The 68,885-nt window shown below is 60.3% G+C and overlaps 3 protein-coding genes across 3 annotated transcripts in view; all 3 read left to right on the forward strand.

The window, feature by feature from the left end:
* Positions 1-19,906: 19,906 nt before the first annotated feature.
* Positions 19,907-34,314, forward strand: SPACA6 (sperm acrosome associated 6). The gene is made up of 9 exons (XM_054011234.1): positions 19,907-20,050; positions 26,962-27,172; positions 30,439-30,507; positions 30,788-30,811; positions 32,094-32,171; positions 32,504-32,607; positions 32,898-33,054; positions 33,519-33,723; positions 34,161-34,314. The coding sequence occupies exons 1-9, from the start codon at positions 19,907-19,909 to the stop codon at positions 34,192-34,194; spliced, it is 1,026 nt and encodes a 341-aa protein (XP_053867209.1). The 3' UTR covers positions 34,195-34,314.
* Positions 34,315-37,198: 2,884 nt separating this feature from the next.
* LOC128827070 (protein BTG3-like) lies at positions 37,199-43,057 on the forward strand. The gene is made up of 5 exons (XM_054010781.1): positions 37,199-37,337; positions 40,228-40,413; positions 40,758-40,895; positions 41,354-41,552; positions 42,122-43,057. Exons 2-5 carry the CDS (start codon positions 40,241-40,243, stop codon positions 42,308-42,310), a joined length of 699 nt encoding a protein of 232 aa, XP_053866756.1. The 5' UTR covers positions 37,199-37,337; positions 40,228-40,240; the 3' UTR covers positions 42,311-43,057.
* Positions 43,058-66,662: 23,605 nt separating this feature from the next.
* Positions 66,663-68,885, forward strand: part of KCNN4 (potassium calcium-activated channel subfamily N member 4) — a 12,950-nt gene continuing 10,727 nt past the window's right edge. Inside the window, exon 1 of the mRNA XM_054011173.1 lies at positions 66,663-68,205. Within this exon, the coding sequence (XP_053867148.1) occupies positions 68,005-68,205 (201 nt within the window). The 5' untranslated portion in view covers positions 66,663-68,004. The remainder of the gene's footprint in view (positions 68,206-68,885) is intronic.

A 68,885-nucleotide genomic window follows, 5' to 3' on the forward strand; every position in this document is an offset into this window, starting at 1 on the left:
CATCCCCACCCACCTCTCCAGCCATCCCTCTGTCCACCCTTCCAGCCTAGACACCCTCCAGCTACCCCACCCCTCCCTCCAGCCATCTTCCCCCCCAGAGACATCTCGGTCCCTCCCTCTGTCCTTTCATCCCCTGACACCCCCTCTATCTATCTCTCTATCTCCATCCACCCTATCTATCCCCACACACTCTATCTATCTATCTATCTATCTATCCATACCCATCCACCCTATCTATCTCTCTATCCCCACACACCCCCTCTATCCCCATCCACCCCCTCTATCTATCTATCTCCATCCACCCCCTCTATCTATCCCCACACACCCCCTCTATCCCCATCCACCCTATCTATCTATCTATCTATCTATCCCCACACACTCCCTCTATCTATCTATCTATCTATCCCCACACACTCTATCTATCTATCTATCTATCCCCATCCACCCTATCTATCTCTCTATCCCCACACACCCCCTCTATCCCCATCCACCCCCTCTATCTATCTATCTATCTCCATCCACCCCCTCTATCTATCCCCACACACCCCCTCTATCCCCATCCACCCTATCTATCTATCTATCTATCCCCACACACTCCCTCTATCTATCTATCTATCTATCCCCACACACTCTATCTATCTATCTATCTATCCCCATCCACCCTATCTATCTCTCTATCCCCACACACCCCCTCTATCCCCATCCACCCCCTCTATCTATCTATCTATCTCCATCCACCCCCTCTATCTATCCCCACACACCCCCTCTATCCCCATCCACCCTATCTATCTATCTATCTATCCCCACACACTCCCTCTATCTATCTATCTATCTATCCCCACACACTCTATCTATCTATCTATCTATCTATCTATCCCCACACACTCTATCTATCTATCTATCTATCTATCTCCATCCACCCTATCTATCTATCCCCACACACCCCCTCTATCCCCATCCACCCTATCTATCTATCCCCACACACTCCCTCTATCTATCTATCTATCCCCACACACTCTATCTATCTATCTATCTATCTCCATCCACCCTATCTATCTATCCCCACACACCCCCTCTATCCCCATCCACCCTATCTATCTATCTATCCCCACACACTCCCTCTATCTATCTATCTATCTATCTATCTATCCCCACACACTCTATCTATCTATCTATCTATCTATCTATCCATACCCATCCACCCTATCTATCTATCCCCACACACCCCCTCTATCTATCTATACCCATCCACCCTATCTATCTATCCCCACACACCCCCTCTATCTATCTATCTATCTATCTATCTATCCCCATTCACCCCCTCTATCTATCTATCTATCCCCATCCACCCTATCTATCCCCATCCACCCCATCTAGCTATCTATCTATCTATCCCCACACACACCCTCTATCTATCTATCCCCACACACCCCCTCTATCTATCTATCTATCTATCTATCTATCTATCTATCTATCTATCCCCATCCACCCCCTCTTCTATCTATCTATCTATCTATCCCCATCCACCCTATCTATCTATCCCCATACACTCCATCTATCTATCTATCTATCTATCCCCACACACCCCCTCTATCTATACCCATCCACCCTATCTATCCCCACACACCCCCTCTATCTATCTATACCCATCCATCCTATCTATCTATCCCCACACCCCCCCTCTATCTATCTATCTATCTATCTATCCCCATTCACCCCCTCTATCTATCTATCTATCTATCTATCCCCATCCACCCTATCTATCCCCATACACCCCATCTAGCTATCTATCTATCCCCACACACACCCTCTATCTATCTATCCCCACACACACCCTCTATCTATCTATCTATCTATCTATCTATCTATCCCCATCCACCCTATCTATCTATCCCCATAAACCCCATACACCCCATCTATCTATCTATCTATCTATCTATCTATCTATCCCCATACACCCCTTCTATCTATCTATCTACCTATCCCCATACACCCCCTCTATCTATCTCCAGACACACCCAGTGCCCCCCAGACTCACCCTGCTTGTGCCCACCGCCACAGGTTCTGCTCCCTCCAGCTCCCCCCGCGATCGATGGGGTCTGTCCTGCTGGGGTACAGGGCTGGGGGTGCCCCCCTGCACCCCGGCCAGGTGCGCGGAGACGGTGTCACCAAAACCGCCCCGATCCCAACTATCCTGTGCACGCCCCGGGCAGTAGCAGGGACATCCCCGCCCCCCGGTACCCTCCTGCCTGCCTGGGGGGAAGGGGCTGGGTCCCCGTGGCCCACCCAGCCATCGGCCTCTCTGCTGGGGCTGCCAGCCAAGGGTCTGGCTGGCGCCGGGGGCGGGGAGGGGGCTGAGACCCAGCAAACTCTGTTCACCCACCGGGCCACTGAACCGCTGAGCCAAAGGGGCCTGGAGCCCCCCCACCCAGGCAGCCCCCTGCCCTGGCCCCGGCTCGGAGCCAGCGCCCCCTAGAGGGGAAAGGCCCCATCACCCCCACCCCTCCACCCAGCCAGGCCCCGCCCTGGGGCCGAATCGGAGCTGGGGAGGGGGAATTTCCTTGCCATTGTTACCTCCCTCCCCCTCCCCCCAGCTAAGCCCAGGCACCGCCCCCCCACTCCCCCCCCCCTTTCCCGGCGCTCCCCGCTGCAGCAGCCAAGGGGGCGGGAGATGGAATTTTTTGCCTTGGCTTCCAGCCAAAGGCAGAGGCTGCCGGGTGCTGCGGGGCGGGGGAGCTCAGGGCTGCGGGGCGGGAGTGAGGGGCACCCGCAGAGCTGGGGGGGGAGGGGGCAGGGCTGGGCTAGCAGGGGGCTGCGGGTCGGGAGTGAGGGGCACCGGCAGAGCTGGGGTGGGAGGGGGCAGGGCTGGGATAGCAGGGGGCTGCGGGTCGGGAGTGAGGGGCACCGGCAGAGCTGGGGTGGGAGGGGGCAGGGCCGGGATAGCAGGGGGCTGCGGGTCGGGAGTGAGGGGCACCCGCAGAGCTGGGGTGGGAGGGGGCAGGGCTGGGATAGCAGGGGGCTGCGGGTCGGGAGTGAGGGGCACCGGCAGAGCTGGGGTGGGAGGGGGCAGGGCTGGGATAGCAGGGGGCTGCGGGTCGGGAGTGAGGGGCACCCGCAGAGCTGGGGTGGGAGGGGGCAGGGCCGGGATAGCAGGGGGCTGAGGGTCGGGAGTGAGGGGTACCGGCATTGGGGGTTCCCTCACTCTACCCTGATTCCTGAACTCAACCCCACATTCCAGGAATATCTCCCCATCCTCATCCCTTTGGCCTAGCGCCTTCCACTTTCTCTCTCATGCGCCCCTCACCCTGGGTCTGGTCCCTATAGACTGACTCAGCCCCACTCCCCTGAGCCAGCAACTCCCCCGCCCCGTCCTGGGTCAGAGCTGGTGCCTCTTTATCTCCCAACCCGTCCCCTCTCGGGCCTCATCACCCCCTCCTTTTTGCCCCATCCCCCCCTTCTGACCCCACTATAAACAGCCCCAGACATGGCTGCATCTCAGCGCCGGATGAGGGGGTCCCTCTATAAAGAGCGACAGTGCCCCACCCCAGAGACAGCTGCCTCTCGGTGCTGGGTGAGGGATTTGTGTCTGTGCAAAGCCTTTTGGGGCATCAGGTGCTAGAAAGAGAAGTTCAAATACCCCTGACATGGGAACACAGAGACCAGAGAGGTGAAAATGTCCTACCGACAGCCCTCAACACACACCCCCAACACACACACACCTACACATCCGCCATCAAACACACACAAAAACACACACGACCTCAACACACACACAAACACATACACCCTGACAGCCCTCAACACACACATACACACACATACACCCTGACAGCCCTCAACACACACACCATCAACACACACATACACCCTGACAGCCCTCAACACACACACACCCTGACAGCCCTCAACACACACATACACACACATACACCCTGATAGTCCTCAACACACACACCAACACACACATACACCCAGACAGCCCTCAACACACACACACACATACCAACAACCCTTAACACACACAGACACATGCCCTCAGCACACAGACACACCAACACACACAGACACATGCCTTCAATACACATATGCACCAATACACACATAACACACACCGACAGCCCTCAACATACACACACCCCAACAGCCTCCACACTCTCTCTCTCACACACACGTGCCCTCAACACACACACAGACACCCCTTGTCTGCCAATGCCCAGCCTGTCCTCCCCATCCCCACCTGTAGGTCGTGCTGCCCCAGGGCGTCTGACCTGAGCCCAGGAAACCCAGGTCCCCCTGAGAATGCTTCTCCCAGCACTGGGCTAGCAGGGGGCTGCGGGTTGGGAGTGAGGGGCACCCGCCGGCAGAGCTGTGAAGGGAAGTCCAGGCCTGGGACAACAGTGATTGTTCGTTATCGTTCTATCTCCTGTTAATTAATTCTGCCCCCGATTAGCAGCGGATAATCCCATTTATGCTGCATTATTTTCTTCTCTCCCTGCAGCGGGATGAATCCGAGGTCAGGGAAGCAATTCCCGTCCCCGTCACACCAATGTGAACACGCAGGGATGCAGGCCCAGCGCCCATGGCAGGCCAGGGGGCACCTGAGACCAGAAACACCTCAGAGATTAACCTACAGTTGAATATAGGTAGAATTGGCTGGCTCGGACGGGGAGGAGGGAGCAGGGAATGGGGCACGGGGCCTTTCCTCTCGGGGGGTGGGGGCTCCAGCCCCAGGGCAGGGACTGGCTGGCTCTGGGGGGGCAGGGAATGAGGCATGGCGCCTTTCCCCTTGGGGGGGGGCTCCGGCCCCAGGGCAGGGACTGGCTGGTTCTGGAGACAGGGAATGGGGCACGGGGCCTTTCCGCTCTGGGGGGGCTCTGGCCCCAGGGCAGGGACTGGCTGGCTCCGGGGGGCAGGGAATGGGGCCTTTCCCCTCGGGGGGGGGCTCCGACACCAGGCAGGGGACTGGCTGGCGCAGGTGGCAGCAGCGGCCTGGTGGGCATTGACTAAGGAAATCCTGAACTCCAGGGCGGGGAATCTGTCGCGTTTTGCTTCCGGGACTCAGAATCCCTGGCTCTCTCCCAGCCCCCCCCTCCAGCCGATGATGTCACCAGCACCCCCAAAGAGCCTCTCCCAGCATGCTGCGCAGAGGGCGCCCTCCTTGGCTGGGTGATGCAGATGGGGCTCGGGTCCCGGCAGGTGAGTTGAAGGCGGGGGTTGCGGGGAGGGGGGGGCGGTGTGCGGCTGAAGGGGAGGATAGCATGGATCCCACTCGCCCCACCCAGCCAGCCAGCACCAGGGAAGGACAGAGACGCAGCTGGAGACTGTCTCTCCCTGCGGCTCAACAGCCACTTCGGGGTCTGAAGCTGACACCCCCCTCCCCATACGCCCTGTCTGTCTGTCTGTCTGTCCATCTATCCCAGTACACCAAATCCCTCTATCCATCCTTCCATCTGTCTGTCCCAGACCCCCCCATCTATCTATCTATCTATCCATCCCCAGACACCCCATCTATCTATCTATCTATCCCCATCCACCCCCTCTATCTATCTATCTATCTATCTATCTATCTATCTATCTATCCCCATCCACCCCCTCTATCTATCTATCTATCTATCCCCATCCACCCCCTCTATCTATCTATCTATCCATCCCCAGACACCCCATCTATCTATCTATCTATCTATCCATCCCCAGACACCCCATCTATCTATCTATCTATCTATCTATCTATCTATCCCCATCCACCCCCTCTATCTATCTATCTATCTATCCATCCCCAGACACCCCATCTATCTATCTATCTATCTATCCCCATCCACCCCCTCTATCTATCTATCTATCTATCCCCAGACACCCCTCTATCTATCTATCTATCTATCTATCTATCTATCTATCCCCAGACACCCCCTCTATCTATCTATCTATCTATCTATCTATCTCCATCCACCCCATCTATCTATCTATCTATCTATCTATCTATCTATCTATCTATCTATCCCCAGACACCCCTCTATCTATCTATTTCTGGGTGTATCTTTCTAGCCATCTCTCTCTATCCCTGTCTCTCTCTACGTCTCTCCCTCCATCCTTCCTTCTGTGTATTTCTGTCTGTCCATCCACACCCGTTGGATATTCCGGTCTCTACCCATCCATCCCCGGACACGGGATCTATCTACCCCCCCTCCCCCGCATCTCTCCACCCCCCCCCATCTCCCCCAGCAGCTCCGGAGCTCCCCCCCCCCCCCGCTCCCTCCCTCCTTCTCTCTCCATTTCTGCATCTTTCGCTCTTTCTCCAGGCTCCGACCAGCAACCTGCCACATTCCCCCGCTCCCCCCCCCGACCAGCTCCCCCCCCCAGCCCAGCGCGCCAGCGGGGGGGTGGGAGGACGGAGACGCAGCGGCTCCTGCCTTTTCCTCTCCTGCTGGGGGGGCGCAGACACTGCCGGGAGGGGGGGATCGGCGCTCAGGGGGCCCCTTCCCCCCAGGTGCAGCCTGCAGCGCCCCCCCCCCCTCCCCGCCGGCTTCCCCCAGCCGGGCCCCTCGGAGGCGCCGCGGCCGGCGGGGGAGCTGGTCAAGTTCGCGCAGAGGAGCCGGAGGATGGGGGGGGAGGTGATCGATGGGGGGATCCCAGCCCCCCAGCACAGCCGGAGCTGACGGGGGGGCAGACAGACAGACGGACGGCAGCCTCCCCCCCCGCCCTGAGTTCTTTGTTCATCTCCATAGGGTGGGGAGGGGGCGCCCCCAGGCGCGCACCGCGTTCCCCCCACCCCCAATTTACGCGTCGCGTCGCCGCCGGCGCTAGGAGCAGGTAGGTGGATCGGGTTTTGGGGCGGGGGGTCGGTTCGGTGGGGGAGGGGAGGGGGGCCAGAGGAGACCCCCCCCCGCTTGGCACTGAGCTGTGTGGCCGGGGCTATGGGGGGGTCTCGCCAATCTCGGGGTGAAGGGGGATCCAGCGGAGACACCCCCCTCCCAGATTGGACCTGAGCTGCGGGGGGGGGTGTTATGGGGATCTCTCTGATCGTGGGGGAGGGGTTGGTGGAGGGAGACTCCCCCAGAATGGCACTGATCTGCGTAAGGAGGGTATTGGGGGTCTCTCTAAGTTGGGGGGTTGATGGAGGTAGACCCCCAGATTGGCACTGAGCTGTGGGGGGGAAGCTTTGGGGTCTCTCTGATCTTGGGGGGCTGGGTTTGGCGAGGGGTCTGGAAAGGGAGACACTGAGGTGGGGGGAGAGTTTTGGGGGGGTCTATCTCTGATCTGATGCTGAGGGATCTCTGTTGGGGGGGGGGGAGAGAAATGGCGGGCAGATCCCTGTGTCTTCTGTGCCTGGGCTGATCCATCCCAAATGGGGAGGGACCCCAAGGCCAGATGAAGGTGGAGAGTGGGGGCAGGGGGGGAGATGAGACACCACTGTAGGAAGCAGATGGGGGAGCAGAGATTCCCGGCCCCTCCCCCCGAAAGATAGACACACTGGGGTCCAACTCACCCACTGGAGAATGGGGTGGGGGGGGGTGCAGGAAGGGAGTGGGATCTAGTGGCTAGAGCAGGGGGAGACTGGAATTCAGGACACCTGGGTTCTCTTCCCAGCTCTGGGAGGGGAGTGGGGTCTAGTGGTTAGAGCGAGTGGAGCTGGGAGCCAGGACTCCTGGGTTCTCTTCCCAGCTCTGAGAGGGACTGGGGTCTAGTGGTTAGAGTGGGTGGAGCTGGAAGCCAGGACTCCTGGGTTCTCTCCCTGGCTCTGGGAGGGGAATGGGGTCTAGTGGTTAGAGCACTCAGAGGAGGATGGGAGGTGATGGGGCCTGCTGGCTTTTCCTCCCGAGACTGGCTGGATATTCTTGTATAATGAATATTGCTGAGGACAGGGGAAAGGGTCAGCACAGAATATACCGGGGGGGGGGGAGTGTATTTTAGGAAGTGTATGTAACAACCCCCCGCCTGATTTCTGCCTATCCCTTGGCAATATAATTTATTCCTCCCAAGATGCACCACGCTGCAGTTACAAAGAGGGGGAGGGGGAATCCTTGGCTCCCCATGACTGTGTGTAACCAGCCAGGAGGGGCTGCGGGTCGGGAGTGAGGGGCACCGGCAGAGCTGGGGGGGACACCCAGGGCTAGGCTAGCAGGGGGCTGTGGGTCAGGAGTGAGGGGCATTGTTTCCTCGCACAAGGGTTAATGATTTTGACTTGAACTTCCCAGAGACGGGACATTCCGGGGAGGGTGGCTAATGTCAAGGAAAGGGGGGGGCAGGATGAGGAGGGACTTCCCTTTGGGGGAGGAGTCTGGGGCTCTGTTTGGGGGGGCAGGTTCCACTTTCCCTGAATTGACCAGCCCTACCCCCGCACTCCTGCGGCTCAGCCCCCCTAGATCTGAGCCGGCGCCTGGGGGATCCCACTGGGGATTTGGGGAGGGGGGTCGTGGGGAGTTTCTGCGGGGGAAGGTGGTCAGAGAAGGGCTCAGACACCCCGCCCAATTCCAGAGCTGGGGAGAGAACCCAGAAGTCCTAGCTCCCAGCCGCCCCCATCCCCCACTGGACCCCATTCCCTTCCCAGAGCCAGGTTAGACCCAGGTTAGGTGCCGACTGTGCAGGGCCGTGGCGCTCGCGGGGTTAATGTCTGGCAGCGGTTGGTGGGGGAGTATTAAGGGGTCAAGGGGGAGCAAGTCCCAGGTGCAGACTGTCTGTGAAGCCAGACGAGGTCAGAGGTCATGGGCAGGGTCAGGGGTCGTTCCCAGCACTGTCGCCTATGCATAAATCATAGTGTCTGGGAGAGGAGGAGGGGCTGGTGGGTCAGAGCGGGGGAGGGGGAGGGCTGGGAGCCAGGACTCCTGGGTTCAGATAACTGCCACATTCCCATTACATACAGCCGTAGAAACAGTCACACACACAGTGTGTATATATGTTCATGCACACTGAGCTGTCGTGTGTGTGTGTGTGTGTGTGACTGTGCGCGTGTGGCTCTGTGTGTATGTGTGTAGGGTGTTTGTGTGTCTGCAGACGGAGTGTGTATTTCCAACTGTGTGGGTAGGTGATCGAACAGGTGCATTTGTGGAGGGACCCACACACACACACACACACACACACACACACAGAGTCACCTGAACACTCAGAGTTACACAATCACAGTTAAACAGTGTTACACAATCAGACTTACAGTTTCACACAGTGACAATCGGACACTCAGATGTTTGCAGTCGCACACATTCACTTGCACACAGTGACAATTGCACCCATGAACAGTGACAACCAGGCATACAGTCATGCAGTGACAGTCATACACATGGACAGCCCCAATCACACCCACTCAGTCACACACAGTGACAGTTGCACAAATGGGTGTTCACAACCACACACACATTTACATACAGTGACAGTCACAAACCCTGACAATGGCAATTGCACAGCCTTGCAGTGACAATTATACACAATCTGTTAGACACAACTGCACGCAACACCTCCCAGGCACATGCTCACAGTCGCACACAATGCTGTTCACAACTACACACACAGAGTTGCATATGGTGACAGTTTTACACGCTCACAAGTTAGACACAATCGCACTGCATGACTGCCAGTCACATGCTCACAGTCACACACACTGATTTTCACAATCACACACACACTTACATACTGTGACAGTCACACACTCAGTTATAGTCATACACATTGCTGTCACAATCGCGCACACACACAATTACATACACTGGCAGTCACACACTCACAGTGACAGTCGTACACACTGCTGTTCACAATCACACACACACGATCTCAGACTTCACATCCCCCTTCACTTTCACTGTCTGGGTCAGAGCCAGAAGCCTCTTAGAAACCTGACCTTCTGGGACCTGGGAGGGAGCTGTGGAAGGGGGGAGAAGGAGTGAGAGTGGCATGTCAGGAATGAAGGGCACCAAGCCGGGGGGCTCTCAGCAGGACCCCCACCCCTCGTGACTCTTACCTCAGCCCCCCGCCCAGACTAAACTCCCTCTGCTGCCCCCACTCCAGCCCCATTTCTGGCCTCTCTTCACATGGATAGAACCTGGGTCGGGAATGAGGGGCACCGGCAGAGCTGCGGGGGGCAGCCCAGGGCTGGGCTAGCAGGGGCTGCAGGTCGGGAATGAGGGGCACCAGCAGAGCTGAGGAGGGGGCAGCCCAGGGCTGGGCTAGCAGGGGCTGCAGGTCGGGAGTGAGGGGCACCAGCAGAGCTGGTGGCGGGGGTGGGAGTGTTATTTTCTACTTGAATGCTCTGGTTGATCCAGCTGGTTCTGTGACCTTTGACCCTAGGGGACTGGGGTGGGGATGAATTTGGGCCTGAGGAAGTGAGCTGGATTTGGGAGGGGGTTGGCTGGGAGATTTGGCAGTTTCTGTGCTGAGCTGGCAGGTGGGTGTGGGTGTCCCTGCTGCCCCCTGCTGGAGGGGACAGGTGCTGTTGCTGTGTGTGTGTGTGTGTGTGTGTGTGTGTGTGTGTGTGTGTGTGTGTGTCCCTGCTGCCCCCTGGTGGAGCGGACAGGCCCTGTTCTCTGTGTGTGTGTGTGCTACCCCCTGGTGGAGGGGACGAGTCCTGCTCTGTGTGTGTGTGTGTGTGTGTGTGTGTGTGTGTGTGTGTGTGTGTGTGTGTCCCTGCTGCCCCCTGGTGGAGAGGACGGTCCTTGCTCTGTGTGTGTGTGTGGTTGAGGGACAAGGCCTGGTTCCCATTACAGGATGGCAGTGCTGCTCCATTGTGTTGCAGTTACACCACAATGTGCATTGCTGCACAGCTCCGGTGGCAGGGTGGTACCAGAGCTGTGCGCTGGGGTTGCCGTTGTGTCACAGCAGTGGTGTGGGCTGGGGTGTGTTCTCATTACGCGCAGGGGGGTGTCAGCCCTGTCTGGCTGTGGTCACGTGACCACGGTTGTGGCGCCGAGCGACTGTGCTGCTGTCTGGTTGTGGTACAAGCGCGGAGTTGTGTTGCAGTTGCATGACACTGAGCGGGTGTTTTCGGCAATGTTGTCATTCCATGCACACGAGGCCACTATGGGGTGGAGCGTGGGCTGGTTAGACAGGGACCCCTTGCCCACCACTGAGATGCAGCCACCTCTAGGGTGGGGCACTGGGCCTGCTTATACAGGGCCCCCTTGTCCGCCGCTGAGACGCTGAGACGCAGCCACCTCTGGGGTGGGGCACCAGCCTCTCTAGCCCCCACTTCCCTGCCCCCACTCAGATCTGTTCAACCCAATTGACCAGGGAAGGAGCTGGCTGGGGAACTGGAGAGGTTGAAGGAGGCTGAGAGGGATGAAAAGAGGTGGGGAGGGGGAGCAGAAGAAAGGGTGGAAGGTGGGGGAGATGGAGGAGGAGAAGAAGGAAGGATGGTGGGGATGGAGGAGCTCTTTGCTGGGACAACCAGCTGGTAAGGCCTCCCCCCCCCTCCCAGAAAGGGTTAAAAGTTCAAGGCCAATGGGGTGATTTAAAGGGCCAAGCGCATGTATTCTTTGGGGGGTGTTCTTTGAGGAATTGGGGGGGATAGGATGTGGGGTCATTCCAGGGTCCAGCCATATTGGTGGCTATTCCAGACAGACAGACCCCCCCTCCCCCGCTGGGGTCCCCAGTGTCTCCCCACACCCTGTATCCCTTCAGGGTGTGCTGGGGACTCCTTCAGGTGTCCTTAGTCAGCAGCTGTTGCTTTAAGAAACACCCCCCCCACCCACCCACACTGGCTAAAGCAGAGAGCCCGGACTCCTGGGTTCTTTCCCTGGCTCTGGAAGGGGAGCGGGGACTAGTGGCTAGAGCAGGGGGGCTGGGAGCCAGGACTCCTGGCTCTTGGAGGGGAGTGGGGCCTAGTGGTTAGAATGGGGGGGGGCTGGGAGTCAATCCTATCTGCTTCAAGACAGCCAGTTCCCCCACTCTGGGGCTAGATTGGGGCTAATGCCCCCTAGCAGGGAAAGGCCCCGTGCCCACAAACTGTCCAGATTATTTCTTGTGGCAGAGTCAAGTTGCACCCCTGATATGTGTGTGTGTGTGTGTGTGTGTGTGTGTGTGTGTGTCCCTGCTGCCCCCTGCTGGAGGATATGGGCCCTGCTCTGTGTGTGTGTGTGTGTACGCGCACACGCATTGTTGTTTCTGACTGTATTTTTTGGCCTTGGTGTGTCATTGTACCTGCTGTGTGTGAGTCTCTCTGCTTGTATGGGCCTGCTTTGTACGTGTGTTACTGTGTGGTGTGTGCGCATGCTCACTCTCTGTTGTTGTGTCTCCGTTTCTCAATACATTGTGCGTAGCCTAGCGTTGTTGTGTCCCAACCTCCGTGTTAGGTTGTGTATCTTTTTCTCAGCATGTGCCCCCCTGTAATGTTGTGTCTCTGCATAGCCAGGTGGCTGTGTGTCAGTGTGTTGCTCTCGGTGGGTGTCACGGGATTGTTGGGTGTCTCTCTGGGTGATATGGTGTATGGCTGTGTCACTGTGCTGCTTTGCGTCTCATTGTGGTGCGAGGGGTCTGTAGGAGGCGCTACGTGTGTCTGTGCATCGCTCAGAGGTTGTGGGTCGTCTGTGCGAATCCCCTGCTCCCTATGGGACCCCCAACAACCCCCCTTCAGGGGTCAGGGAGAGCCAGCAAGACAGTCTGCTGCCATGGCAACGGGGCCTAACACAGCCCAGAGCCTGACCCCCCCCCCCTATTAACCCTTCCTGGCCCAGGCCCTGCTCCCACCCCCCAGCTCTGTCAGTGGCCCTCAGTCCCGACCCACAGGCCCCTGCTAGCACAGCCCTGGGCACCCCCCACCCCAGCTCTACCCATTTTGTCTGTAGTGAGTAAGTTATAAGCCTGGGGAGAGAACCCAGGAATTCTGGCTCCCTCCCAGCCCCCCTGCTCTCCCACTCCCCTCCCAGAGCCAGGGAGAGAACCCAGGAGTCCTAGCTCCCAGCCACCCCCCACTCTAACCACTAGAGTCTAGACCCCTCGCCTGAGGTTAATTCACCCCTATTCACGAGATGATATTAACATGGTGGAACAGTTTCACCCAGATTTGTGAACAGGGCAGTTTTAACTCAGTGAAACACAATGCAGTGTGTGTGTGACATTTGTGTATAACGCCCTTGACTGTTAAGACAACTCTCTGATTGTGGAGTGTTGCATGAGTTTCTCCACACACAGGAGCGTTAGCACAATGATTGTGTGGTCACACAAGTGTGTCCACACACACAGGAGCTTTGAGAGGATTGTGTAGTATCACACAGGTGTGCATGCACACACTGGAATAATAACACAGTGACTGTGACATGTCACACAAGAGTGTCCACACAAACATACACGTGCACATCAGCACCATGCTTATGTCAACGATTGTGTAGTGTCACACAACTGTATAGACACCCAGGCACATCAACACAATGATTGTGTAGTATCACATAAAAGTGTAGACAGACAGACGTGTCAACACAACCGTTTGTGTGTGCGTTATCTGTACAGGGCCAATCTGAGTCTAACCCCAACACTCTTGGCTATTGTGTTAACTACACACTGTCCAACAACCCTCCCCCTTTGCCTGTGAAGTGGGGGTGCAAACACACAGCTGTGTCACCACAACAGGGCTTGTGCTTCACCACAGCCCCCCCCCCCCCCCCCCAACACAATCTCAGCGACAAGTAGGGCAACCAGATAGCAAGTGAGAAGAATCGGGATGGGGGTGGGGGGTAATAGATGCCTATGTAAGAAAAAAACCCGAATATCGGGACTGTCCCTATAAAATCGGAACATCTGGTCACCCTATACAAGCAACTTTCCTTTTGGGAGGGAAAATGTATCCTTGTAAGCCCTGCCCCCTCCCTCATAGCCCCGCCCCAACCCCAGACTTCCTGGGGCAGTGGTGGGGGGGAGCTGAGAGGGAGGGGTCCCCCAGCTCCACCCCGCAGGACTCAGAAAGACACAGGCCAGCAGGGAAGCCACCCACCCGAGCCTAGCCAAAAACCTGCTGAGCTGAACTCCTAATGAAGATCCAGGGAGAGAACCCAGGAGTCCTGGCTCCCAGCCTCCCCCTCCCCCCCCGTTGTGACCACTAGACTCCACTCCCCTCCCAGAGCAGGGGAGAGAAGCCAGGAGTCCTGGCTCCCAGCCTGCCCCCCCACCCCAACCACTAGGCGCCACTGCCCTCCCACGCCGGTCTCTGGGGGCGATGCCATGGGGGCCGGGGGCTCGAGGCTGGGGCCAGCCGGGCGCTGCCGATCCACCCCTGGGGGGGGGAGGAGAGAGTTAACCACAGGGCCGGCTGCTCCTTGGATACCAGCCCAGCTCTGTTCTTGTTACCCACAATCCTTCATTCCTCCCCCCCCTTCTCTGGCACCGACCGGATCCCTGGCACCGAGGTTGGTCCTACAGTCCCCCCCCCAGCCGGACCCCCCTCCCCGCCACCCTCCCTCCCTTCCTGCCCCCCGGGCACTTCCTGGCAGCCCTGCCCAGCCCCACGGCTCCCGCGCGCCATCCTTCCACTCCTCCTCTCACCCCCTTTTCTCCTTCCTTTCTTCCCCGCAGCTCGGCCGCGCCCGGGACCCAGCCGGAGCCCTCGGGCCCATCCTGGGGAGATTTCAGGGTGAGCGTCTCCCCCCGTCCTCCGTCGCCCCTTTTCGGATCAGCCGGAGCTGCGGGTCGGGAATGAGGGGCACCGGCACAGCGGTGGATGGGAGCCGAGGGCTGGGCTAGTAGGGGGCTGCGGGTCGGGATTGAGGGGCACCGGCGGAGCAGTGGGGTGCGGGTCGGGATTGAGGGGCACCGGCAGGGCTGTGGGGGTGGGGAGCCAAGGGGGCTGCAGGTCGAGATTGAGGGGCACCATCAGAGCTGTAAGGGGGGACCCCCATTTGTTCAGATCCCTGGATCACAGCAGGGAGAGCATGTGACGGGCGGACAAGAGTCTTGGCTGGACAGACGCACGTGGGGGGGTGCAGCTTGCTCTGGGCACTGGATACAAAATGGCAGCTGGTGGGTCGCACCCCACCCCCAGCCTGGAGAGTTGGGGAGTGGGACAATTTGGGGTTAACCCTTCCGATGCCAGGAGGATTTTAAGTTCCCTAGCCCACCCCTGCATCTGCTCGCTGGGCCCCTTACTCCTGACCCGCAGCTGCCCTGCCATCCCCGCCCTGGGTCCACCCCCCAGCTCTGCCAGTGTCCCTCACTCCCGACCTGCAGCCCCTGCCAGCCCAGCCCCACCCCCCCCCAGCTCTGCCGGTGCCCCTCACTCACAACCCGCAGCCCTTGCTAGCCCAGCCCTGGCACCCCTCTGCTGTACCAACGCTGGGCTGCATTGCAGGGCTACACAGTGATGGATCAGCTTGTCAGGAATTCCCCCCGAGGGTCGGATCCGTGCGCCGCTCTAGACAGGATGGCGTTGGCTGCGGGGGGTGGAAAGGGTCTGAAGATTGAGGGGTCCCTGCCCCCCCATCCCACCTCACCCAACCCCCTCCAATCCCAGCTTCTAGCATCAGGAGAGAAGCCAAGAACGCCTGAGCCCAGCCGCCCCTTCTCCAGGCCTGTACGTTGTCTCGGCCCTGGCAGAATGACTGAGGGCTGGGAGAGCTGGGGGGCTGTGGGTCGGGAGTGAGGGGCACTGGCAGGGCTGGGGGGAGCCTAGGGCTGGGCTAGCAGGGGGCTGCAGGTCGGAAGTGAGGGGCACTGACGGGGGGGGGAAGGGTAGGGTTGCTGGGCACGCGGGGAGGGGCCTGGCCCGTTGCCAAGCGCCCGGAGGCCGTTGCTAGGGAACCAGGTTCCCTTGGCAGCCGACCAGCTCTTTCACTTTCACTGAGTGGCGCGGAGGGGGAGGGGTTGAGCCCGTTGGGGGGTGCGCTCCCCTCAAGACAGGCTGAGGGGGAGGGGAAGGTCCCCCATTGACACCCCCTCTTACCCCCTCCCCTTCATGGAACACAGCCATAGACCCCTCCCCTCATTGACTCCACCCCTGAGGGACCCCACTCCCATAGGCCCCGCCCCTCATAGAACACAGCCATAGGCCCCGCCCCATAGACCCCTCCCCTCATTGACTCCACCCCCTTAGGAATTCTAGTCCCATAGGCCCCTCCCCCTCATAGTGCCCTGACATTGACCCCGCCCCTCATTGACCAGGACCCTTAGGAACCCCCACTCCTCATAGGCCCCTTCCCCTCATGGAGAACTATCATCAACTGTCCTCCTAGGGCCCCCCCACCATTGGCCTCACCCCTTTCTAGACTCCGCCCTTAAGGACCCTCCTCCCATTGGCCCACTCCCAATAGGTCCCACCCCCTTATAGAATGCTCTTATTGACTCCTCCCCTTTATGGAATGACTCCTATTGGCCCCTCCCTCCATTGACTCCACCCCATTGACCCTGCCCAGTCCCATCAACCCCACCCTCAATAGGCCCCACCCCTAATGGAATGTTCTTATTGACTCCTCCCCTTTATGAAACTGAGCCCTCTTAGCCTCTCCCTCCATTGGCCCGACCCCCTTGGGGGACCCCCCCCCCGCCATTGACCCTGCCCCCTTCATTGACTGTCCCTTCTTGACCCATCCCCCAACCCCCCTACCCCACTGATCTCTAGGGGTGGAGGGTGGCAGCTGGAGTCCTGAGGGGGGAAGGGAAGGGCCCCCCGGGAGAGGCATTTCCCTGTGGGGGGGTGGTTTAGACTGGGTCTCCCCATCCCCCCATGTCCTCCACCCCACTTTGCTCTATGCGGGGGGCTGCTAGGGTGCTTGGCAGGGTAGCTGGGGGCTCTGGGCAATGGAGGAAGATTGTCCAGGGGGGCTGCCAGATGGGGGGGCTCTCGCTGGTTTAGAGGGGGGCAGATGCTCTCAGGCTGGTCGTGTTTGGCTGCCAGGTCTGGGGGGGTCTCTGGTGGGGCGCTGGCCAAGGGGGGGTGTCTGCTGTGTGCGGTGATGTGAATTCATTACAGCCTGGGGGAGGGGAGGCGGGCACCGACCCTCCGGCCAGACAATGGCAGCGGTCGCTATGGCAACGCGCCCAGCCGTGCCAGCGCCCCCCCCCAACCGCCACGCTGTCTGGGGGAGGCATGATAGACAGACACAGTTCCCCCGCACCCAGAATGGCCCCTCCCCCAGGCTGGGTGTGTGGGGGGGTCACTCATTATGGGGCAGTCTGTACCCTGGGAGCCCCCCCAGGTTCCCCAGCCCCATGCTCCCCCATTACAGCTGAGGAACCGGGCGGGATGGGGGGGCGTTGGCAGTGGTGCCCACTGCCTGGGGGGGCGTGAGGGAGCTGGCACCGTGCCCGGCTCTGGGCATTTTCCTCCGTCTGCATCGCTCCTTTCCATTGTCTGCTTCGTTCCCTCACGCCCTGGCAGCCCCCCCCCCCCCCGGTTCTTCCTTTCTCCTTCCTCCCCCCCCCCCTCCTTCCACGTCCATCCGTCCATCCACCCTGTCCCCCTCAACCTTCCAGAGAGGCGGTCACGCTCTTCTTCCCCCCAAACATTGGGGGTGAGTCCTTCCTTCCATCCGTCTGCCCCCTCAGAATGGCCAGTGACTGAAAAGACGAGGTAAGTCACCGGGGGGGGGTTTCCTCTCGTTCCCCTTTCCGCTCACGTCCTCTCCTTCGTTCCTTTCTTCCCTTGCCTCTTCCCCTGGGAGGCAGGGGGTCTCGTGCGGTGGGTGGCGAGAGACGGGTCCCCTCATGGAGGTTTTCCAGGATTTGGGGTGATGGTTCTGGTGGAGGCAGGGAGAAGGGAGGGGCCTCATGGGCCTCGGGGGGAAACCATGGGACCTCAGACCATCAGAGAACCCAGGAGTCCTGGCTCCCAGCCCCCCCTTGCTCTAACCACTAGACTCCAGTCCCCTCCCAGAGTTTGGGATCTCAGAGCTAAATTTGGGGAAAATGCTCACAGATGGCTGAGGCTGAGAAACCCAGCACTGGTCGGGATTCACTGGGCAGGGAACTCGGGGCTGTGGGGAGCCCAGGGCTGGGCTAGAAGGGGGCTGCAGGTTGGGCGTGAGCAGCAGGGCTGGGCTGTCAGGCACAGTGACTGGGACGTACCTCTAGGGGGTGTTAGTCTCCCCCAGTTCCCCTCTGTGATGTCGTCCCTGCTGGGGGTGCAGCCTGGCTGCCGCTCCCCGCTTGCGTCTGGCCGTCCGGGGTGACAGCATAGGAGGGACGTGGGTCAGAGCTGGACAGCTAGCAGTCAAGGCTAGCTCCCGTGCCTGCTGAGTGCTGTTTATTAGGTGTATTACGGTAGCCCCTAACAGTGCCAGTGTTGGCCCTGGACCCCATCACGCCAGGCCCTGTACATTATGAGTGCTATTTATTAGGGGTATTACGGTAGAACCCAGCAGCCCCAGTGCTGGCCCCGGCTCCCATCGCGCCAGGCGCTGTACGTTATGAGAGTTATTTATTAGGGGAATTACGACTTCCTACCTTAGTCAGCTTCCAGACTCCCTCCTGGGCCTACCCTTCTGCCCCCCCCCCTCCCCAAGCCCTCTCTGCTCCGCTCCCTGCACTGCGGCAGGGAGATCCGTCCCCCACTGGGTGGCCCTGTCCTGGCAAGTGAGTTTGCCAGTCTCCTCCGATTCCCATTGATATGGACCGACCTTGGACTGTGTTCAGGGACCCATTCAGTTCTCTCCCCTCTCAGACAGCTGGGTGGCACGTACACACCTGTGTCTCTTGGCCTGCCCGGAGAGATCACTTTGGGGGGAGGGGGAGAACTGAGGCACACACGGGCTTCATCAAAATACGACCCAAACTTCCCACTTTGTCACACCTTGGCCAAGTCATTTAACCCCCATCCGTGCCTCAGTTTCCCCATCTGTAAAGTGGGGTGATAGCACAGCCCTGCCCCACTGTAATGCTGGGAGCATAAATACCTTGATGACTGTGAAGTGGTCTGAAAGCTGCTGGTGAGAAACACTATAGAAGCACTAGGTGGTATTCGTAGATTATAGATTCTAACCCGTAAACATGATCTTCATTAAGGACCAGTATAGTTAAGCATCTTTACGTTATGATAAGATAACTGTGTGTAAATGCATTGAGGGATGGCTTAGCCTATAAAATAGAAATACCATCCCATAAAATGTACCTTACATCACATGGTGTCTCTATTATATTTTATTTTATTTTCTGTTTTCTATTCTAACACAGAGATATATTCAGTATGCAGAGATTATGATGTTTAAGCTACATATGAATTATATTATATTTATTAAACAATGCTTAAACTCACTTTACAGTAATATAGAACTTTATCTGTAAGAATATATAATATAAAATGAAATACAGTGTATAGATAGCATGAATTTTTATATTTTACATTTAATTTAACAGTGCTGGAACATAATTTAATATTGAGTGAGTTTTTCATTATTTTTACGTTTAATTAATAATGCTTAAACATAGTTTATATTAATATAGAGCATGTTTATCTGTTGGAATACATGTGTAATATAAAACCAAAACTGAAATATAGTATATAGATAGTCTATATTATATGATATGATATTAACAATCCTTAAACATAAATTAAAGTAATATAGAACAAATTTATAATATAAAATTAAATATAGTGTAAAGATAGAATATACGTATTTATATTATATTTTACATTTAATTTAACAATACTTACACATACTTTGCGTTAATACTGAGTAAGAGTTTCTATATTTTATTAGGTTTAACAATGCTTAAACATACGCTACATTAAAAAGCAACAGAGGGTCCTGTGGCACCTTTAAGACTAACTGTTAGTCTCAAAGGTGCCACAGGACCCTTTGTTGCTTTTTACAGATTCAGACTAACACGGCTCCCCCTCTGATACTATACGCTACATTAATATACAATATGGGTTTTTATATTATATTTTGTATTTAACAATGCTTAAATCTAATTGACATTACTATAGACATACTGTTTATCTGCTAGGATATGTAATACACGACCTAAACTGAAATATAGTGTCTCACTATCTACATTATGTGATATGAGCGACCAGGCGGGGAAGAAATCTCTTTTCTTTGGGAGAGGGGACGCTCTGAAGCCAGGCCGAGCGGTGCTGCGGGACTGGGATGAGGTGCCGAGTGGCCCAGCTACAGGCCGGGCAGAGCAGATTGTCCAGCATAAGAAGGTAGCCCGTGGCATGAGGGCCCGTTTGAGGCGGAGCGACCCGGGACAAGGGGTTAGTGGGTTCCGGGCAGTCAGAATGAGCCAGAAACCAGCATCTCTGTGCAGCCAACCCATGAGTCTCGGTGTCTAGCCCCACACCGCGCACCTAGGCTATTCTGTGATGCTTATCGGCCACACACAACCACCGATCGCGTTGCACCCTACCACACCTCCCAGCAAATCCAGCCTGGCTCCTATCTAGGATCCCCCCCTCCACACAACTCGGTTCTGCTCCCTTCCACCACCGCAGGTGGAGAAAGCTGCAGTCGCAGAGCCCCTCTCCCCCCCCCCCGTTCTCAGACTGTTTCCCCCCCCTCGTCCCCACCCCCCAACCTTACCTTCCTCCATCACCCAACCTGGAGTCTCCAGGGGGCTTCTAGCGAGGCGGGTGCTCCCTTTGCCCTCACGCCCAGAAGGGTGCATGCAATCAGCAGCAGGAAGAGAGCGAGTTCCTATGAGAAAAAGGGTGAAACGGAGGCACAAGGAATGGGGTTTGTTAACCACAGAAATGGTCTCTGGTATTTGTGAGAATCTGAGAAAGAGTCAAAGAATTAAATGAAAAAAGCTGGAAGCCCGGACTCCTGGGTTCTCTCCCCAGCTCTGGGAGGGGAGTGAGGTCTAGAGGGTTAGAGGAGGTGGTAATGGGAGCCCGGACTCCTGGGTTCTCTCCCCAGCTCTGGGAGGGGAGTGGGGTCTAGAGGGTTAGAGGAGGTGGTAATGGGAGCCCGGACTCCTGGGTTCTCTCCCCAGCTCTGGGAGGGGAGTGGGGTCTAGAGGGTTAGAGGAGGTGGTAATGGGAGCCCGGACTCCTGGGTTCTCTCCCCAGCTCTGGGAGGGGAGTGGGGTCTAGAGGGTTAGAGGAGGTGGTAATGGGAGCCAGGATTCCTGGGTTCTCTCCCCAGCTCTGGGAGGGGAGTGGGGCCTACTAGGTTGGAACAGAGGGGGAGGAGGGAGGCTGGGAGCCAGGACACCTGGCTTCTGTTCCCTGCTCTGGGCGTGTTCTGTTGTTTTAAATATAGGAATGAAAAACTTTTTTGTTTTTCCAAGTTGAGAAATTTGTTCCTTGCAAGACTGACTATTTATCTATCTATCTATCTATCTATCCACCGCCATACACACCCCTCTGTCCGTCCAGCCATCTCTCCCACCCGCCTTTCAGGTTCACCCCTGCTATCTGGCAGTCACCGTCTCGTCTCGGAGGGCTCCGAGGCCGGGGCTGCCAGCCGGTGGGTCCCGCCGCGGCGTTGCCGGTTGCCATAAACCCGTAGATCCGAACTTGCGGTACGACTGCCTCACACAAGCTCGAGTCTGTGGGTATGTGTCGATCCTGGCCAGGACATCTGGAGACCGACCCCGGGCTGACTCCGCCCACCGGCATTCCAGGCCCGCCCACTCATCCATAGGTTCCACCCACCGGAATGGGGCCAGATCAGAACCAGCGCCCCCTAGAGGGGAAAGGCCCCATGTCCCATTCCCCACCCCCTGGGCCTGCCAGCCCCCCGCCCTGGGGCTGGATCAGGGCCGGCTCCCCCTAGAGGTGAAAGGCCAGTCAGACAAGAACCCACCAAATCATTCTACCCAGAGACAGCCGACGCCTCTGGATAAACCTCCCCAGCTGCTCTGGGCTGCTTCCTTCCCACTCCCCCAGCCGATCCCTAGACCCCCAGCCGCACCTGACTCGAACCCCCTCTCCCTGGCCCGGCTCTTCTGCGTGCCCCAGGCTGAGGTAGTAGGTTGTATGGTTTAGAATAACACCCGCAGGAGATAACTGTACAGCCTCCTAGCTTTCCCTGGGGCGCTGCTCAGCCCCGGAGACGAGCCAGCAGGGGGCAGCAACGAGCGGAGGTGAGTAATGCAGTAATTCGCCATGGTGGAATATGATTATCGATGATGATCTGCGAAACTCCCTTCTTCCGGGAATTGGCAGGGTTAACCCGTGGGACTCCCCGCCACTGGGAATTGGCCGGGCTGCTCCACAGGACTCCTTGCCACTGGGGATTGGCTGGGTTAACCTGCGGGACTCCCTGTGGCTGAGGATTGGCCGGGTTAATTCCTGAGTTGCCTGTAGAGACATGGCTGGGGTTGTGTGTGCTGTGTAGTCAGGGAATTGTGTGTAGTTGTGCGCTGATATGGGCGGAGTGGTTGTTGGGATGTTTAGGATTGTGTGGTATTGTGGTGGTGCGTGGTTGTGTTGTGCTGTCAAGGAACTGTGGATGTGATTCTGAGGCGCTGCTGGGTTGTGAGATGTTGTCATGTCTTGTGTGTGTGGTTGAACAGTGTTGTGTGTGGTGGGAACGGGGGATATAGATGTGTTTTGCTGGTATCTTGTTTTACATGTACATGATTCTTGTGTCCACTTGTGTATAATTGTGTGACATTGTGGTGTGTGTAGTTGTGCAGCATTGTTGTGGGTGTGTTCAGGTATGTGTATTTGTTTGGTGTTGGGTAGTTGTGCAGGGGATGTGTGGTTAGCATAATTGTTATGTTGTGCGTGAGGTTGTATTTTACAGTGTGTGTGATGGTGTTGGGATATTGTGTTGGGTGAGTTATTTTGGTTGTGGGATATTTGGGGTGTTGTGTGTGTACTGTGGTAGTGGGGTGTTGTGTTTTATGTGTTACTGTGGTGGTTCTGGTGTTGTGTGTGTGTTGTGTTGTGTTATGGTGGTGAGGTGTTGTATTGTGGCGTGTTGTATGTGTGATGTGTGTGTATTATGGTGGTGGTGATATTGTGTTTGTGTGTTATTGTGGTGGGGGATATTGTGGGGGTTGTTATAGTGGAGGTGTATGTTATTGTGGTGTGTGTGTGTGTTATGGTGGGGTGCTGTGTTGTGGGTCTGTTATTGTGGGGGTGTTGTGTTATATGCAGGTGTGTTGTGGTGTAGGTCTTGTGTTGTGTGGGTGTGTTGTGGCGGGGAGGGTTGTTGTATAGGTGGGTGTTATGGGAGTGGTGTTTTGTGGCAGGCTGTAATTGGGGAGGTGTGTTGTGTTATGTGGGGTGTGTTGTGTGGGTGTGTGTTATTGTAGCGTGTGGCTGTGTGTTATGGCGGAGGTGCTGTGTTGTGGGGGTGTTATTGCAGCGGTGTTGGGGTGTTTTGTTATATGCGTGTGTGTTATTGTGGTGGGGGTGTTGTATTATGTGGGGTGTGTTGTGTGGGTGTTTATGTTGTGGTGTGTGGGGATGTGTGGGTGTGTGTTACGGTGGAGGTGCTGTGTCGGGGGGGTGTCATTGTGGTGTTGTGTGGGTGTGTGTTGTGGTGTGTGGGTATGTGTTACGGTGGAGGTGCTGTGTCGGGGGGTGTCATTGTGGTGTTGTGTGGGTGTGTGTTGTGGTGTGTGGGGGATGTGTGGGTGTGTGTTACGGTGGAGGTGCTGTGTCGGGGGGGTGTCATTGTGGTGTTGTGTGGGTGTGTGTTGTGGTGTGTGGGTATGTGTTACGGTGGAGGTGCTGTGTCTGGGGGTGTCATTGTGGTGTTGTGTGGGTGTGTGTTGTGGTGTGTGGGGGATGTGTGGGTGTGTGTTACGGTGGAGGTGCTGTGTCGGGGGGGGTGTCATTGTGGTGTTGTGTGGGTGGGTGCGGGTCCCACCTGCCGCTCGCTGGCTGCTCGGCCCTGGGCCGCCCCCGCCCCCCCGCCGGGCCCGGCAGCGGCGCGGCTCCAGCCAGACAAGCGCCGCATTGCGATACCGGCCCCGCCGCCGGAGAGGGGGAGCGAGACAGACGCCGCGGAGGAGAGAGACGCGGGGAGCGGCCGAGCGCCACAGACACCGCCCGGGGCAGCGACCGACAGACAGACCCCGCGTCCGTCCCTCTGTCCGACCCGCCCGGGGCAGCGCGGACACCGGCGGAGCGAGGGAAGGAGACAGCCAAGGACGGAGGAGAGCGACAGGCTGAGTCCCGCCGCGGGGCGGGGAGGGGCGGGCGCGGGGGGAGCAGCGGAAGAGGGAGAAAAGGGGGAGCGAGAAAGGCTCAGGGATGGAGGGGTGCGGGGGGGATGGGAAGGCAGAGATGGAGGGATAGAGGAATGGGGGGATGGGATGGAGGGATAGAGGAAGGGTGAGATGGAGGGGTACAGGGGGTGGAAAGGCAGGGGAGAGATAGAGGAAGAGTGGGATGGAAGGGTATGGGGCAATGGGAAGGCAGGGATGGAGTGATAGAGGAAGAGTGGGATGGAGGTGTATGGGGGGATGGGAAGGCAGGGGTGGAAAGATAGAGGAAGGGTGGGATGGGGGGATGGGAAGGCAGGGATGGAGGGATAGAGGAAGGGGGATGGAGGGGTACAGGGAATGGGAAGACAGGGGAGGGATAGAGGAAGGGAGATGGAGGGGTACAGGGGGATGGGACGGCAGAGGTGGAAGGATAGAGGAAGGGTGGGATGGGGGGATGGGAAGGCAGGTATGGGGGGATGGGAAGGCAGGGATGGAAGGGTAGAGGAAGGGTGGGATGGGAAGGCAAGGATGGAGGGATAGAGGAAGAGGGATGGAGGGGTGCAGGGGGATGGGAAAGGCAGGGATGGAGGGATAGAAGAAGGGGATTGAAGTGGGATGGGAAAGGCAGACCCTGCCCAGTTACAGGTGTGTGTGTGTTACAGGCTGTGTGGGGGGGTATTGGGAGACATGGGAGTTGTTGCAAGAGATGTGGGGCATTACACAGGATGTTGGGGGGCATTACAGGCTGTGGAGGTGTTAGGTGTAGTTGGAGGTTATGCAGGTGTTGGGAGCATGGGGGTTGTTGAGGGGGTTGTTGGGACATATTGCAGCCTGTGGGGCGGGTGTTGGGGGTTCTTGCAGGGGATGTTGGGCATGTTATGGGCTGTGGGGGTGTTACATGGGGTATTGGGGGATGTTACAGGCTGTGGGGTGTGTGTGTGTTGTGCTGCAGGTCTCCAAGCACCCCAGGCCCTCTGTCACGAGGGGCAACAGGTGAGTATAACAGGGTCCCCCCAGCTCCTGGCCCCCAGTATCCCAGAGCCGGGGAGGGGCTGGGTCCCTGTGGCCCATCAACCCTCGGCCTCCTGCCAGCAAGGGAAGCTGAGACCGAACAAACTTGGTTCACACACGGAGCTGCTGAACCACATTGTGTCCACACACAACCCCCCAAGCCACCACCTCCTGCTGTCACTGGGGCCCCATCGGGACTGGTGCCCCCTAGAGGGGAAGGGCCCCGTGTCCCTATTTGGGGTCTGCTGGGAACTGACAGAAATTGGGTCTGGCTGATTCTCCAATAGTCTAGAAACCTTTGAATTTAGATAAAAATGTGGGGGTGGCCCAGGGACACTCGGGGGTCCTGGCAAGGATATCGGGGGGCCTGGGGAAGAGGGAGGCCTGGGGGATATTGGGGGGTCTGAGGAAGAGTGGGGGGACCTGAGGAATATCGGGGGAGACGGGAGAGGGAGGTGGGGGTGACACACAGCCAGCATCTCTGCCCCTTGGTGTCAGGCGGGATAGTTCAGGGTTCAAAGCCTTGTTTTCCCGGGGAATTCGGGGTGGCTCCGTTTCTCTGAATTTGGAGCCAGCAATGGGGCTGTGGGGAAGGTCCCCAAGGCTGTGGCCGTCGCCCTGGCTTGGTGGATCCCTCCCCTTCCGGTGCCCCGGCCGTGGAGAGCCGGCCCAGCAGTGCTACCTGTTGGTGACCAGCCAGGGCTGGGGATAGCTGCTGGCCGCCCTCCCGCCATCCACCGCTCGCTGGCAGGTCACTGGCCTTCCTGGGCCCCAGTAGCCCGGTCTGGTGGCCACGTGCTGATGGGGAGCCCGTTCTGGTACCTGACTAGCGTCTCTTTCCCATGGCCGATCAGTACCCACGGCCGAGCCCCCCAAGCCCTCCCTGGCTGATAAAATCTGCATTTAACTGGCGCCCCCAACGCACCTCATTGCAACCCCCCGACTGGGATTTTGTTCGGGCAACAAAATCTGTCATTCCCCCGCCCCCCACCTATTGTGGAAAGGTTGACTAATTCGGGGTGGGCTTCCCAGCGGGATGGAAGGACAGGCCTCTGCCCCCAACAGCTCCCTCTTGGAGCAGCGCTTCCTGGCTCCCCCTCCTGACAGCATCACCAGAAAGACAGCGAAGAGAACCAGGGGAACACCCCAGAGTGTGTGTGGGGCTGGGCCAGCAGAGGGCTGTGGGTTAGGAGCGAAGAGCACCGGCAGAGCTGGGGGAAGGGAGCCTGGGCTAGCAGGGGGCTGTGGGTCAGGAGTGAGGGGCACTGGCAGAGCTGGGGGAAGGGACCCTGGGCTAGCAGGGGGCTGTGGGTCAGGAGTGAGGGGCACTAGCACAGCTGGGGGAAGGGACCCTGGGCTGGCAGGGGGCTGTGGGTCAGGAGTGAGGGGCACTGGCAGAGCTGGGGGACGGGATCCTGGGCTGGCAGGGGGCTGTGGGTCAGGAGTGAGGGGCATTGGCAGAGCTGGGGGAAGGGAGCCTGGGCTAACAGGGCTGTGGGTCAGGAGTGAGGGGCACTGGCAGAGCTGGGGGAAGGGAACCTGGGCTAACGGGGCTGTGGGTCAGGAGTGAGGGGCACTGGCAGAGCTGGGGGAAGGGACCCTGGGCTGGCAGGGGGCTGTGAGTCAGGAGTGAGGGGCACTGGCAGAGCTGGGGGAAGGGAGCCTGGGCTAACAGGGGGCTGTGGGTCAGGAGTGAGGGGCACTGGCAGAGCTGGGGGAAGGGAGCCTGGGCTAACAGGGGGCTGTGGGTCAGGAGTGAGGGGCATTGGCAGAACTGGGGGAAGGGAGCTTGGGCTGGCAGGGGGGTGCGGGTTGGGATTGAGGGGCACCAGCAGAGCCGAGGGGAGCCCAGAGTGGAGATAAATGGTATGGGGTGCGTGTCAGGATTGAGGGGCATTGACAAAATCCATCCAAAATCCCCCATCCCTCCAAAGTTAGCCGCAGCCCAGGCTCCTCCTTCCAGTCCACTCAGCCCGCACCCTGGGTGCTCTCCCCCCTCTAACCTCTCAGCACCCGCTCTCTTCCTCTGCTCCAGCTGGACGAACGGGACCCCCGGGGCTGCGCTCTCCTCCCCCGGCTCTGTCTCGCTCCCGGCAGCCGTCTCTGTCCCTGAGACCCTTAACCTGTGAGGGCAGCGCAGAATTCACAGGTGAGGTTCTTGGGAACCGAGCGACTGGCCCCGACACAGCGCAGCCAGCGGGGCAGGTCTCAGCCCGTCGCACCGGGGGCGGGGGCAGCATCACCGCCGGGGACTCAGACAACCGAATATCCCCCCCTTAACCACTAGACTCCCTTCCCTCCCGGAGTCAGGCTAGAACCCAGGAGTCCTGGCTCCCCCCGGGATTCCACCACAGACGCCTTGTGCTACCCTGGAGAAACAGCTTTCCTGCTCGGTGCCTCGGTTTCCCCAGGGGCCCTGATCGTGGTCGGAGTCTTGGCTGAGCTCTGCCTGTGTTTGAGCAGAGACAACAGGCCTGGGAGGACACAACGCTGAGCCCCTTGCCAGCCCCCCGGGGAGATCCCTCCCCACCCACCCACCCACCCGAGGGAGCAGGTTTGACGGGTGTCTCTGTGCCTTCAGGGCTCAAACTCCCACAGACACCATCAAACAGCTGAACCCCCCAAGCTAAGCGGCACAGGACCCCCTGAGGAGGACGGGGGAGGACGTCTCATCACCCCGCCCCCCCCCGCCCCTGTGCTCCAACCACTTGACAGAGTTGGGGAGAGAACCCAGGAGTCCGGGCTCCCTGCCCCGCCCCCCCACCCCCCCCCCAGCTCTAAACTCCTGCCTCCTTTTCCAAGGTTACTACTATGGAAAAATCGTTTTGTGCCAGGCTCTAGCAGCCCCCCCTCGCCCCCGGCTAGGGCAGTTCTGCAGAGGGTGGGAGTAGGGAGGCCAGGGCTGGGCTAGCAGGGGGCTGCGGGTCGGGAGTGAGGGGCACCGGCAGAGCTGGGGGGGGGGCCCAGGGCTGGGCTAACAGGGGGCTGCGGGTCGGGAGTGAGGGACACCGGCAGAGCTGTGGGGGGGTGCCCAGGGCTGGGCTAGCAGGGGGCTGTGGGTCGGGAGTGAGGGGCACCGGCAGAACTGGGTGGGGGGTGCCCAGGGCTGGGGTAACAGGGGGCTGTGGGTCGGGAGTGAGGGGCACTGGCAGAACTGGGTGGGGGGTGCCCAGGGCTGGGGTAACAGGGGGCTGTGGGTCGGGAGTGAGGGGCACCGGCAGAACTGGGTGGGGGGTGCCCAGGGCTGGGGTAGGAGGGGGCTGCGGGTCGGGAGAGAGGGGCACCGGCAGAGCTGGCGTGGGGGGGGGCGTTTCTCATCCCTTTGATGCACTCATCCCCCCGCCCCGCAGGCCCCCCTCTGTTTAAGGGACATATTAATTCTCAGTTTCATGCCCGGCTGTCTGGTTTCCATGGAGACTGATCTCTGAGGCCGACAGCTCTCCCCACCCCTTCTCCCGTCTTTCCTCCAGCCCTGGGTATGCGGGAAACCCTTGCCTGGCGCTGGGATGCAGCCACCTCTGGGGTGGGGCTGGGGGCTGGTTATACAGGGACCCCTTGCCCGGCGCTGCGCTGCAGCCACCTCTGGGGTGGGCGGGGCCCTGCCCCCTCCATTGTGATGTCCCAGTGGGTTCCGTGCCCCCTGTGCTGGGCGATGCCTGTGGCCTCCCAGCTGCTGCTGCCCCTTTGCCTCGGCCTCCTTCTGGCCCCCCGGGCACCTGGCTGCCTCGACTGTTTCTCCACCCCGCAGCAGCGCCTGCGCGTCTGCCAGGTCTTCCTGGGTCACACCAGCTCCCGGCACGTGGCCTGCCTGGGCGCCCTGCGGGCCGCCTTCCAGCCCCACACCCAGCTGGTGGTGGGTGAGTGGGGCCCTGGAGCCAGGCGGCCGGCTGGCCCTCCAGCCTCACCCTGGCCTCCTCCCGCAGCTCTGTCTTCCATTCCCTCTGTCCCTCCTGTCTGTCTGTCCAGCCCTCCCACAGCTCCACTGCGCTCCAGCCTGTCCTTTGGCCTCTGCTTTAGCTTCCCCTGAGCCTTTGTTCCATTTCCAGCTCCATCACCCAACCATCCCTCAGCTCCATCCTTCCCTTCCTCCAGCTTAACCGCTCCCTGGCCCTCCATCCCTAGCTCCATCATCCCTCCATCTTCACCTCCATCCATCCCTAGCTCCGTCATCCCTCCGTCTTCACACCATCCATCCCTAGCTCCATCATCCCTCCGTCTTCACCCCGTCCATCCCTAGCTCCGTCATCCCTCCGTCTTCACCCCGTCCATCCCTAGCTCCATCATCCCTCCATCTTCACCCCGTCCATCCCTACCTCCATCATCCCTCCGTCTTCACCCCATCCATCCCTAGCGCCATCATCCCTCTGTCTTCACCCTGTCCATCCCTAGCTCCATCCTCCCTCCATCTTCACCCCGTCCTTCCCTAGCTCCATCATCCCTCCATCTTCACCTCTATCCATCCCTAGCTCCATCATCCCTCCGTCTTCACCCCGTCCATCCCTACCTCCATCATCCCTCCGTCTTCATCCCCATCCATCCCTACCTCCATCATCCCTCCGTCTTCACCTCCATCCATCCCTAGCTCCATCATCCCTCCGTCTTCACCCCGTCCATCCCTACCTCCATCATCCCTCCGTCTTCACCCCATCCATCCTTAGCTCCATCATCCCTCCGTCTTCACCCCCATCCATCCCTACCTCCATCATCCCTCCGTCTTCACCCCCATCCATCCCTACCTCCATCATCCCTCCGTCTTCATCTCCATCCATCCCTAGCTTCGTCATCCCTCCGTCTTCACCCCATCCATCTCTACCTCCGTCATCCCTCCATCTTCACCTCCATCCATCCCTACCTCTGTAATCCCTCCGTCTTCACCCCATCCATCCCTACTGCCATCCATCCCTAGCTCCATCATCCCTCTGTCTTCACCTCCATCCATCCCTACCTCCACCCATCCCTCCGTCTTCAGCCCCATCCATCCCTACCTCCATCATCCCTCCGTCTTCACCCCATCCATCCCTACCTCCATCATCCCTCTAGTTCCATCATCTCCTCCATCCATCCCTCTGCCCATCCCTCCATTCATGCCCCCCCAGGGATGGACCCCGGAGCAGAACCTGTCCCCTCACCAGCCCCCTCCCACCATCCCCAGGTGTGGCGGAGATGGAGAAGCTGAAGGACATCTTCTCCAACGTCATCTTCTCCCTGGAGCAGAAGGGCATGGCCAAGGGTGGGTCAGAGCTGGGGTGGCGGCCATGGGGAAGGAGGGAGGGGAGGGGAAGGATCCTGGTGGGGGGAGCAAGGGGAAGTGGCTGGGAAAAGGGGAGGAGAGGGGAGGGATAGGGCGGTGGGGGCTGGAAAGGCAGGGGGAGGGTGCGGACGGGGGGCCTGGTTCTGACCTCCTCTCCCCGCCAGTTCCCTACCAGGTGGCTGTGCCGGAGACCGTGGCGCGGATCCAGCCAGAGCTGGCTCAGCTGAAACCAGGTGAGAGGGGGGCTGGGAGCCGACTACCCAGTGTGACCCCCCCCCCGATACACACAGCCCCCCATGCACCCCCTGTCCTGCCCACCCAGCCCTCAGCCTATTGGGACACAGGGGCTGAGACCCGGCAAACACCCCCGCCCCCCCCCCAGCAGCCATCCAGTCCCTGCCAGGAGGCTGGATCAGACACGGCGCCCCCTACAGGGCAGCAGGGCGTGGGTCTCTGCTGCTGGTGGAATTCCCTGCTATGGCCTCATCCTCGCTCGTTTCTCTCCCTTCGCAGCTCCTGCCTGCGTCCCGCCATGCGGTGAGTCCTGACATTTGGCTGGGCTCCCCCCTCGCAGCCCTGCTGGTCCCCTCACTCCCGACCCGCAGCCCCTGCCAGCCCAGCCCTGCCCCCTCCCCCCAGCTCCGCCGGTCCCCTCACTCCCGACCCGCAGCCCCTGCCAGCCCAGCCCTGCCCCCTCCCCCCAGCTCTGCCGGTGCCCCTCACTCCCGACCCGCAGCCCCTGCCAGCCCAGCCCTGCCCCCCCCAGCTCCGCCGGTGCCCCTCACTCCCGACCCGCAGCCCCTGCCAGCCCAGCCCTGGGCTCCCCCCTCGCAGCCCTGCTGGTGCCCTCACTCCCGACCCACAGCCCCTGCCAGCCCAGCCCTGGGCTCCCCCCTCGCAGCCCTGCCGGTCCCCTCACTCCCGACCCGCAGCCCCTGCCAGCCCAGCCCTGCCCCCTCCCCACAGCTCCGCCGGTGCCCCTCACTCCCGACCCGCAGCCCCTGCCAGCCCAGCCCTGCCCCCTCCCCACAGCTCCGCCGGTGCCCCTCACTCCCGACCCGCAGCCCCTGCCAGCCCAGCCCTGCCCCCCCCAGCTCTGCCGGTGCCCCTCACTCCCGACCCGCAGCCCCTGCCAGCCCAGCCCTGCCCCCCCCAGCTCTGCCGGTGCCCCTCACTCCCGACCCGCAGCCCCTGCCCCCCACAGCTCCGCCGGTGCCCCTCACTCCCGACCCGCAGCCCCTGCCAGCCCAGCCCTGGGCTCCCCCCTCGCAGCCCTGCTGGTGCCCTCACTCCCGACCCACAGCCCCTGCCAGCCCAGCCCTGGGCTCCCCCCTCGCAGCCCTGCTGGTGCCCTCACTCCCGACCCGCAGCCCCTGCCAGCCCAGCCCTGGGCTCCCCCCCCAGCCCTGCCGGTCCCCTCACTCCCGACCCGCAGCCCCTGCCAGCCCAGCCCTGGGCTCCCCCCCCAGCCCTGCCGGTCCCCTCACTCCCGACCCGCAGCCCCTGCCAGCCCAGCCCTGGGCTCCCCACCCCCCAGCTCCGCCGGTGCCCCTCACTCCCGACCCGCAGCCCCTGCCAGCCCAGCCCTGGGCTCCCCCCCCAGCCCTGCCGGTCCCCTCACTCCCGACCCGCAGCCCCTGCCAGCCCAGCCCTGGGCTCCCCACCCCCCAGCTCCGCCGGTGCCCCTCACTCCCGACCCGCAGCCCCTGCCAGCCCAGCCCTGGGCTCCCCCCCCAGCCCTGCCGGTCCCCTCACTCCCGACCCGCAGCCCCTGCCAGCCCAGCCCTGGGCTCCCCTGCCACTTTGCTATTCTCCGCAGGGTACCAGAAAGACGCCCAGGTCTACAAATGTGCCTCGTGCAGCCGAGTGGCGTGTCAGCTCCCCCTGGACTGTCCAGGTACATGCTAAACCCTCAAATCCCCACCCGGCACTAGGGGGCGCTGTGCTGCGGGGTTCCCTGGCCGTTCCAGATGATGAACCCAGGAGTCCTGGCCAAACCCAACCCAGGGGATTCTATTCAGCCTCCAGAAATCCCCCTTGTGCTTTCAGCTCTACACAGGAATCCCTGGATAACCAGCCCCACGCCCCACCCGAGGTGGCCGCATCTCAGTGCTGGGCCAGGGATTCCCTGTGGGGCGGGGTCCCTATATAAGCAGCCCCTGTGCCCCGCCCCAGAGATGGCCGCACTGCCATCCCCACCCGCAATCACCCCTGCTCTCTGCCTGCCAGTGGAGGACGTCTGGAAGAACGAGGGGGAGAGGACGGTTCTGACATGCAGGGTCCAGTTCCAGACCCCCCCTGATGTCCGGCACAGCTGGAAGTTTGTCAAAGACGTGAGTGTGGGGGTGGGAGGGTCTGTCTCGCGTTGTGGTTGCCTCTTAGGGTAGCAGGAAGACATGGGGAGGGCACCTTGGCAGATGGGGGTGGGGGTGAAAGGAAGTAATTTTACTGGGAGGGGTGTCTGCTGCCCTGACTCCATGCCCCTTGCGCCCTACAACCCCTAGTGGCAGCCTTCGAGTCAGCCCAGCCCCTTTGCTCTGCCCACGGTCCTGAGTTCGATTCCCCTGACGCCTGCCCCCCCTCTCCCTGTCACCCCCTTGATTTGCTCTCCCCTGCCCCCCAGCTCCGGACCCGAGATCTCTCCCTCTTCCGGGACCTGCACCCAGGTGCCAGCTCCTCCATCGTCCTCCGCCCCACACGGGGCTCGCACCGTGGCACCTACGCCTGCCAGCTAGCCCAGGAGGATGACGTGCTAGCCCGGAACTACTTCTACCTCAATGGTAAGGAGGGGAGTGGGGTTGAGTGGTTAGAGCAGGGGGGGCTGGGAGCCAGGACTCCTGGGTTCTATCCCTAGTTCTGGGAGGGGAGTGGGGTCTGGTGGATTAGACCCAGATGGGCTGGGAGCCAGGACTCCTGAGTTGTCTCCCTGGCTGTCAGAGGGGAGTGAAGTTTAGTGGTTGGAGCAGCGGGGGGCTGGGAGTCAGGACTCCTGGGTTCTATCTCTAGCTCTGAGAGGAGTGTGGGGTCTGGTGGATTAGACCCAGATGGGCTGGGAGCCAGGACTCCTGAGTTGTCTCCCTGGCTGTCAGAGGGGAGTGAAGTTTAGTGGTTGGAGCAGCGGGGGGCTGGGAGCCAGGACTCCTGGGTTCTATCCCTAGCTCTCGGAGGGGAGTGGGGTTTAGTGGTTGGAGCAGCAGGGGCGTGGGGCTGGGAGCCAGGACTCCTGGGTTCTGTCTCCCCGCAGTGACTGCCAGCAGCCAGGGGGCAGAGACAGAGCTGCAGGACATGTTCCGTGCCATCTTGCAGTCCCCAGCGGGGCGGGGGGCTGAGGGCCGGCTCCCCGGGCTCTCGGAGCTGCTGGCCGAGCCCAACTCGCTGCACAAGAGGAACGTGGTGCTGCTGATGGTGGGGCTGGCGCTCAGCGCCCTGCTGGGCACCCTGCTGCTGGGGTGAGCTTCCCGGGACCCTCCATATCAGTGCCGTGGGCCCCTCCGGCCCGGGAACCTCCCCCCGCCCACTGCCGGGCCTGACCAATGGGCCCATCCAGCCTGGGACTCTGCCCCCACCAGACCTGACCCACGGACCTGATATCCAGTTGCAGGGAGTTCCCCAGGTCTCCACTTTCCCTTCCTCCAGCCACCAAGCCCTTCAGGGCCCCGAACTACCCTGCCCAGCCCCCGAGCCCCCCACTGCCCTTCTGGGTCCCAGCTTGGTCCAGCCCCACTCCATCCAGGCACTGGGAGCAACACGCAGAGAGGGGCAGTGTGGTGGGGGTTGGGGGCGGCCTTCCTCCAATGGCTTGTCCTTCCTCTGCTATGGCTCCCTTCTCGCTCGCTCTTTGCATTCCTTCCCCGCCCCCCCATCTTCCCTCTCTCTCTCCCCACAGGGGCGTCTGTCGCTGGGCCATGGGCTGGCCCTGATGCACCCGGCCTGGACCCTGGACTCGCCTCTGCTTCAGCGCCCCAGACTGGCACCATCAATTTTCTGATCAGAATAAACCCAAATTCCAACCTGAGACGGGAGTCTCTGTCTCGGCCGCAAAACGGGGTCACTCCTGGTGGTCAGAGCTGGCCCGATGCCCCGGGGTGGCACTGGGGGGCACTGTGCTGCTGGGGGCGGGGTGGGGGGGTCTCCCCGGCGGTCAGGGCTGGTCCCGATGCCCCGGGGTGGCACTGGGGGGCGCTGTGCTGCTGGGGCTGGGGTGGGGGGTCTCCCCTGGCCGTTAGAGCTGGCCCAATGCCCTGGGGTGGCACTGGGGAGCGCTGTGCTGCTGGGGGCGGGGTGGGGGGGTCTCCCTGGCAGTCAGGGCTGGTCCCGATGCCCTGGGGTGGCACTGGGGAGCGCTGTGCTGCTGGGGGCGGGGTGGGGGGGGTCTCCCTGGCGGTCAGGGCTGGTCCCGATGCCCTGGGGTGGCACTGGGGGGCGCTGTGCTGCTGGGAGCAGGGGGGGGGTCTCCCTGGCGGTCAGGGCTGGTCCCGATGCCCTGGGGTGGCACTGGGGGGCGCTGTGCTGCTGGGAGCAGGGTGGGGGGTCTCCCCGGCGGTCAGGGCTGGTCCCGATGCCCCGGGGTGGCACTGGGGGGCGCTGTGCTGCTGGGGCTGGGGTGGGGGGTCTCCCCTGGCCGTTAGAGCTGGCCCGATGCCCTGGGGTGGCACTGGGGGGCGCTGTGCTGCTGGGGGCGGGGTGGGGGGGGTCTCCCTGGCGGTCAGGGCTGGTCCCGATGCCATGGGGTGGCACTGGGGGGCGCTGTGCTGCTGGGAGCAGGGTGGGGGGTCTCCCCGGCGGTCAGGGCTGGTCCCGATGCCCCGGGGTGGCACTGGGGGGCGCTGTGCTGCTGGGAGCAGGGTGGGGGGGTCTCCCTGGCAGTCAGGGCTGGTCCCGATGCCCCGGGGTGGCACTGGGGGGCGCTGTGCTGCTGGGAGCAGGGTGGGGGGGGTCTCCCTGGCAGTCAGGGCTGGTCCCGATGCCCCGGGGTGGCACTGGGGGGCGCTGTGCTGCTGGGAGCAGGGTGGGGGAGGTCTCCCCGGCGGTCAGGGCTGGTCCCGATGCCCCGGGGTGGCACTGGGGGGCGCTGTGCTGCTGGGAGCAGGGTGGGGGGTCTCCCCGGCGGTCAGGGCTGGTCCCGATGCCCCGGGGTGGCACTGGGGGGCGCTGTGCTGCTGGGGCTGGGGTGGGGGGTCTCCCCTGGCCGTTAGAGCTGGCCCGATGCCCTGGGGTGGCACTGGGGGGCGCTGTGCTGCTGGGGGCGGGGTGGGGGGGGTCTCCCTGGCGGTCAGGGCTGGTCCCGATGCCATGGGGTGGCACTGGGGGGCGCTGTGCTGCTGGGAGCAGGGTGGGGGGTCTCCCCGGCGGTCAGGGCTGGTCCCGATGCCCCGGGGTGGCACTGGGGGGCGCTGTGCTGCTGGGAGCAGGGTGGGGGGGTCTCCCTGGCAGTCAGGGCTGGTCCCGATGCCCCGGGGTGGCACTGGGGGGCGCTGTGCTGCTGGGAGCAGGGTGGGGGGGGTCTCCCTGGCAGTCAGGGCTGGTCCCGATGCCCCGGGGTGGCACTGGGGGGCGCTGTGCTGCTGGGAGCAGGGTGGGGGAGGTCTCCCCGGCGGTCAGGGCTGGTCCCGATGCCCCGGGGTGGCACTGGGGGGCGCTGTGCTGCTGGGGCTGGGGTGGGGGGTCTCCCCTGGCCGTTAGAGCTGGCCCGATGCCCTGGGGTGGCACTGGGGAGCGCTGTGCTGCTGGGGGCGGGGTGGGGGGGGTCTCCCTGGCGGTCGGGGGGGGCTGGTCCCGATGCTCTGGGGTGGCACCGGGGGACGCTGTGCTGCTGGGGCTGGGGTGGGGGGTCTCCCCTGGCCGTTAGAGCTGGCCCGATGCCCTGGGGTGGCACTGGGGAGCGCTGTGCTGCTGGGGGCGGGGTGGGGGGGGGTCTCCCTGGCGGTCAGGGCTGGTCCCGATGCCCTGGGGTGGCACTGGGGGGCGCTGTGCTGCTGGGAGCGGGGGGGGGGTCTCCCCGGCGGTCAGGGCTGGTCCCGATGCCCCGGGGTGGCACTGGGGGGCGCTGTGCTGCTGGGGCTGGGGTGGGGGGTCTCCCCTGGCCGTTAGAGCTGGCCCGATGCCCTGGGGTGGCACTGGGGGGCGCTGTGCTGCTGGGGGCGGGGTGGGGGGGGTCTCCCTGGCGGTCAGGGCTGGTCCCGATGCCCTGGGGTGGCACTGGGGGGCGCTGTGCTGCTGGGAGCAGGGTGGGGGGTCTCCCCGGCGGTCAGGGCTGGTCCCGATGCCCCGGGGTGGCACTGGGGGGCGCTGTGCTGCTGGGAGCAGGGTGGAGGGGTCTCCCTGGCAGTCAGGGCTGGTCCCGATGCCCCGGGGTGGCACTGGGGGGCGCTGTGCTGCTGGGAGCAGGGTGGGGGGTCTCCCCTGGCCGTTAGAGCTGGCCCGATGCCCTGGGGTGGCACTGGGGAGCGCTGTGCTGCTGGGGGCGGGGTGGGGGGGGTCTCCCTGGCGGTCAGGGCTGGTCCCGATGCCCTGGGGTGGCACTGGGGGGCGCTGTGCTGCTGGGAGCAGGGGGCGGGGTCTCCCTGGCGGTCAGGGCTGGTCCCGATGCCCTGGGGTGGCACTGGGGGGCGCTGTGCTGCTGGGAGCAGGGGGGGGGTGTCTCCCCGGCGGTCAGGGCTGGCCCCCGGTGCCCCAGGTGGCTGGACATTTTTGTGATTCTGTAAATAGCGGGTGCTGGGGCAGGACCCTGGGGTGAAGGGGGATCCCCCTGGAGCGGGGGAGGGGTCAGTCGGGGGGAGGGGGAGAGGGAAGTTTGGGGAGTCGCTCGGTCCCCCTGCGCCCTTGTCACGTCTCCCCTCCCCCTTTGCTCCCCCGCCCCCCAGTGCCCCCGCTTGGGGTGTGTGGGAGGGGCGGGGAGGGGAGGGGCGGGGCGAGGGCCGGGAAGTTCCCACGGCCCCAGGATCTCCTAATATGGTCAGTGATGCGAGGCGAGGCGGGGCGGGGAACCCCCCTCCCCCTCCCGGCCGAGCCAGGCCCGGAGCAAACAGAACCGCGTGGCCAGGCGGCGAGAGCGCAGCGCACGGTGAGGGGCGCGGGGGGATCGCGGGGGGGGGGGCGGAGAAGGGGGAGGGGGATCGCGAGGGGGGGCCGGAGAAGGGGGAGGGGGACAGAGCTCTTGTCTGTGTTGGGGGGCGGGGGGGTCACTGGGTTTGGGGGAGCCCCACGCGAGGGCCCGGCAGAGTTTGGGGGCCGGGGCTCAGCTGGGGGGGGGGGGTCTGATCAGCCTCTTCGCTCCGGCCGGGGGCTCTGTTCTTGGGTCTGGGGCTGAAAGCCCAGCAACCCCCCCGGTGGGGGGGGACTGAGACATGGGGTCCCCCCGAGGGCGGGGACTGAGACATGGGGTCCCCCCGGGGGCGGGGACTGAGACATGGGGTCCCCCCGGGGGCGGGGACTGAGACATGGGGTCCCCCCGGGGGCGGGGACTGAGACATGGGGTCCCCCCCCCCGGCAGCTTTTTCTTTCATTTTTTCCTTCCCTTTGTGTCTCCCCCGCTCCGGCGTCTGCAACTTCCTCATTGGGTGGCGGAACCCAGTTCCCCCCCCCCCCCACACACACACACACGGAAGGGAAGGGGAAGTTATGGGGAAGGGGGGCTTGGGGGTGCCGGGGAGCAGAGGAGGGGTGGGGGTTATGAGATGCTGGGGGGAGGAGGGGCTGTGGGGTGGGGGAAGGGTTTGGGGTGCAGGGGAGGAGGAGAGGTGGGGGGAGAGAAAGGGGTGCGGGGATTGGTTATGGGGTGGTGGAGGGAGGGGTTATGGGGTGCCGGGGAGGAGGAGAAGGGGTGGGGAGGGCGGGAATAATGGGATTTCCCGGACACCAGGAAATGTTTCCAAACATCCTGGTGTGAGGAAAGAGGCTGTGACGTGGGGAGTGGGAGGGAGACCCCTGCCTGGGGGGGGGGGGGGGGGGTTGGGGCGTGTGAGTCATAGGACTCAGGCGTCCGGCCGATATCTTCCCCCCTCCTCTGGTGACCCTGACATTGAGCCCGGCCATGTGGCGAGGGGGATCGAGATCAAAAGTGTGGGGGGGAGCCATGGGGAGAGCTGTAGGAATGTGGCCCCCCCTTCCTCGCCCAGCTGTTTGGGGGACAGTGACCACCTCTCCCTCACCATGGTCACCCACAGTGGAGAGCAGCTTTGGATTTCCCCACCCACCCACTCCTGGGGGAGCCCTGGGACCTGGGGAGGGAGTGTCTGGGATTTGGGGGGGGGACAGGAGGGTGGGGTTCCCCAGGGCTTGGTCCAGGATTCCCCTCCTTGGGAAGTTTTCTTGACAGTCCCACAACTGAGAGGGTGTGTCGGGTTGGGGGGGGGAGATTGTGGGGGGTGGTTCTGGGTACCTCTGTGAGACCATGCGGCTGTGTGGCTGTATCCTTGTGACTGTGTGTGTCTGCATGTGACTGTGTATCAGTATGGCTGTATCCTTGTGGTTGTGTGTGTGTGTGTCTGGGTGTGACTGTTTATTTGTATGGCTGTATCTTTGTGAATGGGTGTCCCTGAGTGTGACTGTATCTGCCTGACTGCATCTTTGTGGTTGTGTGTGGGGATGTGTCTGGGTGCAATTGTGCATCTGTCTGGCTGTACTGTGGTAATATTTGTGTGTCTCTGGGTGCGATTGTGTGTGCGTATCTGCGGTTGTGCATCTGCATCTCTGAGTGTCTATATCTTTGTGATGGTGTGTCTCTGGGTGGCGGTGTGTATCGATAAGCCTCTATCTGGTGTGTGCGTGTGTCTTTACATTTCCCCTCTCCCCTGGACATAAATGATTGCCAATTAACTCCAGCTAATTAACGCCTCTGGCCTGGTCAGAACCATACACACAAGGGGTTGGCTTCCCCAGCTGTGTCTCTGTGGCCTTGTCTCTAGACAATCGGGCCGTGTTGGAGCCTGGCCGCAGGGCGTCCCATTAACCAAGATGGTGCTCAAGGCGGCCACGCAGGTCATGTTTAGCAGAACTACGTCTGGCCATGGGTCGGCCCCACTAGGTTAGCCGTGGCCAGCGGAGGCTGGAGGCCGCCAGCCCCGCGTCCATACCTGGCCAGGGGTGTCTTGTTGTCTGACTCCGCACCTGTGTCTTTGGGCGCCTGTTTCTCCAGGGGTGTCTTTCCCTCTTTCTGTCTATGTTGGAGGCTGCCTGACTGTGTATGTGTGTCTGTGTCATGTGTGTGTCCTTCTTTGGGGGGGTCTTTGTGTGTGTGTGTGTGTGTGTGTGTTGGGGATTGCCCATGTGTGTGTGTGTGTCTGTTTCTCTGGGGGTGTCTTTTACCCTGACTCTGCCCTCTCTGCCTGTATCTCTGTCTGACGGGTGTGTGGGGAGGCGTCTGTCTGTGAGTGTCTCTCCCCCGCCTGTCGCCTCTGGATTTCCAGAGCACGCGGTTGTGTTGTAACCCCCTTGCAACACTCTGGGCAAGCTGAGGGTGGGGACAGGCTGTGCCAGGAAATAGGCCAAGTCCACCCAGGGAGAGCAGAGGTGATACCGGAGCGATGGGCCCATGGAGGGGATCTGATGGGGGCAGAATGCCAGGGTGATGGGCCCATGGGGGAGGATTTGATGGGGGGCAGGATGCCAGGGTAATGGGCCCATAGAGGGGATCTGATGTGGGGCAGGATGCCAGGCAGGCCGTGGGTCTGAGCCCAGCCGAGCAGACCGTTGCTGATGTAACGGGGCTGCAATCCTGCCGTGTTTTCCTGACTCATGGTGATGTCACCGGTTTGCGTCAGCCCCACAAACCCCCTCCCCCTGCTCGGGCACCGAGAGGCACCCCGGCCCCTTGAAGCAGCTTTAACCCCTCACTGCCCAGAGCTCCCCTGGGATCGAGCCCCTCAAGTCCCCTGAGCCCCATTCCCCAGCCCCCCTTGGTCTCCCTGGCTTCAACCCCTGCAGCGTCTCACAGGCGTCCTGTCCCGCCACAGGACAAGCCCTGCCATGAGAGAGGAGGTGGAGACGGGCGCCCGGTTCCTGTCGCGCCTGGTGAACCGGCACGGCCGGCTGGACGAGGGGCGCATGGAACAGTTCGGGGAGCGCCTGGCTGTCATCCTGCGGGAGAGGTACAGCCGGCACTGGTACCCTGAGAACCCCGCCAAGGGGCAGGCCTACAGGTATGCGGCCCGGGCACGGAGGGGGGCGGCGCGGGGAGCAGGGCGGCCGCTCGCACAGCAGTTTGGCATAGCCGGGTGCACCGCAGGTGGCCCGTCACAGGGTGGGGGCAGCTGGGGCCGCTGTCCATGGGCTGCATCGCGTGGCCGTTTACCAGGCGGGTCGGTAACTCTTTGCCCCGGGCGCGGGATGGGGGGCCATAGCTGGGGATCGCCACACGGGTGGCGGGGAGGGGAGCTCTTTTGCAGGGCACTTGGTGGGGCGGTCACCTGCTGGGGGTCCTGTAGGGCCCCTGGCGCTCTGACCCCTGGACCCACCCCACCCCCGCCGGCCTCTCCCACTCCAGGTGTATCCGCATCAATCGGCGGCAGCAGGTGGACGAGTCGCTGCTCCGGGCCTGCGCGGGCTGCGGGCTGGAGTACTCGGAGCTGGCGCTGCCGCGGGAGCTCTCGCTCTGGATCGACCCGGGGGAGGTCTGCTGTAGGTGAGCTTCCCCCCTGCCCCCCCCCATCTGCTGGCTGGGGTCAGCCCTCTCCCCAGCTCCCGGCTGCCTCCGTCTGGCAGGGGACAAAAGCCCTACTATCGCTGCAGCGCCTGGAGAATCGCCCAATGGCGCGGCCAGCTGCGCCAGGACTCCTGGGTTCTCTCCTCCATGGGGACCCCCTTCGGGCACGTGGGGCTCACAGTGCTCCCACCAGGCACTAAACCCTGTCCCATACCCCTCTAGGGGGAGCAGGCTCTGCTCCAGCCCCAGGGTGGGGGGCTGGCTGGCTTATGGGGTGGGGAATGGGGCTTTTCCCCTCTAGGGGGTGCCGGTTCTGATTCAGCCCCAGGGGTGGGGACTGGCCTGCTTGGGCGGGGGTGGGGCTTGGGGACCATTGTGCGCTAATGGGTCCGTGGTCCCAATTTCTAAAGCATCTACTCCTCCCCCCCCCCCCCCAGGCTTGGGGAGAACAGCCAGTACTTCACGGTGAGCCCCTCGGAAAGGGGTGGTGGCAAAGGGACCCCGGAGCCCGAGACGTCGGACTATCACTCGGAGTCACCGTCGGAGAGCTCCTCGGAGGACGAGGGATCAGTCCGGCCCTCTCCGGCACCGGCCCCAGCCCCGAGCCGACCCACCCTGCGGGAGCCCAGCAAACAGGTGATTGTGAATTAGGGGGGGGGGGCTGGGTCCCCATGGCCCGTTTGGTGCCTGAGGTATGTAGGAGGGGAGCGGGGGTCCCTTTCCCTGCTGGGAATGGGGCCGAGACCCAGCAAACTCAATACACGCACAGGGCTGCTGAAGGGCTGGGCCAGAGGGGCCTGGAGCCCGTCCCACCACAAGCCAGCCAGTCCACCCCCTTGGGCTGGAGCGGAGCTGGTGCCCCCTAGAAAAAGGCCCCATATCCCATTCCCCCGAGCCGTGCCCCTGCCCCGGGGACAGGTCACAGCAGATGCTCCAGAGGTGGCTGCATCTCAGCACCAGGCAAGAGGTTCCTTCAAAACCAGCCCCTGCGCCCCACCCCAGAGGTGGCTGCATCTTGGTGTCGGGCAAAGGGTTCCTGCATAAACAGCCCCCACACTCCACCCCAGAAGTGGCTGCATCTCAGCACCAGGCGAGGGGTCCCTGCATAAACAGCCCCCACCCCAGGGGCAGCCACATCTCAGCACCAGGTGAGGGGTGTCTGGTTATTTCAGACTCCTGCTAAGGTCTCTTTTCTCTCCCCGCAGGCCGCCGAGTTGTTCTACGTCCCGGCCCCCATGTGGGTCCCCTGCACTGCCCAGCGCCTGGTCAGCTACATCCCCACCTACCAGCCCCTCACCTTCTACTACGTCCGCGTCGGAGCAAAGCCCTCGCCGGCGAAGAGATCCAACCCCGACCGGCTGCGGCGCCTCACCCACCGGGCTGCCAAGGCTTAGGGGCGGGGCAGGGAGAGGGGAGAGCCCCCAGCCCCTCTCCCTCCTGCCCCCCATCCCTTCCCCCCCAATGATCTCCACCACACTCCCAGGTTGAGACTGGGGGGAACTCACCACAGCAGTACAAACAGCGCCACCTGGTGGCCCTGCAGCGAGCCAGGCTGGAAACGGCTGGAAGTCGGGGATGTCCTGCCTCCATCCCCCTGCCCAGCTGGCATCTTAAGGGTTAACAGCCCCTCTTCTCGTGCAGGGGGTGCGGCCCCATGGCCGTGGGGCTGAGCCAGTTGAGACTCAGTATCCTACGGGCCCATCTACACAGGCAAAGCGCACGGGCAAACTTGCTATGGAAGGGAAGTCAGGACGCCTGGGTTCTATCCCCAGTGCTGGGAGGATAGTGGGGTCTAGTGGTTAGAGCAGAGGGGGCTGAGGGCCAGGACTCCTGGGTTCCATTGTCAGCTCCTCTGACCAGCTTCTGGCAAAAAAACCAAGCGCATGCGCGCACAGACAAAACCACCAAATATGTGCCTCAGTTTCCCCGTCTGTAAAACTGGGATCACAACACTCACCTACCTCAGATTGGTGCCGCGGTGCAAACAAACGCAGGGGCACTTTATAAAGGCTTTTTCCGTGCTGCTTTGCCGGGCAGGGGAAAGGATTATTCTAATGATTTTAATATATATGCTGTAAATAGCGAACCGCTGGTATTTAATTTATGGAAGCAGAGAGAGCCGTTTAGCAGGGAGGTGCATGGGGCGGAGGGGCGGGGGGGTTAATGCCAAATCTATTTATAGAGGTTTTTTTGCAAAAAAAAATCAAAAACAAATCCTTTTTCTATAAAAATTTGCAAGTGCCTATTAAAGAGATCTCTGTGGTGATGCAGGAAATGGTGTGTCGGCAGCTACGCAGAGCCGTCCTTTCATAGGCTGCGCGGGCAGGGCTGGGGTCTGAGGGGCTGGGCGATTATTTCTGTTACGGCACAAGCTAGTGGCCCCGGGCATGGCATGGCCCCCGAGTGCGCTAGTCGCAGTGCATTGTTACTGCTATTGGGTATATTATGGCTGGAGGAGGAGGAGGGCTGGGAGCCAGCTCTTCCGGGTTCTCTCCCCAGTTCTGGGAAGGGAGTGGGGTCTAGTGGTTAGAGGAGGGAGGGGCTGGGATTCCTGGGTTTCATTTCAGGGTCTGTTCTGGGACCTTGAGCAGGTAATTTCCCCCTGTTCGCAGGACACCCACCACCACCACCTGCCTCTAAAATGTCCCAAAGGGAAAAAATGGTAGGAAATGTGAGCAGGTGAGATTGGGGCCAGAGCAGCGGCACCTCTACATACAGCCACTGGAGGGAGCCAGTGGGCTACGTATGACCTGCCTGTGGCGAGCCTGGATGCAATTCCCAGCTCGTCCTTTGGCCCTGTGGAACTCACTGCTGCTGGATGGTGCTGGGGGGCCGGAGATTCCAAGCGGGATTGACGCTCCATCTAGAGGAGAAGATCCAGTTAGAAGAGCTCAGGCTCCCAAAAGCATGGGGGGGGGGCACAGGACTGGACCCCTCGGCGTCGGTGGGGGTCCTGTGTCAACCCCGCTGTTAACTGCTCCAGCTCCAGCCTAGGTAGGTTCTTTGCCCCCCCACCCCCAGCTGCTCTCTCTCTGGATGGTCCCCAACCTCCTCCTTGGTTCTGGGCTCAGCTGATCCTTGGCCAGTTCGTTCTCGTGCCAGCCCTGTCCCTGAGCGTCTGATTCCCCTCCCTGGTGGTCTCCCCGATGTATTTCTGGGGTGCAATCACTCCCCCCGGAGCCTGCAACACCTTTCTGAGTCTCATCTCATACAATCGCCCCCGTGCTGCTCCCCACGGCCTCGTCTCTGCTCTGCACTCAGGGTTCCTCTCGGACGGGGGTGCCCAGAATTAACGGGGATCGGCACTGGAGGGCAGCGAATGTTGGGGGGGTCAGAGGCTGGCTGGCCCTTCGGAGCAAGCTAGGGTCTGCCCTGCCCAGGACTTAGCCGTGAGCCATAAGAACATCTGAATGGCCAGACTGGGTCAAAGCAATGGCCCATTTAGCCCAGGGTCGTGTGTCTGAGAGTGGCTGGTGCCAGGAGCATCAGAGGGAATGAACAGAACAGGGGAGTTATTGACTGGTCCATCCACTGTCTGCCACTCCCATCTTCTGGCAGTGGGGGGTTAGGGACACCCAGAGCATGGGCTGCATCCCTGGCCGTCCTGGCTCAGCCATTGATGGACCTGTTCTCCAGGAACTTACCTAGGTCATTTTTTCAACCCAGTTATACTTTTGGCCTTCAAACATCCCCTGGCAAGGAGTTCCACAGGTTGACTGTGCATTGGGTGAAGAAATACTTCCTTTTGTTTGTTTTAAACCTGCTGCCTATTCATTTCATTGGGTGAGCCCTGGTTCTTGTGTTATGAGAAGGAGTAAATAACACTTCCTTACTTTCTCCACACCAGTCATGATCTTATAGACCTCTGTCATATCCCCCCTTAGTCGTCTCTTTTCCAAGCTGAAAAGTCCCAACCTTATTAATCTCTCCTCATACGGAAGCTGTTCCATCCCCCTAATCATTTTTGTTGCCCTTTTCTGAAGCTTTTCCAATTCCAACATATCTCTTTGAGCTGGGGCAACCACATCTGCCTCAGTATTCAAGGTGTGGGCGTACCATGGATTTATAAAGAGGCGATATGATATTTTTGGTCTTATTATCTATCCCTTTCCTAATAATTTCCAACATTCTGTTCACTTTTTTGACTGCCGCTGCACATTGAGTGGAGGTTTTCAGAGAACTATCCACAGTGACTCCAAGAACTGTCTTGAGTGGTTCCAGTTAATTTAGAGCCCATCATTTTATATGTATAGCTGTGATTATGTTTTCCAATGTACGTTACTTTGCATTTATCGACATTGAATTTCATCTGCCATTTTGTTGCCCAGTCACCCAGTTTTGTGAGATCCCTTTGTAACTCCTCACAGTCTGCTTTGGACTTAACTAATTTGACTGATTTTTGTATCATCTGCAAACTTCGCCATCTCTCTGTTTGGCACCTTTTTCCAGTTCATTTATGAATATGTTGAACAGCACCTGGTCCTAGTACAGATCCTTGGGGGATACCACTATTTTCCTGTCTCCCTTCTGAAAACTGTCCATTTATACCTACCCTTTGTTTCCTGTCTTTTACCTAGTTACTGATCCATGAGAGAACCTTCCCTCTTATCCCGTGACAGCTTAATTTGCGCAAGAGCCTTTGATGAGGGACCTTGTCAAAGTCTTTCTGAAAACCTAAGTACACTATATCCACTGGATGTCCTCTGTCCACATAGAATCATAGGACTGGAAGGGACCTCGAGAGGTCATCTAGTCCAGTCCCCTGCACTCAAGGCAGGACTAAGTGTTATCTAGACCATCCCTGACAGGTGTTTGTCTAACCTGCTTTTAAAAATCCCCAGTGATGGAGATTCTACAACCTCCCTAGGCAATTTATTCCAGCGCTGACCATTAGGGAGTTTTTCCTAATGTCCAACCTAAACCGCCCTTGCTGCAATTTAAGCCCCTTGCTTCTTGTCCTGTCCTCAGAGGTTAAGAAGAACAATTTTTCTCCCTCTTCCTTGTAACAACCTTTTATGTACTTGAAAACTGCTATCATGTCCCCTCTTGGTCTTCTCTTCTCCAGACTAAACAAACCCAATTTTTTCAATCTTCCCTCATAGGTCATGTTTTCTAGACCTTTAATCATTTTTGTTGCTCTTCTCTGGACTTTCTCCAATTTGTCCACATCTTTCCTGAAATGCGGTGCCCAGAACTGGACATAATACTCCAGTTGAGGCCTAATCAGCGCGGAGCAGAATAATTACTTCTCATGTCTTGCTTACAACACTCCTGCTAATACAGCCCAGAATAATGTTTGCTTTTTTTGCAACAACATTACACTGTTGACTCATCTTTAGCTTGTGATCCACTATGACCCCCAGATCCCTTTCCACAGTTCTCCTTCCTAGGCAGTCATTTCCCATTTGTGTGTGTGCAACTGATTTTTCCTTCCTAAGTGGAGTACTTTGCATTTGTTCTTATTGAATGTCATCCTAGGTACCTCAGACCATTTCTCCAGTTTGTCCAGATCATTTTGAATTTTAATCCTATCCTCCAAAGCACTTGCAACCCCTCCCAGCTTGGTATTGTCTGCAAACTTTATAAGTGTACTCGCTATGCCATGATCTAAAGCACTGATGAAGATATTGAACAGAACATGCTAGTTGACCCTCTCAAAGAATTCTAATAGATTGGTGAGGCATGATTTCCCTTGACAAAAACCATGCTGACTGTTCCCTAATGAATCGTGTTTATCTCTATGTCTGGTAATTCTGTTCTTTACGTTAGTTTCAACCAGTTTGCCAGTACTGAAGTTAGCATTCCTGGCCTGTAATTGCCGGGATCACCTCTGGGTTTCAGGTGGAAAGGAGGGAATTCATCACTGATGGTGGGGTGGAGTTTGGGGAGCAGGCGGGGATGGAGGAAGCCAGCGGGGTGTGAATGTCCCAGGGCCTATGACCTGCTGAGGACTCATTGCGTTTATAATTGATAGCGCCTGAACCAAGCAGCCTTGGCAATTGTTTAAGGCGGGAAGGGGGAGTTTTCAGTGCTCGGATCAGAGCAAAGGGGAGGTGCAGAGCAGGAATTTGCCGTCCTGGCAGAGAAGGAGAGAGAGAGAGATTCCCTGTCTCTACAGTAGGTGTGATCTCTAAGATCTCTCACGAAGTGTGTTAATAAGTGAGACGATACCGTCCTCGGGGTCTGCGCCAGCGCCCTGCCCTGCCAAGGAGAAATGAATCATTCTGTGCATTACAGAAGCATCTACAAGTCACAACTGAGATCAAGGCCCAGTTGCGCTGGGCGCAGGGCCAGCGCAACCCATTAGGCGACCTAGGCAGTCGCCTAGGGCGCTGTGATTTGGGGAGCGGCGACCGCAGCGGTATTTCCGCGGCGGAAAAGCCGGCGGCGCTCCTGACTGGGCGCTGCCCAGACACAGCGAGATCTGGCCCTGTCACATGGGACGCTGCATGGACAGAGACTGTCCCTTCAGTGAAAAGCTCCCCCTTGGCTCAGGCACATCCCCTGCCCCATAAGTACCTAGCCCAGGCCCTGTGGCTGTTAACACCCAGCGCCCTGACTTGGCAGCCATGAATTTGTTTACACGGTTTGTCTGGACGTAGCCGGGTACAGATCCCCCAGGCCAGCGAGAGGAACCCCCTGCTTCCGCAAATCATTGCAAACAGGCCAGACAACCGGAGGCGCAGGCCGACCGGGGGCACTCACCAGGCTCGGAGCAGTAGGGGGATGGTTAGCGAAGCCAGGGCCTAGGCAGTCGCTCACCACAGGTGCAGTGGTGGAGAGAAGAAAAGACACGACACCAGCCCTGGGGGCAGTGCAGAAAATGGGACGTGGAAGCTTCAAACTCCCTCCAGACCCGACATCTTTGGTTAGAGCTGCTCAAATAGGTGGGGTCATTCTGGGGGGCCTGAAAAATGCCTTTAAACAACAAAAATGTCCCCCCACCAAAAACAGTTTCCTTCAAAATTCACTGACAGTTTTCCAGCTTTGTCGCCCTTGTCTCTCCATGAAGAAGGGGAAGGCATGGGTGGGGGGAGGAGGGGAAGAAATAACAAGCAACCCCCCCCAATCAAAATGCCAGTTTGGGGTCTGGTTAGGGGTGTCACTTTCAAAAGGCCCGCGCTGACTAATGCGACCCCCTGGCTATTCTCCGGCACGTCCCCTCGGGCGCGCGCCACACCCAGATCCACTCAGGTGGCTCCAGGCCCCGCGTGGCCGCGCTCGTGGGGAATAAGCGGCTCTAATTCGGTTTCTCTAATTCCCCTCCAAAGCGGTGTGACTCCTCAGGGCTGACGGCGCCTGTGTCCCCGAATACGGCGCTAGGAGGGGAGCTGTTCCTGCCGAGCTGGGCTGGGCCCCCCAGGGGCACTGAGCACTGGCTAGTGTGAAAAATCGTGACCATTTCTTTTTGGCTGGTGGGGACGGCAGGGTAGTTGTCTATACAAGCCAAAGCGCCTCCTATCGGAACAGCTGGGCACCCTGTCGCTGCTCACCCACTTTATGGCTCGTCACCGGATTTTCCTAGCTCACCTCTGGGGAGGAGCAACACCAACCTTTTTGAACGGCCGTCTGAGTGCGATGTCATCCGTTTGCTCTGCCCTTTGCTCCCACATGGCAAAGGGACCCGATTCTGCCTTGTGCTATGGCCCTGCTGCCCGAGCCTGGCAGCGTTAATCACCGCGACAGCTTCACCGAACCCCAAACAGCCAAAGATCCCGCCCCCAAGGGATGGCGGGGAAATCCTGAGATTGCATTAAACAATCCCGCGATTTTAAAGCAATCTTGAGGGGGTTTGTTCGCTGTCTTGTGGTGTTTGGCAGGGGGGTTGAGGGTCCTTCACGGCACATTTTCAAGCGTTTCTGTGTCACTGCAAGGGCTGGGGCTGGGTCTTTCGTCCTTCCCCACGACTGTACCAATAGCAAGAACCCACCCGGGTGCGGCTACGGGCTGAACAAAGTGTCTGACCGTTTTCAGGCCAGTCTACCAAATGCTGCAGCGAGCAGCTAAATGCAGGGCGGCCGGGGGCCCAAGGGGTTGGGGTGTTTCTTGACACCTGATACAGTCAGGAGCTCGAGGGCAGCTTTTCCGCTTAGCTCCAGCACGGCCGGTTCGAGGATCCCGTTAGTTCAGGGGCCCTGGACATCGCTGTTTTAAACACCAGCCTGCCGGGCCCCCAGGGGCTCGTTAGCCCCCTGCAACTCTTGGATTTGGGACAGGGATTAGTGAAAATGCCCAGGTGTGTCAGGATTTTGCTGTGAGTTTCTCGTTTCTCCACAGGATGGAGGCTGAGATGGGAGATATTCTGGCCTTTCTGACACCAGGTCGGGGACCCTAGAAGCTGTTTGAGTTGGGGGAGGGGGGGGCGAATGGTGACTTGCTCCAGGTCTCTCCGGCCCCCCTGGGGAAGAGATCTGTGAGCGGAGCCTCTTTAAAGCAGCCGGGCGAGAGCCAACAGCTGCAGCGAGCCAAATCCGGATGGGGAAGAAGGGGCCAAGGCCAATCAGGGTCGCTGGGGACAGGGGGGCTGGGGCCCACCCGCTTTTTAACCCAAGAACCCTGCTCAGCCGGGCCGACTCCTGCTTGCCTCTCGTGGGCGGGCTCCGCACGTGGCTTGGCTCCGCAGGCGACTCCCAGCGTTTAAACCCCCGGCTCATTCAAGGCCCCCCATGCCCCTCGTCCCAGCAGATTCGGGTGCCCCCAGTTCCCCAGGCCGCCCAGCAGCTCACTCCACAGCGCCGCTGAAGGGGGGGCTGCTCCTGGGTACCCCCACTGATTCAGGAATTGGGGCGGGGGGGGGAAGGAGCCATGGTCCCCCCCACTCTTTAGTAAGCAAAAAAAAATGAGTTTGCCCCCCGGTGGTGCCCCATACTTTTTTGGGGGGGCAGAGTGAGGGCAGCAGCTTCAGCAGATGTTACTGAGTATAAGTTAAGCAGCAAATCTGAGGGGGCACATGGACCCCCCCACACACGCACACACGTCACCTCTCCCCCCACACACACACTTCTACAAAGGCCCCAGTGCCACTGATGCCAATATTTAACCGGGAGGACGGGGTGAGGCTGGCCAGACCGGGTCACTTGTGGCTAGTACAGAGCAGAGCGGTTGGGAAAGGCCTGAGTGTCTTTGGGGTTTAAACTGCCTGAATCTACTGGGCTGTTACTCGCCGTGTTCTCACGTCTCCGCGCCCCGTTCTAGCGCGGTGCCAAGCGATGCCAGGGTGTGTGCCCAGCCCGGGGAACGAAAGACCCATCCGCCGGGCAAGGCGCCATGTGGGACGCAGAGGAGGGACTTGGACAGGCTCATTTCGAAGCAAGTTGGAGTCGTTGCGTGTGATGACTGAGGTCAAAGATTTGAAATGCTTCCTCGCTCTCCGGCCTCAAAGCAACAGCCCCCGGGGGTGGGGAGTCTGGCGGCTGTTCTCTGGGAGCGGGAGCTGTCGGTTGGGTTGAGGGAAAGATCCTGCATTTGGCGTCTAGCGGCGCGGAATAGCTGGACAGGAAGAGGGAGTTTCCCCGAGTTAGTCTGGGCCGCCCCGAGCGATGTGTGGGGGCCCGGCAGGTTGCTGCATCTCGGCCCCCGTTGGGAATTACAGACCGTGACTCACCTGGGCAGGTATTGGACCTGCTTTAACCTCTCCAGCACCCTCACTTCCTTTTCCGAGCTAATAAACCCTCAGGCGGGTTACTGTAGAATTAGCCGCCGGCGGTGTCGTCGGACCCAGAGTCCTACTTGAGCGGGGGTGAGTGACTGGACTCTCGGGACTGTGGGTGATTTTTGGTGAAAGTGACCACTGATGACAAAGCTCCGTTTGTCTGGGTGGCCAGACAGACTGGAGAGTCTCAGGGACTGGCTGTGACTCCATGGTCTAGTGCTCCAGGAGTTCACGTTTGTTACTGGGTTGGTGAAATCGAATTCTAGCCCCCAGCACCGGCTTGGGGGGGCTGCCCTGCATCTGATGTCTGCCCTGAGGGGGGTGAGCCGCTCCAGAGAGCGGGACAAACACCATCAGAAACAGCTTCCAAAGGGGGCATTGGACCCTCCGTCATGTAGGGTCTTTAAACCCAGCCTGGGCAACCCTGGCTAACTCCCCCATCAGCTATGGGCTGGGTGGGGAGGGTCCTTGGGCGTGGGCTCTGGCCCGTGTTATGCAGGTGGCCAGGGGTGGACTCATGGCTCCCCAGTGCCAGTTCTTTGCTCCGGAGACAATCACAGACCCGGGTGAAGTTGGTGGCTCTGCCGACGAGACACCCAGAGACCCCATATCTCCCATTTCCCCCCCTTCCCGGTGTCGCAATTTGCACCCAGACCAGCAGGGTTCTGCCCCCGGATGCCTGGCCCGGTCCCCGATGATGTGGAAAGGTTCAGACACAACGTTGTCGCGTGGCACCCACGGAGCAAGTCCGGCGGGTCAAGTTTCTCTTCGCTCAGCCACCAACCCCCTGCTATTCCCAACACGCATCCGGCCCCTTTCAGACCCTCGCTATGTTCCTGTCCTACCCGCTGCCCAGCTCCCCTGGACTCTGCGTCCGCTGGGAGTCACACGCCTGTTCGGAGCATCACATTTCCAACCGCAGAAAGATTCCCGTCGGCTTCCCTAGCCCCTGGGGTCTGCCAGAACGGCCTGTTCTGGGTGTCCAGCAGGATCCGGGTCAGGAGTGAGGGGCACCGGCAGAGCTGGGAGTGGGGGCAGCCCAGGGCTGGGCTAGCAGGGGGCTGTGGGTCAGGATTGAGGGGCACTGCCATAGCTGCCCTCCCCCACCCACAGCTGTCCCTAAACATTCCCAGAAGCCCTTGGGAAACAGAGTAGTGACATGGGTTTTCTGGAATCTGCTTCTTTGCGGCCCTTCTCAGCCCATCAACAAGGGCAAGGTCCAGCCAGTGACCCCCAGCTATGTCCCCCCAGTTCCTGGAACCGTCCCCCGTCCCGAATGGATCAGGAACCACACACAGGGGTCAGGAGCCGTGGATGCCTGGCTCCCTTCCCCAGCTCCGCCTCCCACTGGCAAGTCAGGGCCACTCACTCTGCCTCAGTTGCCCTGTCTGTAAAATAGGGATGATGATCCTGTTAGACCGTGAGCGCTCGGGGCAGGGCCTGTCTCTGGCTGTGTGTGGGCAGTGCCCAGCGCGACGGGCCCCGATCTCAGCTGTGAGTTGCTGACACCACTGTAATGCACAGAATTATTCATTTCTCCTCGGCAGGGATGGGAACTGGCACAGACCGCAGGGACGGTTCAGCCTCATTTAGTTACCCGCACAGTGAGGGAGCTCAGAGATTTCACCTCCAGCAGAGAAAGTGGGAAACACCCCAGGGAGACAGATAGACACAGAGCAGGGCTCATCTCCTCCACAAGGGGGCAGCGCGCATACACACACGCATGCGCGCCTTGAACGTGCAGCCAGACGTCCGACCTTCAGCACAACACAGGACCCGTCACCTCAGCCAGTGACTGCAGCAAACAGCCCATAGCTGGTCACTGAGCTAGCGTCGATGGCTCAGACACACCCAGGCTTGATTAAAGGCTCCTCCACACCCCTTGGTAACTTGTGCCATGGGTCGATTCCCCCCCCCCCGTTAACAAGCTGCACCTTCGCTCCAGGCCGAATTCGTCTCACGTCAGCTTCCCGCCACCGGCTCGGGCTGCTGGAGTCACGTCAAACTCCTGACGTCTCTCACGAGGTGTTTTCCAGACCCCAGCTCGGTCTTGTGGCTTTCCAGCAACAGCCGGGTTTAAAAAGAGGCCCCCTTCTGCTTTCCGACACATGATACATTAAAGGGGAATCTTCCTCCAGGGGAAGGCAGTGTGGGGCATAGGATACAGATTTTAAATTCCCCTTTGTCTCTTTGGTACCAAGTATCAGAGGGGTAGAGTCTGTATCCATAAAAACGACGAGGAGTCCGGTGGCACCTTAAAGACCTTCAGATGACTCCATGCATCTGAACAAGTGGGTTTTTTACCCACGAAAGCTTCTGCCCAAATAAATCTGTTAGTCTTTAAGGTGCTACCGGACTTCTCGTTGTTTTTGTCTCTTTAAATCTCACATGTGAAGAGCCCCTGAAAGACCCAAATGGCCGAGGGGGGAATGAGGGAAGGTAAAGGTAAAATAGAATCGAGTCTAAAGGGACGTGACAACATCCAGGAATTAATTTCAGTTTTAAATAAAATGGTTTAAATTGCATCAGGGAATGGGGCCGGGGGCCTTTCCCCGCTAGGGGGCGCCAGGCCTGATCCGGCTCCACAGCAGAGGACTGGCTGGCTCAGAGGGGCAGGGAATGGGACACGGAGCCTTTCCCCGCTAGGGGGCGCCAGGCCTGATCCGGCCCCACAGCAGAGGACTGGCTGGCTCAGAGGGGCAGGGAATGGGACACGGGGCCTTTCCCCGCTAGGGGGCGCCAGGCCTGATCCGGCTCCACAGCAGAGGACTGGCTGGCTCAGAGGGGCAGGGAATGGGACACGGAGCCTTTCCCCGCTAGGGGGCGCCAGGCCTGATCCGGCCCCACAGCAGAGGACTGGCTGGCTCAGAGGGGCAGGGAATGGGACACGGGGCCTTTCCCCTCTAGGGGGCGCAGACGGGCCCTGGTGTCAATTCGTTATTCTAAGGTCTGCAAATGGCTCCCCCGTGTGGCCACATCTGGAAGTGCAGCTACCCTGGCTCCAATCTCCCCTATGCCATTTCCTATGTAAGATTTTTCTTGTAAGGGACATTTTTGTGGTGGGGGGAGGCAGATGCTGGCTCAGAAATGCCTAGAGCTCGACCCCTCTGTGGGTTCCTGTGGTGCAGCCAGCTCCCAGCCCATTGTACAGAGGTGGAAACAAACACTGAGCGGGGCGGAATTACTTGTTCTAAGTCATAGAGTGGAACTGGAGATAGAACCCAGGAGTCCTGGCTCTGAGCCCCCCACTGATCTAACCACTAGACCCCATTTCCCCCCCCAGCCAGGGGTAGAACCCAGGAGTCCCGATTCCCAGCCCCCTTTTTTAATCCACTAGAACCCACACCTCTCCCAGAGCTGGGAAGAGAACCCAGGAGTCCTGGCCTGCAGCCGCCCCTGCTGTAACCCAGTCCAGTGTTTGAATGTCCAGCTCACCCCTTTAGCAGCATGCAGGGAGGATGCAAGATTTTTGTGACTCAGGATAACAGGAGATAACACAGTCTAACCCTGCGGCTTTATCCCGTAACAACCTGCCCACCCTGCACCTGTAACAGAGCCGGTTCAGTCCCTTGGCTGCGAAGAAGTGAAAACCGGATTGCAAAGCGAGCGCGTGAGTTTTAATCACAGTGTCAAAGAGTCGAGAACCCACCCAAGCCCCTGAAGTTCTCTTGCGCGCCAGTTCTAACTTCACCTGATGCCATTAAGCTGCCGTCTGCACGGCCTCGTCTTCCCGGCAGCGTCCTCAAAGCTGCTCGAAGGTGCAGTTCCCCGCACTGACCCCCCAGGCAAACACTCCCACGGGCATGGGTGTGCATTTAACTCCAGCTGGCCGACCTGGCAGGGGGGATCGCGGACACAGGCCAGCCCCTTGTCCTCCCCACTCCTCCATCACTGCCCACGGCTGCCTCTGTCTGCGTGAGCTGGGCTGATGCCGACATGTGGCCTGGCTGATTTTAATTCTCAGTCGCCGGGTGAGTCCCGCTTCTGGAAAGGCCAGACCTGTCCTCCCACATCCCACCAGGACAGACCCCAGTGAACGGCCCCGAGAGCCCTGGGAGACAGCCCTGGACACCCTGGCATCACACCTCAGCCACTGCAGCCAAATCAGCTGGAGGGTCATAGCGAGAGGGGTCACTCCAGTGGAGATCACTGCAGGCCTGTCCCTCTGCGGGCGGCACGGCTCCGCCCATCGCTGGCATCCCGTGGCCAGTCCCGGGGCAGGTGTTTGACAAGGGAGGGTGGAGAAACTGGGGACGGTGCAGAGAAGAGCCCCAAGGGCTCAGGGGAAGGTCTGAGACCAGGCCAGGGCTCCAGGCGCTCCGGCAGCACAGTGCCAGAGGAAGGATTTTCCCCTCGCTGTTTTACCCTGAGCGTCAGTAGCTGGGGTGCCAGGAGCATTTTCCCATCAGCCTGGCCATGGCCGCACCAGGGGCTGGGTCGGTTTAGCTGCCCCACTGAGCGGTGGGAATTTTACACACATCCTCACCCCCCCAATCCCCGAGCGCTGCAGTGATGCCGACGTGGCAGTTGGGGGCGGCCCAGGCCGGAGAGACCTCAGTCGGTTTCGCAGCTCAAGTTCAAGGGGAGGAAATGCCTCTCAGGCCTCGTCGACACGACCGAGTTTTGCCGACATACCTTATCCCTGGCAGAGAACTCCCAGTGAGAAAATAAAGCCACCACCAGCGAGGGGCAGGAGCTTCGTCCCCCGAAGAGCTGGCCACCCCGGCGCTTTCCATCGTTACAACACAGCCCGGAGTGAGCGACGTTTGAACGGTGCAAGCACCAGTGTAGACACGGCCTGTGCGCCTTGCAGCGGCGGAGCACGGCCACACCAGCCGCTCTCGCACGGCCACAGAGAGCAGCCCGTGGTGGGCAGCCGGCCGCGGCGGGCTTTGGGAAGGGTTTGCAACGCCTCAAAGGGCAGGGACAGCGTCACTTGATGCAGCTTTCTCAATCACATCCTTCCCTGGGCATCCTACTACATTGCCCGCTGCTTTTCAACTGAAGGGGGGCAGGAGGGGGAGGGGGGGAAAGTGTGTCACAGGGAGTGTGTGAGAGAGAGAGAGAGAGTGTTGGGGAAGTGTATGAGAGAATTTGCGGGGGGGAGTGTGTATGGGAGAGAGACTGTGACGAACTGGGACTGTTCTTACTGGGGTCTGTGAATGCTGACAGGGGAGTGTGGCTAGGATGGTCTGCATCGGAGGATGGGAGTCGGCCCGAGGGAACATACCTGAGCTTGTAACATGAGAACCCAGGAGGGGGTTGGAGGCCAGGTGACTCCGGGGCCCGGGAAACTGAACAAAGGCGGTGGGAGGGGTCGCTGAAGAAAGAGTTTTCAGGAGCTGGCTGGTGATATGGCTGGGAGGCAGATGGGGCTCTGACCTCCCAAGGGGGCTGGGGTGCCCGGGGACCCCAAGATGGACCTAACTGAGGGGGATCCTGTTGTCTGTGCCTGCAAGACCTGTCTTGGACTGTGTCCCTGTCGTCTAAATAAACCTTCTGCTTTACTGGCTGGCTGAGAGTCATGGTGAATCGCAGGAAGCCGGGGGTACAGGACCCTGAGTCCCCCACACTCTGCAACAACTGGTGGCAGCGGTGGGATCTACTGCACCCCATGGACGGCGCTTCCTGCAGTAAGTGACTGGGGAGCAGTAAAACAAAGGGGGATCGACGGGGACCAGGTGGGCTGAAGAGTCAGAGAGAGATGGTTCAGGGGGCGATTAACCCCTGGGAGTGTGTGACCAGAGAGAAGGACTGTTGCAGTAACAGGGTCCCCCGGGGGATCGCAGCGAGAGGTCCCAGGATGGAGGAGTCTGCAGCTCGACCCTGGCAGAGAGGGGGTGACCTGAAGAAGGGCTGGCACACTAGGGGTCCCCCTGGAACGGTGGAAAGCGGAGAGCACAGGCCGGCGAGTGGCCAGCAGGAGGATGGATGCTAAACGCCCCAAGAGCGACCTGGTGGAGCTGTGCAAGCAGAGGGGGCTGCGCATTGGGAGGTTCACCAAGGAACAGCTCATTGCCCAGCTGGAGGAGAGGGATTGCTTGGATGAACCGAGCCCTGTCCCTGAGGGAAGCCGCCCGGCGGATGCAGCGTGGGCCCCGGGGCCTGACATGGCTGGGAGGGGTCAGACTGCTGCCGAGGACCTCCCGAGACCCTGCCTACCTATACCTAGGGGAGGGGTTGGGGGAAGCCCAGCGAATACCAAGGGCCCCCTGACCCTGCTGGCCAGCAGGGGATCATCCCGGCGGAGCTCCCAGTCCCGGGAGCGGATGCGGCTGGAATATGACAGGGAGCTGAGACGGGAAGAGCTCGAGTTAAGGCAGCAAGAACTGAAGCAGGAATGGGAAGAATGGGAGAAACAGTGTCAGCATGAGCTGGAACTGGCCAGGCTGAGGAGCAGTGGGGCCCCGGCTGCGGTGAGCGAGGGGGGACCCAAGACTGCAAAGAGCTTTGATAAGTGCTTCCTGGCCCAGCGTAAGGAGGGGGAGGACATGGATACCTTCCTGATGGCCTTTGAGAATACCTGCGAGCTGCTCCAGGTTGACCCTGCAGACAGGCTCCAGTGTCTCATTCCCTCACTGGACCCCACAGCCAGGGAGGTGTACAGCCGACTGAAAGGGGCGGAGACAGGGGACTACGAACTGTTCAAAAAGGCCCTGCTCCGCGAGTTTGGGCTGAGCCCTGAGATGTACCGGAAAAGGTTCTGGAGTCAGCGTAAAACCCGTGAGGTCACATACCTACAACTGGCCAACCGGGCGCAGGGGTATGCCCACAAGTGGACAGCTGGGGCCCAAACTAAAGAGGACCAGCTTGACCTATTCATACTGGAGCACGTGTATGAGCAGGGCCCATCTGACCTGAGGCGATGGTTGATGGACCAAAAGCCACAGAACCGCAGCATGCAGGCCAGCTGGCCGACGAGTTTGTGAACAGTCGGGCAGGGGATAACCGGGACGAATCCCAAAGGAACAGTCCTACCACAACGCAGAGACAGAGTCACCATGGGACCTCCCAGCGGGGAAATATGGAGAACCCCCACCAAAGGGGAACATCCAGCATCAGGTCCATCCAACCCGCTCGAGGGGACCCACGGGCCATGGGCTGCTATCACTGTGGCCAGAGAGGTGACATATGGGCCCAGTGCCCCAGGCTCAGGGACAGACTGAGCAGACCGAACCCACAGAGGGTTGACTGGGTACAGACCCAGCCGGCGAAAGAGAGCAGATGGCCATCCCTGTCCCAGCTGCTGAGTTCCAGGCCGAGGTGCAGAAAGATCCCTCCTTGCGGAAGATAAGGGACCTGGCCGACCTCAATGCGGTACAGACCATGGGACGAGGTGGCCGGAAAAGGTTCCTGTGGGAGAAGGGGTTCCTGTACCGAGAATGGGCTCCCCCAGGGAAAATGGAGTCAGGGCGGATCAGGAGGCAGCTGGTGGTACCCCAGAAGTATCGCCGCCAGCTGCTGTGCCGGGCCCATGACATTCCCCTCTCAGGGCACCAGGGAACCTGGCGTACCCAGCAGAGGCTGCTACGGAGCTTTTACTGGCCTGGGGTCTTTGTTACTGTCCGACAGTACTGCGGATCCTGTGACCCCTGTCAGAGGGGGAGGAAGGCCTGGGACAAGGGGAAAACAGCTTTAGGACCCTTGCCCAGCATAGAGGAGCCTTTCCAGAGGGCGGCCAGGGTAAAAAGGGGGGCTCTGAACCAAGAGAGCCCAAATCACCGACCTCCAGACTGGAGCGCTGGGAGAAGACCCCAGCCCAGTTGGAACCCCAGGGGTATTGGGGTGGGGAAAGGGCACAGGCCGCATAAACCTTCCCACATGCGAACTGCGAGTGCCATCAAGCACCCCCGACCTAAGGGGGGGCGTGAAACTGGAGGGGCCTGGTGTAATTCTCACCAACGAATGGGAGGGATGCGGGGGCATCCACGGGAACGGGGGTAGGTTCGAACTTCCCCGGGTCACTGTCTGAAGTGACCCCACTAAGTTCGGTCTCGAAGGGGGGAGAGATGTGATGAACTGGGACTGTTCTTACTGTGGTCTGTGAATGCTGACAGAGGAGTGTGGCTAGGATAGTCTGCACTGGGGGATGGGAGACTGACCGACGGAGAATACCTGAGCATGTAACGTGAGAACCCAGGAAGGGGTTAGAGGCCAGGTGACACCTTTACCCGGGAAACTGAACAAAGGCTGTGGGAGGGGTCGCTGAAGAGAGAGTTTCAGGAGCTGGCTGGTGGAAGGGCTGGGAGGTAGATGGGGCTGTGGGGCCCCGAGACCCCAAGATGGACCCAACTGAGGGGGGTCCTGTTGTCTGTGCCTGCAAGACCTGTCTTGGACTGTGTTCCTGTCGTCTAAATAAACCTTCTGCTTTACTGGCTGGCTGAGAGTCATGGTGAATCGCAGGAAGCCGGAGGTGCAGGGCCCTGAGTCCCCCACACTCTGCAACAGAGACACGTGTGTTGGGGGAGTGCATGTGTTGGGGGACAGTGAGTCTGTCATCATGCTGTCTCTTTAAGTTCAGACAGCGGCTGGAAGTAACCGGTGCTGAGCCAGGGGGATGGGGACACCCCTGACATTACCCCCCGCATCCCTCCCCCGTAGGGTGACCAGACAGCAAGTGTGAAAAATCGGGACAGAGGGTGTGGGGGGCAGTAATAGATGCCTATATAAGAAAAAGCCCCAAATATTGGGACTGTCCCTATAAAATCGGGACATCTGGTCACCCTACTCTCCGGCTTTGCACAGCACACAAACACACACACACACACACACCCTTGCCTGTCACTGTGTTCCTAGTGCTGGGAGAGCAGGATTCCACATGAATGTTTGTTGCTGGCTCGGATCGGCTCAGCCGTAAGAACTTCCCCGAGCTTCGATAGAGGAGGGTCACACGCCTGCATCACTGGATCCAGGGCAGTGGAGTTCAAAACAGTGAGCAGAGCGGTCACGGTGGGCATTGTGGGATACTGGTGGAGGCCATTTATGGTGAGCTAACAAACGGCAGCATCGACACCGACACTTTGTCACTTTAACTTTGCCCCAAAAAACTCTCGCTTCTTGTTGAGGTGATTTTATTTTGTCAGCAAAACAGGAGAGTTTTGCTGACCAAAGTCACATTGTGGTGTGAACAACTCCACTGGTTTGTCGGCCAAAGGCACCACAAAACTGTGTAGAGTAAACCCGGAGAGCAGCGGTCGCTTATGTCAGCAAAAGAAGCTCTTTCACTGATACAGCATTGTCCACACTGGCGCTTAGGTCAGCGTAACTTATGTCACTCAGTTTGGTGGCTTATTCCCACCCGGAGCGACATCACTAAAATGTCGCATGTACATAGACTAAGGCCTTGTCTCCACTGGCAAGTTTCTGCGCTGTCATGCCCAAGGTGCACACGCTGCCCGGCCACGTAGTGCGCAGAAACCGCGCCGTTGCAGTGTTGCAAAAAAAACCCACCTCGCTGAGAGTCTGAGGCCTTGTCTACCCTGGCACTTCACAGCGCTGCAACTTTCTCGCTCAAGGGTGTGAAAAAAACACCCCCCCCCCGAGTGCAGCACATTTCAGCATTGTAACGTGCCAGTGTAGACAGTGCACCAGCCGCGCTCCCAGCACTGGGAGCTACGCCCCCCGGGGAGGTGGGTTTCCTGAGCGCTGGTCCCACAACTACACCAACCACGTTAAAGCACTGCCGTGCCAAGGCTGTAACTGTCAGAGTTCCTTCCCCACTCTGAGCTCTGGGGTGCAGATGTGTGGACCCGCATGAAAGCCCCCTAAGCTTATTTCTACCAGCTTGGGTTAAAACCTGGTACGCTGCCACCACCAAGTGATTTAACAAGAACCAGGGAAAGGACCACTTGGAGTTCCTCTTCCCCCAAAATATCCCCCCAAGCCCTTACACCCCCTTTCCTGGGGAGGCTTGAGAATAATATCCTCACCAATTGGTTACAAAGTGATCAAAGACCCAACCCCCTGGGTCTTTGGACAATGGAAAGATCAGTCAGGTTCTTAAAAGAAGTATTTTATTAAAAAGAAAAGGTAAAAATCATCTCTGTAAAATCAGGATGGAAAATAACTTCACAGGGTAATCAGAGTCAAAGAGCCCAGAGGAACACCCTCTAGCCTTAGTTTCAAAGTTACAGCAAAACAGGAATAAACCTTCCTCTAGCAAAGGGAACATTCACAAGTTGAGAAAACAAAGCTAAACTATCAGAGGGGTAGCCGTGTTAGTCTGGATCTGTAAAAAGCAACAGAGAGTCCTGTGGCACCTTTAAGACTAATCTGTTAGTCTTAAAGGGGCCACAGGACTCTCTGTTGCTTTTTAAAGATACACCTAACACGCCTTGCCTGGCTGTTACTTACAAGTTTGAAATATGAGAGACTTGTTCAGAAAGATTTGGAGAGCATGCATTGATGTCTGGTCCCTCTTAGTCCCAAGAGCGAACACCCACCAAAACAAAGAGCACAAACAAAAGCCTTCCCCCCCCAGGTTTGAAAGTATCTTGTCCCCTTATTGGTCCTTTGGGTCAGGTGCCAGCCAGGTTACCTGAGCTTCTTAACCCTTTCCAGGTAAAAGGATTTTGGTGCCTCTGGCCAGGAGGGATTTTGTAGTATTGTACACAGGAGGGTTGTTACCCTTCCCTTTCTAGTTATGACAGTAACACTGCCAGTGACGTCATGCCCCGAGGCTACGTCTACACTTGCAGAGTTTTTGCACTGTCAGTTTCACCAGTGATAGTGAACCGGTGCAATTAATCCCTGGTTTGTGTTCACTTACTTCCACCGGCTAGCAGCACGGCCACCGCCCATGGGAGCAGCGCTCTCGGACAGTTCCCCACAGTGCAGCTCTCTCCAGTTTGACAATGGGGCTTGTGGGAAGGGGGAGGGGGAGATCGCAGGGCATCCTGGGTCCCTGCACAGCCCCCTCTCCCCACACACTGATCCGCTTCAGTAGCGCAGCATTGCTCCAAACGGGGGATCCTTTGCTCCATGGAGCAGCCATTGTCACCGGGCCAGATCAGTGAGCACTTGCCAAGAAAACTGGAAGGGGAGTTTCAAAGTTCCCGGGGATTTACAGGGCGGGGAGATGTCTGTTCACCTGGTGTGAGAGCAGCAGAGCTCTGGCCCCTTCGAGCGGCTTTTGAGGCCCCTGCCTGGAAGACGAGGCCGAGCAGACAGCGAATCACTGGCAGGAGATGAAGTTAGATCTGGGGAATAAGGGACCTTCGGGGGCGTGGGGGCGCCCGTGTGGGATTCCGACGCTCTGTGATTAAAACGCAAGCAGTGGTGAGCTGGAGCCGGTTGCTAAATTTAGCTGGAGCCGGTTGTCCAACCGGTTCTAAAAGGATTTTTAAATTTAAAGTGGCGCCTAAGGCGCTGACTCCGTGAGCTCCGGCAACTCCCCGCCCCACCCCCGGCCCCAGCTCACCTCCGCTGCGCCTCCACCTCCTCCGTCTCCCCTGAACGCTTCGCCTCCCCCCTCCCGCTTCCCACGAATCAGCTGTTCACGCGGGAAGCCTGGGAGGGCTAAGAAGCAAGGGGCGGCTTCGCACTCAGGCCCAGGGAGGCGGAGACGGACTGGAGGTGAGCTGGGGCGGGGGCGCGAGGAGGGCCGCCCGTGCCGTGGCAGGTAACCCCCTGGTCCCCCCTAGCTACGCTACCCCGCCCCTAGGAGCCAGAGGGACCTGCCAGATGCTTCCTGGGAGCCACCCCAGGTAAGCACCACCGGGACTCCCCACCTCGCCCCCCGGCAGGTCCCTCTGGCTCTTAGGGGCGGGGTGGGCACCCACTACGGTGGCCCACAAGACCCTCCTGCCCGGCCCCTGAGCTCCCAGCCGGGGAGCCTAGTCCCCGGCTGTTCCCCCTCCCGCACAGCTTCAGCTCGCCCTGCCACCGGCGCATGCTTTGGGCGGTGGGCTGTGAGCTCGGCCTGACCCGGAGCTCCAGCCGAGCGGCACGGCTGTAGCACCGCCAGCCACCTCCAGGCAGCGCGGTGTGGGGGCAGGGAGCAGGGAGGGGGTGTTGGATAGAGTTCAGGGGGGTGGTCGGGGTGGGGGGGTGGATAGGGGTCGGGGCGGTCAGAGGGCAGGGAACGGGGGATTGAATGGGGGCAAGGGTCCGGGGGGCAGTCAGGAAGGAGGGGGGTGTTGGATGGGGTGGCAGGGGGCAGTCAGGGGTAGGGGTTCCGGGGGTGGACAGGGGACAGGAAGAAGGGGTGGTTGGATGGGGCAGGGGTCCCGGGGGGCCCATCAGGAATGAGAGGAGGGGTTGGATGGGGCGGGGGGGCAGTCAGGGGACAGGGAAGGGGAGTGGATGGGGCAGGAGTCCCGGGGGGCGGGCGCAGGCCACGACCCCCTCATGGGGTGAGGAGGGATCCGGTTGTTAAGCTTTTGACAGCTCATCACTGAATGCAAGCGCTTTGCCGTCCAGTTTTCACTTCTACTCGCACACCGGCTGAATCGACTGTCACGAGGACGGTTGGGTTATTATGGGACGAAGCCCTCGGGTTAGACTTGATTGTATCCTCTTTTCCTGAGCCACAAAGTCTCGCATCCTCCCAGCTCGCTGCCAAAGGAGTGAGCTGGGTATTAAAACACTGGCCTGGGAAGTCAGGGAGTGGGGTCTAGTGGTTAAAGCAAGAGGCACTGGGAGCCAGGACTTCTGCGTTCTAGCCACAGCTCGGCTGTGTGACTCTGGGCAAGTAATTCGCCCCTAAACTCTCGGTGTTTGTTTCCTCCCCTGTAGGATGGGCTGGCGGCTGGCTGCGCGGTGCCGGCCCCGGGGACGCACAGAGGGGTCGAGCTCTGAGCGTTTCTGAGCCAGCATCTGCCCCCCACGAAAATGTCCCTTAAAAGAAAAAATCTTACATAGGAAATGAAATAGGGGAGATTGGAGCCAGGGCAGCTGCACTTCCAGATGTGGACACCAGGGGGAGCCATATGCAGACCTTAGACTAATGTATTGACACCTGGAGCCGGATGGGGGCTGGCGCCCCCTAGAGGGGAAAGGCCCCGTGTCCCATTCCCCACCCCCTTGGGCCTGACAGTCCCCTGTCCTGGAACCGGATCAGGGCCTGCAGCCCCTAGAGAGGAAAAGCCCCATGTCCTGTTCCTGTATGTGATTTAAGCCGCTTTATTTAAAGCCAAAATTAATTCCTGGATGTCCTTACATCCCTTTAGACTCGATTCTATTGGACCTTTCCCTTCCCTCGCTCCCACCCTCGGCCGCTCGGGTCTTTCAGGGGCTCTTCACATGCGAGATTTAAAGCGGCAAATGGACATTTTCAAATCCATATCCTATGCCCCGCACTGCCTCTCCCTGGAGAAAGATTCTCCTTTAATTATGCATGGATTGCAAAGCAGAAGGGGGGTTCTTTTTCAACCAGAGAGAGAGAGAGTGTGTGTGTATGTGTGTGTGTGTGTGTGTGTGTGTGTGTTTGTGTGCGCATCCATCGCACTTTCTCTGTTTGGAGGTGAAATCTCTGAGCTCCCTCAGTGTGTGTGTAACTAAATGAGCCCGAACCGTCCCCGGGGTCTCCGCCAGTTCCCATCGCTGCCGAGGAGAAATGAATAATTCTGTGCATTTCAGTGGTGTCACCAGGCACAACTGGGATCTGGGCCCCGTCGTGCCAGGCGCTGCCCACACACAGCCAGAGACAGGCCCTGCCCCGAGCGCTCACAGTCTAACAGGATCATTATCCCTATTGTACAGAGAGGGAAACTGAGGCAGAGAGCGTGGCCCTGACTTGCCCGTGGGAAGCTGAGCTGGGGAAGAAAGCTAGACATCCATCGTCCCTGACCCCTGTGTGTGGTTCCTGTTTTGCCCAGGGCGGAAGGGAAGGTTTCAGGAACCAAGGGGAAGCCACTGAGGGTCATGAGCCAGACCTGAGCCTTCGGAAAGAAACAGAGTCCAGAAACCCCATGTCACAACTCTCAGTTCCTCAAGGGCTTCTGGGAAGAGGTGGGGGGGCTTGTATGGAGGGGAGCACCTGGGGTTGCTGCTGTCCCAGTCCTGGACTCCCCCCCCAGCTCCGCCGGTGCCCCTCATTCCCGACCTGCAGCCCACCGCTAGCCCAAGTCTGGGCTCCCCCTGGGCCCTGTGCAGCTGCTAGGACTGCAGGGATTTCTCCCTATCAGGGGAAGGGCTCATATTTTCCAGCCCAGTATCCAGGCTGATTTCCGACCCCTCCCGTCGCTCTTGAAAATAGCCGTTTGCGGCTCACCCGTCCCTTTATGAATCATATTTTCTCTTCCTCCCAGTTAGCGGAGCTCCCTTATTCACCATGACAGGGCACCTTGGCTGCCGCTCATGTAACACAGCTTCAGCAGTGCTCAGCCGGCGCCGAGATGCAGCCACCTCTGGGGTGGGGCACGAGGGCTGGTTATACAGGGCCCCCTCGCTCGGCACTGAGATGCAGCCACCTCTGGGGTGGGACGGGGGGGCTGGTTATACAGGGACCCCTCGCTCAGCATTGAGATGCAGCCACCTCTGGGGTGGGACAGGGGGGCTGATTATACAGGGCCCCCTCGCTCGGCACTGAGATGCAGCCACCTCTGGGGTGGGGCACGAGGGCTGGTTATAGAGGGCCCCCTTGCTCGGCACTGAGATGCAGCCACCTCTGGGGTGGGACGGGGGGCTGGTTATACAGGGCCCCCTCGCCCGGTGCTGAGATGCAGCCACCTCTGGGATGGGATGCTGGGGCTATAACAGGGTTCAGAAAAGAAACTAGATCAGTTCATGGAGGATAGGTCCATCAATGGCTATTAGCCCGGATGGGCAGGGATGGTGTCCTTAGCCTCTGTTTGCCAGGAGCTGGGAATGGGCGATGGGGGATGGATCACTTGATGATTCCCTGTTCTGTTCATGCCCTCTGGGGCACCTGGCACTGGCCGCTGTCGGAAGACAGGATACTGGGATAGATGGACCCTTGGTCTCACCCAGTCTGGCTGTTCCTATGTTCTTATACAGGGACACCTCGCCCGGTGCTGAGATGCGGCTGCTTCTGGGGCAGGGCGGCTGTGTATACAGGGGAACAAATCCCTAGCCCGTCCCAGGTGTGTGTGTGGGGGAGGGGGGCGCAGGGCGGGGCGGCCGGGGAAATCAGGGATGCCACAGGATGTGCCTGTGCTGAGTCAGGGGTGGCAGCCTCCCTGGTGACTCAGAGCCCAGCGGGCCTGGGGGGGGGGCTGAGAGGGGCTGGGGGTGAGTCACCTCCTTCTTGGGGGGCACCGGCAGGGCTGGGGGGGGAGCCCAGGGCTGGGCTGGCAGGGGCTGCGAGTCAGGAGTGAGGGGCACCGGCAGGGCTGGGGGGGGAGCCCAGGGCTGGGCTGGCAGGGGCTGCGGGTCGGGAGTGAGGGGCACCGGCAGGGCTGGGGGGGGAGCCCAGGGCTGGGCTGGCAGGGGCTGCGGGTCGGGAGTGAGGGGCACCGGCAGAGCCGTGTTGGGGGGAGGAGCTCAGTCTGTAGCTTGGACGGAGCCTTTCCTTGAAAACTATCCGCCCCCCCCGCCCCAGGCTGGGGAAGGAGAGGGAGATGGGGAGGGCAGGGGGCAGATTCCAGCCCCTCCCACCTGGGCTCCAAGCCAGGTCAGTCCCTTCAGAGACCCCCACCCTGCCCATGACTCAGGAATTCACCAGCCACCTCCCCGGCTCGGACCCACCCCGAGACAGGGGGTGGGAGGGGAATCCTGGGGGGCGGGGTCTGGGATTCAGCTCCCACGCCACCCCCACCCCCAGCCCTGCCGGTGCCCCTCACTCCCGACCCGCAGCCCCTCACCCAGCCCTGGGCTCCGCCCCCGCAGCTCTGCCGGTGCCCCTCACTCCCGACCTGCAGCCCCCTGCTATCCCAGCCCTGCCCCCTCCCCCCCCAGCTCTGCCGGTGCCCCTCACTCCCGACCCGCAGCCCCCTGCTATCCCAGCCCTGCCCCCTCCCCCCCCAGCTCTGCCGGTGCCCCTCACTCCTGACCCGCAGCCCCTCACCCAGCCCTGGGCTCCTTCCCCCGCCCCTTTTCGTCCCAGGACACTTGCTGCTCCTTCAAGTCCCTCCCCTCCCCGCCAACCCTCACCCTGCCCTGCCGCACCCAGGGGCCAGATCGCGGCGGGGCAGAGAAGGGAGCGACCCAGAGCCGAACCCAGCAGCTGCCAGGTGCCCTTGCCCGGCTGGGGATCCCCCCGCTCCACCCCTCCGCCTGCCACCCTCTCCCTCTCCCTCTCCCCTCCACCTGCTGCCCTTCGCCTGCTTGTCTGGGTCTGTCACCTTCCCTCCGTACTTCTACCCTCCACCCGCCCCTGCCACCTTCCCTTTGCCCGCTGCCACCTTCCCTCCACCCGCCCCTGCCACCTTCCCTCCGTACTTCTACCCTCCACCCGCCCCTGCCACCTTCCCTTTGCCCGCTGCCACCTTCCCTCCACCCGCCCCTGCCACCTTCCCTCCGTACTTCTACCCTCCACCCGCCCCTGCCACCTTCCCTCCACCTTCCCCTGCCACCTTCCCTCCCTACTTCAACCCTCCACCCGCCTCTGACACCTTCCCTTTGCCCGCTGCCACCTTCCCTCCACCCGCCCCTGCCACCTTCCCTCCGTACTTCTACCCTCCACCCGCCCCTGCCACCTTCCCTTTGCCCGCAGTCACCTTCCCTCCACCCGCCCCTGCCACCTTCCCTCCGTACTTCTACCCTCCACCCGCCCCTGCCACCTTCCCTTTGCCCGCAGTCACCTTCCCTCCACCCGCCCCTGCCACCTTCCCTCCCTACTTCTACCCTCCACCCGCCCCTGCCACCTTCCCTCCACCCACCTCTGCCACCTTCCCTTTGCCCGCTGTCATCTTCCCTCGATCTTCCCCTGCCACCTTCCCTCCCTACTTCTACCCTCCACCCGCCCCTGCCACCTTCCCTCCACCTTCCCCTGCCACCTTCCCTCCGTACTTCTACCCCCCACCCGCCCCTGACACCTTCCCTCTGTCCTAACACCCCTTCATCTGTCTCTCTTCCACGTTCCTTCTATCTTGTTATCACTCCGTCTCTCTCTCTTCTACACTCCCTCCATTCTCTTCTCTCTCTGCCCATCTCTTCCAAATTCCCTCCTTTTCTCCATCTCACCCGCTCCCTTTGTTCCACCGTCTCTGTCTGGGGCTGTCCCGTTCCCGCGGTCCCAGCACCTCTCTGCCAGGCTGACTCGCTCGCGTGCCGTCTCTCGCCAGTCACCCCCTTCTCTCTGCCGCCCGGCCTTTCGCAGTGACTCTCACCCCCTCCTTCCTTCCTTCCTTCCTTCCTTCCTTCCCCACCCCCCTCGATTTCCCCCCTTTCTGCTCCGTGCCCCTGCCAGCCCGCCTAGGGGTTGTGCCCCCCGGTGTCACACTGGCTGCGTGCTGGTTGCTGAAGCGCCAGCGATGGGGGCCAGCCGGGGGGTCCCTCGCCCCCTGCCTGCCCGTGCCCCCCTACGTCCATGAGATGGGAGTCAAGCAGAACCCCCCCGAAGCCGCAGTCCTGCCCGTGCCGGGGGTGCCGGGCGAGAACCTGCGGCGGCTGCAGCTGCGGAAGGGGCTGCTGAAGGCCGAGGGGCAGCTGGCGGGCTGGGGCCTGGCCCTGGCACTCGGGGGGATCCTGCTGATGGTGCTGCACACGGAGCTGGCCTGGTTCGGGGGCTGCAAGGTAGGAGGGTGCCCCTCACTTCCGACCCGCAGCCCCTGCTACCCCCACCCCCAGCTCTGCCGGTGCCCCTCACTCCTGACCCGCAGCCCCCCCCTGCTATCCCACCCCAGCTCTGCCGGTGCCCCTCACTCCCGACCCGCAGCCCCCCCACTATCCCACCCCCCCGCTCTGCCGGTGCCCCTCACTCCTGACCCGCAGCCCCCCTTGCTTCCCCCACCCCCAGCTCTGCCGGTGCCCCTCACTCCCGACCCGCAGCCCCTGCTTCCCCACCCCCCACTCTGCCGGTGCCCCTCACTCCTGACCCGCAGCCCCTGCTTCCCCACCCCCAGCTCTGCCGGTGCCCCTCACTCCCGACCCGCAGCCCCCTGCTTCCCCACCCCCAGCTCTGCCGGTGCCCCTCACTCCCGACCCGCAGCCCCCCCTGCTTCCCCACCCCCAGCTCTGCTGGTGCCCCTCACTCCCGACCCGCAGCCCCCTGCTTCCCCACCCCCCGCTCTGCCGGTGCCCCTCACTCCCGACCCGCAGCCCCCTGCTTCCCCACCCCCCGCTCTGCCGGTGCCCCTCACTCCCGACCCGCAGCCCCCCCCACTATCCCACCCCCTGCTCTGCCGGTGCCCCTCACTCCCCACCCGCAGCCCCCTGCTTCCCCACCCCCAGCTCTGCCGGTGCCCCTCACTCCC

The sequence above is a fragment of the Malaclemys terrapin genome, chromosome 21 (assembly GCF_027887155.1).
Source record: "Malaclemys terrapin pileata isolate rMalTer1 chromosome 21, rMalTer1.hap1, whole genome shotgun sequence".
Classification (NCBI taxonomy): Eukaryota; Metazoa; Chordata; order Testudines; family Emydidae; genus Malaclemys; species Malaclemys terrapin.

What these genes read in the sequence shown, in the direction of transcription:
- SPACA6 (XM_054011234.1), top strand. Translation starts at nt 19,907, where the DNA reads ATGAGCGACCAGGCGGGGAAGAAATCTCTTTTCTTTGGGAGAGGGGAC. An exon ending in GCTGGCTCAGCTGAAACCAG is followed by an intron (nt 30,508 to 30,787) that starts GTGAGAGGGGGG and finishes CTCCCTTCGCAG; the next exon opens with CTCCTGCCTGCGTCCCGCCA. An exon ending in GCTCCCCCTGGACTGTCCAG is followed by an intron (nt 32,172 to 32,503) that starts GTACATGCTAAA and finishes TCTGCCTGCCAG; the next exon opens with TGGAGGACGTCTGGAAGAAC.
- LOC128827070 (XM_054010781.1), top strand. Translation starts at nt 40,241, where the DNA reads ATGAGAGAGGAGGTGGAGACGGGCGCCCGGTTCCTGTCGCGCCTGGTG. An exon ending in GCCAAGGGGCAGGCCTACAG is followed by an intron (nt 40,414 to 40,757) that starts GTATGCGGCCCG and finishes CTCCCACTCCAG; the next exon opens with GTGTATCCGCATCAATCGGC. An exon ending in TGCGGGAGCCCAGCAAACAG is followed by an intron (nt 41,553 to 42,121) that starts GTGATTGTGAAT and finishes CTCTCCCCGCAG; the next exon opens with GCCGCCGAGTTGTTCTACGT.